At 40.4% G+C, this 66,963-nt stretch overlaps 2 protein-coding genes across 2 annotated transcripts; one reads left to right on the plus strand and one right to left on the minus strand.

Moving 5' to 3' along the window:
• Positions 1–3,727: 3,727 nt before the first annotated feature.
• LOC139712107 (DNA polymerase theta-like) lies at positions 3,728–36,660 on the minus strand. Its single transcript, XM_071623943.1, has 26 exons — positions 35,847–36,660; positions 35,375–35,668; positions 35,114–35,229; positions 34,405–34,561; positions 33,589–33,724; positions 32,401–32,594; positions 28,912–29,073; positions 28,095–28,241; positions 27,427–27,639; positions 26,524–26,666; positions 24,894–25,092; positions 24,156–24,307; positions 23,261–23,585; positions 22,612–22,855; positions 18,795–22,282; positions 18,073–18,210; positions 16,602–16,759; positions 15,457–15,610; positions 14,038–14,198; positions 13,224–13,403; positions 7,923–8,226; positions 6,758–7,027; positions 6,055–6,239; positions 5,078–5,189; positions 4,306–4,575; positions 3,728–3,978 (listed from the first exon to the last, which is right to left on the minus strand). Exons 1-26 carry the CDS (start codon positions 36,658–36,660, stop codon positions 3,728–3,730), a joined length of 8,967 nt encoding a protein of 2,988 aa, XP_071480044.1.
• Positions 36,661–56,838: 20,178 nt separating this feature from the next.
• Positions 56,839–61,822, plus strand: LOC139712108 (cationic amino acid transporter 4-like). The gene is made up of 3 exons (XM_071623944.1): positions 56,839–58,500; positions 60,615–60,723; positions 61,656–61,822. Exons 1-3 carry the CDS (start codon positions 56,839–56,841, stop codon positions 61,820–61,822), a joined length of 1,938 nt encoding a protein of 645 aa, XP_071480045.1.
• The last annotated feature ends 5,141 nt before the right edge of the window (positions 61,823–66,963 follow it).

Below are 66,963 nucleotides of genomic sequence, written 5' to 3' on the forward strand. Positions count from 1 at the left end.
ACAGTAGTTTCAGTGAGTGTGTGAATGAACCTACATGGGAGCACTGTATTACACTGCTCAATTTCTTTTTTTTTTCTTCTATTGGTATGCTTTTTTAAATTTTGATAAATGACCAGTTCATGGTTAGACAGTTTTTGTAATGATTATCACTTTGCTATTCTGTGAGTGAGAAAATAGAAAAGTTATATCAGGTTAGCTTTGTAAATAACTTCTTCTTGTTAATTTAGTGGTTATTTTGTGTTAAAGAATTTTGTGGTCATCAACACAGCCTGTTGTGCCATCATCTATCATAACAGCTCTTGACTGTGCAATACATAGAAAATCTCCCCCATGTGGAAGGAGAATTGAGGTAATTTAGAATGTCACCTGTAATACCAGGGCCCGTTTTATCAAAAGATACAATCGATTGTAAATTCCCTTACCACGCAGGCTGCCATAGACTTGTGATAAAAATCAACTGTATAATCAATTATAACTCTTCATAAAACAGGGCCCAGAATGCTGGCATGAGAGCGTTTTTCCAGCTTCTTTCAATCAGAACTGCAAAAGAGATGTACGTATTCTTGGATATCGTTTTAATGTCCTGTGACATCATTCTGGTTGCAATTAATTGGGAAATGTCCACATTTATTTATCGAGATTGCCATGACAATGATGGTACATGGTGATATTTATTATGCCATAAGTACAGTCAACCTTGCCCAAGTCGAATCTATGTGGACTGCGCAGTTCAAATACAATGTATGTATCTCATCACTGGGGCGACAAAACCTCATATCTACAAAATGTCAAATGTTCAGGAGAACAGAAAAACGTGGCAACTAAAGCAGTATATCAAATAGGATAGCCTTTCCTATGACATGCTGTGGTGGCTTCATTTTTGGGGTCAGACAGCTAGGATTTGGACAGGACATCACTTAAGTGATTATCTGACCACTGATCTCAAAATGTCATTTTCACAAAAATTACAGATACGAGGTCTTGTCGCCCCAGCGACGAATTCTACTGCTAATGCCCGGTTGATTCTCGCTGACCATTTTAAGGAAATACATGTAAAAAAAAGGCAAGCAGTGGAAGTTTAACATAAGTGACAAATATGATACAGGTGTACTCGACTTTGCATGCAAGCTTTTCATACAGCAGTGTTCTGTGGGTATCACGCTGATGAATGCGTTTACTTATACTTTCCAGTTTTCCTGTTTAAACAGTGTTTTAGCTTTGTTAACCCGTCGCATACGGGAACATGGTGGCCTGCGTATTAAGTCTATGGGCATTTTAGAATTCAGTACGGAATGGGTTAAGAAGTTATGTAATGTTCCCCCTTATTTTTTATTTTATTTTATTTTATTATTTTTTTTGGGGGGGGGGGGGTGGGGGGTTGAAGGGCCTGGCACTCCTGCTAACTTGTATCACATACATGATGTATTTTCAAGTAACTAAGTTTGATGAAATAATACTGGGAGCAATCATGTAAGAAATTGGAAATGCTTGGCAATGCATTATAGAAAATGTCTGTATAGATCAGCCCAGTGCAGGGTAAATCTTGAATGTTGTCCAGATTTAAATGCACCTTTGGTAGTCACATTGTAAATATACCATTTTGTACAGAAGTCAATGTTTCTTTTCTCTAGTTTGTCACACACTCATACACTTAAAAAGACATTTGGCACATTTGAACTTTCATTCCATCATATTTTGTGTCTTATTTATTGACATCGTTGACCAGAATAAATACTGTACAGGTTGATATCGCAGCTTCCTACACTTGTTTTATTTTGTCTTTACTAAAAGTGTTTACCAATATCATGTTTAAATGGCTATTCATATACTTCTGTTTCAGTCATAACCATCCTTGTCCATTGGGCTGTGATATTCCTTGTTTCTTATTATCCACCATTTTCTAATTGATCTATTGTAGCTTGTATTACAAGTGGAAATTTTCGTGGTGTAAATAGTTACGCACATTTTGTGCAACCAAAATTTAGCGCGAAAATAAAGCATGCAAATATTTTTGCTTGCCATATATTCCTGTAGTTGCTGTCTTGATTCTGCAGAATTTAAAACACGCGAAACTCATCTTACCCGACTGAGTGCGAGGACTTATTCATTCAAGAATATCCACTTTTACTTTACGATGTATTTTGAAACTGCCTACAGTTATTTTTGAAAAAAAAAAGGTGTCATCTTTGGATTCTCCATTTAAAACACAAGTCAGCTGAATAGAGACTTGTCAGGACAACAACATACAACCCAATACGTCACATTTTCAATTTAGTGTATTTCAGCGTAATATGATACAATAAGAACAGTAATTTTTTCTTATGACAGTATTGTTCATAGCAATGGAAATAGAGATAGAAATTCATGGACATTAGAATATACACTTTGAATATACACAATTTAGAAATTTCCCCTGAGTAAAAGCACATTGAATAGTAAAATATGGTCATATTTCAAAATGCAAATAGGAGAGAATAATACATATAGCCTTTGATTCATATTTTTTCCCCCAAGAAACACAGATTGTAATTTCATACTTTCACCTTGCATTACAAAATTGCTGAAGCATCATGAAAGTTGATTTTAACCTATCCATGATGTGCAAATGCAACTTTCATAAAATAATCACAAAATGAAATTTCCTATTTACAAATACATTCAACAAATAAGATACAATACAGTCCAATATACACTAGGTATACTGTACCAGCCCTTATTGTCTTGAATAGGTATTCTAGAAAGGAAAGCAAGAATGGACCCTTCGCCAGGACACAGCATTTACGTGGAAATTTTTTTCCGAGTGATATAATTGCATTGGCTTACAGCACATTTCTCTCTCCATTTAAAGTGGGATAGGGTAGACTACAAATTACAATAGTTCATATGAATTTGCTAAACAATTCATTCATTGTGGAGTTGTGAACATAGACATGATTGATGGGGGTGCTAGATCCTCATTTCATGTGATACAATTCATTCTAGTACAATCTTCCCTTTGTAACTTTAAGACCAAAATGATGGTAGAAAGTTCTAGAAGCATGCTTGCTATTTTCAATCATCAGTTAATGTTTGCTGATTGACTGAGCAAACAAAAGTCAATCTTTCATTGTATGTGCCAATATGCAGCGTGCGAGTTCACAGAATTTGTCCCTGGTCCCCAAAAGGCTTTGCAAATTTTTTTTTTAGTTTGAAAAAAGAATGAAAGGTATGCATGCATTTCCAGAAATACAAACTATCCACCGTTCTCTTTCAGCTACACTTGCAAGAACACTATCTTCAATACCGATGCAAAGTATACATATCTGCATGTGTGTTATGATATGTGAAATTATGGAACACATCGATAATGACCAAAAGACATTCAAGGAATAATGTTGGGCATTTAGAAGGGACACAAAACTTTGGGTAATTATCATTATAGCTAGTTTTTATACAGCACATTTCAGACTTGCGAAGAACTTCAATACGCATAGCACTGCACAGCTCATGCAGAAGACTACAAGCATGAAAGTATACCATAATCACATACATTAATCTATTGAAATTGCAAAATATCATTATGTATACATTTACCAGACATCTCTCACAAAAACACCTATTGATGTGAACTGGTGATGTCTTCTCTGTTGTGTTTGGGCTATTTTCAACTGTCATTATAACCAAATATGATACAAAAAGGGGGAGGGGGAGTAGAAACCAAGGCACAACTTCATCAAGACACAATTCATCATAGGTTCATATCTTCCAGTTTTCCCCATGTCGGTCCCACTTTGACTTTGACAGGCAGCCTGACAGACAGCGTGAGGGCGCATTCCATTTCTGCCTTCACCAGCTGTGCCACCTGATGGACGTCCTCCCTCCGCACCTCGTAGATGAGCTCATCATGTAGCTGCAGCACCAGGAAGGCCCCAGAGGGTGCGGCGGTGGAGGCCGCAGTCTGCTGCAGTCGCCGGCTCTTGCGGCGATTAGGGGCGAGCCCTTCGGGAAGAGAGACAAAGATTGGATTAGACGTCGGTGGCTCCCTAGCAAGAAGCAATACGAGAGTGCTGCAGTGTTGCCAGCTGAATGGAAGCGACATCCTTTCTAGAACTGCACTGAATTGATGATTTGTTTTTTATGTGGCTGTTGAGAAGGAGGGGGGGGGGGGGGGGAACCACGAGGGATCGGCATCATTCACTTGTTTTCTGGTGTTGGTGGACGACATCATTAGTTTTTATACAGTAAAGGCTTCAACTCTTTTATTGCTATTGGCTATACACAGGCTTTTGTAGTCTCATAAGAAAGTTAGATTTTTGCTGAACTCACCGAGCTGTTCATCCGAGCGATGCCTGTGACTCTTCTGCGTGTCTGGAAACTCAGCGGCCAGCCTGCGGTCAATCTTGACCATGGCCGTCTTCACCAGGTCAGCAGCGGAGCCCTGGACGGTGGTGTTGACTGCCTGCCTCTCGGCCTGGCTCCGGGCACCGGGGTTGGCATGGTGGATGGACGGGAGGTATCGCCTCCGGCCGGTCAGCGTCTGGACGTAACCTTTCTCCTTGCACTGCTTGACTACATTCAGCAAGTAATTCTTCATACCTTTGGGTGATTAGGACGAGAAAAAAAATTACCATTAATTGAGGCATTCATTGAGCAAAGAGAATTTTATGCCTACAGTTGCAGAGATGTAATGTATAAAGATATATGAAGGCTCACATATTAGCTATGGAGCACATTATGTTCAACGATTTAGTAGAAGTTTACATGCTACATGTGACATTTTTCCTCCTCATAGTCTAAAATCATAGACAAAACCAAACAGAAAAACAAACAAACCCAAATTTGTAACAATTATGTATCCCCCCGTTTGTAATGTTGTAATAAAATGAACATAATAATCAAAAAACAAACAGCATGGTGTATCAAATTACCTAATAATGCCTTCATTGGGTAGAATCCTTGACTGGTGACATTTGTGCATGCCAAAAGTCAAGTCAGTATATTGCTATGCCCAACATTGTATCACAATTAAGGTCAATGGTGTTACGCATCATATTCATGCTTATTTCACTTTTGTACCAAGAGGGCGCTATTGTCTGACCTTTGTACTGGCCCTTGAAGGACTCCATAAAAGCCGCTGCGTCCTCCTCACACACCCCTAGCTGCTCCCCCAGGGCTTTGGCTCCGATGCCGTACACCATCCCGTAGCAGATCTGTCAGTGGGCCATTTCAATGGCAAAGTATAATGGAGCTCACATTACAAAATGCATACAGATGTCTGAAATATGGAAAAACTGATAATGATGCATTCTCTATTTATGGCATAGCAATAACCTTGCATCATTGTTGCAAATATGTATTCAGATTGGTATGAAGATGGAGTTTCTCCCTTAAATTACCCAACATTTTTTCTGCAGCTGTCTCTGTACTTATGACTATTAAAGGGGAGGTATGCATCGATGTCAATGCATAGGATGATGTCATTCACCATGCAACTTTTCATGTCCTAAAATCATTCTCATTCTTTAAAGTTTGCGTACCCCTTTTTCAACCCTGAAAATTCGATTCCTTTTATATGCTGGTACGATATTGTAGAGGTAGGTAATTCAGACCTTTCCTCAATAAAAATGGAAACTTCTTTATGATGGAAGGGGAGTCAATACTCTAGATTTCAAATGAATTTATTAAGACTTATAACAAAAATTCAACCATTTTTCTCAGTACAAAAGGTAGCATACGCTCAAGTGACATAAGGTTAGTTTTTCCCTAAAAAAACAAAAAACAAAATACACACAAGAAAAACGCAAACTTGGAGGAGTATAACCATAAAGTTTAGTACATGATATTGGGAGACATTTATGCTTCAAATATGCAAAATTTTGTAATGTCTGCAAAATGGATACTCAACCTTTAATTTTTCTTATTTCTTTAAAAAATATGTGACAGGAGGAAATGGAAAAGTACAGGAGAGCATGCAGGAAGGGGGATAAAAACCAGGATAAATAAGAGATGAGGTGCTTTACAAGAGGGTGTTTTTTCAGCGAGGGGGGTTGTAGATGACCAATCATGACCACTAACCTGCTTGGCCTGCTGTCTCTGCTCTGGTGTGACGTCGCCGATGTCCGCCTTCCTCCACTTGGCAGCTATCTGCTTGAAGACGTCCCCGCCACAGTTGAGGATGGCGATTAGGGCCTGGTCGTCGGCCAGATGGGCCAGCAACCTCAGCTCCAGCTGAGAGTAGTCTGCTGCCAGCATTAAACCACCTAAACAACATTGAGATAGGGAGAGGACATTCATGATGTGGCTCAAAAAGAGTCAGGGGAGTGGTAACATCTTTCATACAGTCAGTGGACAGACGCATTAAATTGTCCTTCAATCTACAATACACTTAGCATAACATAAATGATTTCCTTTGTGTCACATTGGAGAACATCCCACATGGAAACAGTGCTTGTAAGTTTTGTCGTTAATCAGAACTATTCCAAAAATATTCAGATTATTATGATCTTGCACAGATCTCTAACTGTTGCATCGTGTATTACAGCATGGTATATCACCAATACTCATTGTGTAATATATCAAAATATTCCATTTGTATACATCAGTTGGATGAAGGTAATCAATAAAGAGGCAAAGAGGCATGATTTTTGAGAATAGATGTACTGCAAAAGGGTTTGTAACAGACTACCTTGAGGGTAAAAAATGGGAACCTACAGGAGCCTTTCTGAGCCAGCATTATTTTCAGTACATGAGGCTGTGCAATGTGTATAATAATCCTGACCTGGAAATGGGCAGAAAACTTGTCTGATGCTGACAGCAAACTTTGGACCTGGAGGTTTGGATGCCAAACTCCCCGCTCCGGTGACCATGGTGTATGCTCCGCCCTTCGTCTGTCCGTGCTTGCTCCTACGCATGCAGGCTGCGGCGCTGGCGTACTGTCTGTTTGGAAGGGCCCCACCTCCTGGTGGGCTCTCTTCGATCACCGACGGCATGTGGATGTCAAACTCCTTTGGTATGGCTTGGATGTTGGGTTCAAAGGTCGCGACACGTCCTACACAACAGAGCATCATTATAATCGATCAACACTTAGCACAAAGATGAATGAACATTCTCGTGTCACTGCCAGGAAAGCAGTAGATGACAGGTTTGAATCCCGCTGGTTTCTTTTCCCGACATGAATGTTAGTACATAGATCAACATTTGTACAGAGGGAGACAACTGATAAATATCTTTCTTAAATTATCTTTTTTTAGTTTCACTATTCAAAACTGTATATGCCCAATGATACAATCATTCTCATTTTCACGGCAACTTGTCTTCATGTGTCACACAACTCTTCAGTGGTTGAACTTTGTCTGTCTTTTTCTGATCATTTCTACATTGCTGTTTGTAACTGAAAAGATGTCCATCGACATCTAATGCTAAATCTCTAATCTCCAAATTCATACAGCTGTAAAAGGAGATGAGAAAGTATATTTTCATAACACTGTAAAATTTATAAAACTATTAAAAGAGATGGGAAAGTATATATTTTTTTCAAACTGTAATTTTATAAAACTGTAAAGGGAGATGAGAAAGTATACTTTTATAAAACTGTAAAAGATGAGAAAGTACATTTTTATAAAATTGTCAAATTTATACAACTGTAAACGGAGATGAAAAAGTATCTCTTTCTAAAACTGTAGAATTCATATCACTGTGAAAAGAGATGAGAGAGTATATTTTTACAAAACTGTAAGATTTATAAAACTGTAAAAGGAGATGCGAAAGTATCTTGTTATATAACCGGAAAATTTACAAAACTGTAAAAGATGAGAAAGTATATTCTTATAAAAATGTCAAATCTATAGAACTGTAAAAGGAGATGAGACAGTTTCTTTCTATAAATCTGTAAAATTCATACAGCTGTAAAAAGAGATGAGTAAGTTCATTTTTAATTTCCTCACCTGTTGCAGTGTGTGTCTGGTAGACAGTGTAGACTCGATCCATCTTCAATCTCTCATGGGGAACCTTCTCCTTCTGCAGCGGGAAGACGACCTTGGCCACCGCCGCCGAGATGCGGCGGAACTCCAGGATGACGTCGGGCAGCTGGTGCAGCGGCCGGAGCTTCTCCAGCGCCTCCTTGGATGTGCTGAAATGCTTGGCCAAGCGGGGGCGCCCTCTTGCCCCCAACGTCCGGCGGGGTGGGCCAGGTGCAGAGGCAGCCGTTGCATCCCCGTTCGGTGGCAATTTCAATTCAGTGTACAGAACCTGGAGGGGACAAGATTAAAACATAGTCACATGTCTCGGCACCTGTAGCAAGCCACTTTGCTCTCTCGGGGAAAGGAATGCTGAATTATGTGAAATCTACATCTTAGCTGGAACCGTACAGTGACAATTCATTGATTAAAGGACCTTTGTAATGCAAACGCATACTGATTTGTGTTGGCTTCCTATACCCTGACCATCGCTTACTAGTTACACAATAGTCCAAGAGCATTAGGTCAAAAAAGGCCTAAACCTGGACATTTTTGGTAACAAGCTGATTTTTTCAGGATAGGTCCAGAAAAATGTCTAGAATAACATACTAAAAGTCCTCATGAATCCTCTTTGAGCGTTTTCCGCAATCCAAGATGGCGTCCAAAATGGCCGCCATTTCCAAAAATTCTTATAACTTTTCAACCAGAGAACCCAAATACAAAATTTAAATGTCTAAATATATGTTTTGAAGCATGAAGAACTCAATAAAACACATATCAAGAGATGTTGATGCACGCAAGTACCGAAATCCAAGATGGCGTCCAAAATGGCCGTCATTTTCTAAATTCTTATAGCTTTTCAGTCAGGTAACCCAATACGAAATTTAAATGTCTAAATATATGTTTTGAAGCATGAAGAACTCAATAAAACACATATCAAGAGATTTTGATGCACGCAAGTACCGAAATCCAAGATGGCGTCCAAAATGGCCGCTGTTTTCTGAAATTGTTATAGCTTTTATGCCAGGTAACCTCAATACAAAATTTAAGTGTCTAGATATATGTTTTGCAGGATGAAGAACTCAATAAAATACATATTAAGAGATGTTGACGCACACAAGTACCGTAATCCAATATGGCAACCAAAATGGCCGCCATTTCCTGAAATTCTTATAACCTTTCAACTAGAGAACCCAATACACAATAACTCAATAAAATACATATTAAGAGATTTAGACGCACGCATGTACTGATTTTAACGCTCGAGCTCTTCCTAATATGGAAAATGGGGTGCAAAATGTCACAATTTTATGTCACAATTATGTAAATAAATGTCAATATATTTTATAAGAAACTTTTTATTTAAGATATAGTTCTTATGTGTAAAGTATACAAATAAAAGCATTTGCATGTTAAACTCAAGGAGTGTGTCCTTGTTACGAGAGAAATATTTCACCAACAGATTTGTTGCTAAACAGAAAGCCTACTAGAAGGCAATATCTGTTTACCACATGGTCTATTTTCGTCACCTTAAGCACATGAGATGAAAATTTAGCGCTAGCCCCTTTTTATTACCAATGCATTTGATGTCTACCATGAGGGGAGATTTTGCATTTTCAGACCTGATATTCAGACATCTGATCAAGGAGCTACGAGCTCCTTGATCTGATGCACCCTATTGGTGAAATATTAGATTTTTGTTTCCATCAAAAAAGGAACAAAAAGATATACAATCATGGAAGTGCGCGGTTATAGGGTTGCCTGCTCCCACACGAGGGAAAATTTTGTATTTTCGGACTAGAAATTCACAGAGCTGTTGCATCCATTTGGTGAAATACCCGATATTTTTTTTTCTACTTGAAAACGTTAGGAAAGATATATATTCAGGAAAGTGTCGGGGAGGGAGAAGTGTGAGAGGAGAATACTCCTTTCCATACCTCGGAAATTTTTGGATTTTCAAATTTGAAATTCAGAGATTTAGCGCACTCTTTGGTGAAATATCTGAGATTTGTTTTTGTCCTAAAAGTAAGAAAATATGAAGAGTTTGTTCGCAAAAACCGATAAGTCTATATATTTGTTAAATGGAGATATTTGCGATTAAAGGTCAAGAAAAATAAAGAGAATAATGAGAAAATTTTTGCTTCTTTTTACCATAACTTAAAAAATGTACCTTTATGTAGTCACCAATATATCATTTAAAAGGCATTATTTTGTACTTCATTACAGAGACCGTACCTCAAAATCTTCAAAAATGGACTTATCGGTTTTTGCAAACAAACTCTTCATACATACTTATGGAAATATGCGGGGGAGGTGTATGAGGTGATGCACCTTCCCACAAAATGGAGATTTTTTTTTTTTTTTAAGGTTACGAGTTTCATGGTGCGCTCTGTTGGTGAAATACTAGATTTTTTTTTTCTATTAAAAAGTGTAAGTAGAATAAAGACTAGAATATTCAAGGCAATGAGCTAGTAGATGATGGGGGGGGGGGTCACTTTCGACTGGAGGGAGTTTTGCATTTCGATGATCGTCGTTAAACGGCCTAATGCACCCTTGGTGTTATAAAGAGAAAATTATCCATCCTCGAAGAGTAGATAATAATAGTCTCAATATCCCCATCCCCCACCGAAACGAGGGAGCTTTTACACTTGAATAGAAATGAAATAATTATATCATTTACACACATTAATTTTGATGGAATATTTAGGAATTGTTAATCAAAAGGGGAATTTAATATATATTGGGGGAAGTGAGCGGTTGAAGAGTTAGGGCAAATTACCCTTCAATATGAGGGAACTAACTTTTGCATTTTGTAAGTGAAAGATCTAGTGCACACTTTTTGATGACAGATTCGGAAATTTGTTAATCTCAAAAGTGTACAAAGTCTATGGAAAGGGGCCGAGCGAGGGACGTTTAGCATCTTTATGATTGCAACTGAACGACAAAGTGCTGAATGACAAAGTGCAAATACTTCAGGTTGAATACTTGGAAAATAATGATTGTACAGGCCACCATCTTCCCCAAGGAGGAGGGGGGGGGGGGGGGTGCATCCAACCCAACCTATACCTGTTTTGTGCACATTTAAGGGAAAGATTCCACTGGACCTTCTGAGTTGTTGAATCTCGAACATTATGTTGAATTTCTTTGTCTCTTGAAACAAGCTAAAAACAGCAATTTTTGATAAACAAACGGCGGCCATTTTGGGCAACATTTTGTTTTCGGGAAGAACTCACGTGGTTTTATTTGTACTTATGTGCCTCATGATCTATGGAAAGGGGCCGAGCGAGGGACGTTTAGCATCTTTATGATTGCAACTGAACGACAAAGTGCTGAATGACAAAGTGCAAATACTTCAGGTTGAATACTTGGAAAATAATGATTGTACAGGCCACCATCTTCCCCAAGGAGGAGGGGGGGGGGGGGGTGCATCCAACCCAACCTATACCTGTTTTGTGCACATTTAAGGGAAAGATTCCACTGGACCTTCTGAGTTGTTGAATCTCGAACATTATGTTGAATTTCTTTGTCTCTTGAAACAAGCTAAAAACAGCAATTTTTGATAAACAAACGGCGGTCATTTTGGGCAACATTTTGTTTTCGGGAAGAACTCACGTGGTTTTATTTGTACTTATGTGCCTCATGATCTGTAAATAAGTATTTCGTTGGGTTCCTTATGTCTTAAAATATATATGTATACATTTAAGGGCGTATCACGATTACATAGGTGCAGGGTTATGAGAAAAACAGGAAATGGCAGCCATTTTGGACACCATTTTGGATTTCTGAAAGTGCTCAAGTGCTTTATTTGTGTTTCAAAATCTCTGAATAAGTATTATATTTGGTTCCTTGAGACTCAAAACGTATATTTCGACATTCCAAGTGTGTACAGTTGAAATCTACTTGCAAAATTATGAAAAAAAAAAATCAGGAAATGGCGGCCATTTTGGATGCCATCTTGGATTACGGTACTTGTGAATTTCAACAACTCTTAATATGTACTTTATTGAGTTCTTCATCCTTCAAAACATATATGTAGACATTTAAATTTTGTATTTAGGCTACCTGGCTGAAAAGTTATAAGAATTTCAGAAAATGGCGGCCATTTTGGACGCCATCTTGGATTTCGATACTTGCATGCATCAACATCTCTTGATATGTATTTTATTGAGTTCTTCATGCTTTAAAACATATATTTAGACATTCAAATTTTGTATTTGGGTTCTCTGGTTGAAAAGTTACAAGAATTTCTGGAAATGGCGGCCATTTTGGACGCCATCTTGGATTGCGGAAAATGCTCAAGGAGGATTTATGAGGACTTTTAGTATGTTATTCTAGACATTTTTCTGGACTTATCCTGAAAAAATCAGCTTGTTACCAAAAATGTCCAGGTTAAAGCTAATACTCTTGGACTACAAGGGAAAATGAATATTGAAATAAGTGCAATATATCATTTCAGAATTTTTCTCTTCTTTTTTTTTTTCACATGACTGGGATACACCAAAGAAAATCTTCCAAACCAAGATTCTGTCACTGACAACATCTGTTGACCACTGCTACACGACTTATATCACAAAGACAGATGTACAGTCGTATAGTTAGAACTGAATTGCATTGCCAGTAAGCATGGGCCTATACATCTTTAAATTGCCTTGGATGTTGGTGCATTCCTATGAAATAAACTCCCACAAGATATTTGTAACCTGCCTTTTCTTAGTAAATTTAAGATTTCATTAAAAAAATGGCCATTTGGACAAGCAGTTTTGTAAATATTTCTTTGATTCCCTTTTCTCATATCTCTCTTCGTAGATATTTCCTTTCTGCCTATCTCTTCGCCATAAGCATCTATTCATGATAGATACTAGTGCATTAAAAATGCTCACATTATCACTGTAATTGGACTGTTTACTGCAAAACAAGGAACGTTTGCATGTGCTTTAATCTAAAAAATTTCACAAGAGCCAAGATTTGCAAAATTAGAATGTTACGAAAGTTTTTGACTACACTACATGCGTTGAATGCCAGTGACAATTCACAAAAATTTCATGCTGTGCGCGTAAAAAGCAGTTGTCCACAAGTTGCATATATTTCATGCCATGCAAAAGGCTGTTCTCTACAATTTGCAAAAATTTCACGCTGTGAAAAAGGCCATTGCCTCCAATTTGCAAAAAAATTTCATGCCACGGAAAAGGTTGTTGTCTCCTATCTGCAAAAATTTCATGCTGCGAAAATCTTGCTTCACAGAAGTCCACCATGCAGTCTCCTGAGCGGAGAGAGAGAAGTGGGCATTACCTGAGCGATGTCTTCAGGTGAGGTAAGGGAGAAGCAGTGACCAGCCAGCTGGTAGGCTCGCTCCTCCAGGCTACCCAGCTTGGCCTGCATGATGGCCTTCTGGGTTTCGCACTCCGCCCCGTCCACCCCGATCCCGTTCAGCTCCACTCGGGCCAGGGTCACTATTGACGGCATCTCCACCTTTTTGGCATTAATACAGACATAGATAACTGATAGATATACTGCTACCTTTTATTGGATAATTTCACGACAAAAGAATTGCCCTGTCTACCCCAATCCCGTTCAGCTTAACTAGTGCCGGAGTCACAATCCAAGGTATCTCTACCTTTTTGGCATTGCAGGGACAGATAATGACAGTTAGCATAATACTTTAACAATGGCAAAGTTGGAGGGTATAAAAGCAGTTGAGTCAAAGAGACAGACAGGCCAAATTTGAGTATACTGGTACGTAGAACGTAACATCCTACAGGAACCAAAAAGAAAAAAAAAAAGAAAAAAAAAAGGAAATGCTTATTGCATGTTGAAAGATGTGAAAGTATGCCCTGTTTTTAATGTCTGAAAATGAAAAGACTTCATATGCTGACTACCATCACTGAGAGTAAGTGCTTCAGTGTTAGCATGAGATAAATCTTCACTTGTGGTAACTGAAGATATAAACAATACACAGGAACAGCATGAAGAGTCGTAAGATGAAAGGGGTCAGCACGACAAACTAAAATACAGACCCAAAAGTTCATGGCACTTGCCCTAAGCCAGTGAAATGGGGGATCATCTTAAGGGCAGAGCCACCTGTTTCATGCAAACAAAAGCGTACCTCTTCAAAGGTCTTCCACAGCGACAGCTCGTCAAGTTGCGTCTTCATCGCATCCATGAGACAGAGGCCCAGGACAGCCTCAGTGGTCGCCCTCAGCCTCCCGGAGCCCTGCATCTCGGGGCTGGCTCCCGGTCCCCGGAGCCCAACCCCGCCCCCAAGGTCTGCAGGTCATGAATGGGATGATAAGAAAACACTTTTGAAATTTGGACTTTTGTAGCTGGACTTTTGTAGCTCTCTTCTTTTGGCCCTTCTTTTGGCTCTCCTTTTGACTTTTGTAGCTCTCTTCTTTTGGCTCATGCCTCCCTGCTGTTCTCATATGAATCACATTGGTAATGATGATAGAAAATGCGATAGCATTTATCTCATATTTTGATTTGGATTCAATTTTGAGATCAACCTGCCACGCCGCTTTGGCAACAAGAGATGGAAGTTTTGAGGTGGATGCAAGATCTTTATATGATTTTATTAATATACAACAGTATCAGAGGCAAGCATATGCATGGTAGAGATATAGCCAATATTTTTATGTATTAAAGTAGTGAGGGAACTTCACAACAGCAGTCCTGAGAAACAGCAGCCATGTGAGTATCATCTTATATCCTGAAATTAATCATTATAGCACTTGCAAGATTATTTTCCCATGCACCTTTTATAGATTCATTACATGTGATTTTCTCTGGGCATTATGGTAGACCGACCTATCATAAACACACACTGTCGGAGTAATCTGTCAATTCAAACTGAACCGTTTCTATCTTCCCTCAAAGTTAGACATATCTTGTTAGGAATGGGTTTGTACTACAAGGCTTTGTGAATGCACATTGTATTTCTTCACAAGAATCAATGAGCCATACAGTCTGAAATAGAATATGAAGATTTACTGCCTGGCAAAGTGGAGCAACGATCAATGCGAAGATGAGAAGATCACAGTTAGAAGGAAAATCTTTGCAGAAATGTGAAACATACCAGTAAGCAGTGGATCTTGAATATGGGATGAAAAATTAAAATTTTTGTCTAAAAATCACCTTATTACCAGGTGAAGTTGAAGTTAATTTTGACAGATTCTAACGTCATATGAAGGTGTGGGACCTAAAAAAAAAAAAAAAAAAATTGACCATGAAAATGTCTGTGCATGGCATACATGTAAAGTGTCCATGGGATACCTGAATATGAACTCTGTGACTGCAATGTTGAGAAATACTGTAAAACGCAATATTTTTGTAGCATGAAATTTTCGTGAATTGGAGCCAACGTCCTTTTTGGTGGCATGAAATTTTCGCGAGTTGCCTCTAACATTCAATGCGCATAGCGTAGACAAGAACTTTCATGTGTATTTTAATTTCACGAATCTTGGCTCTCGCAAAATTCGCGTAATTAAAATGCACAGGAACATTCCTTGTTTTACAGTATTCTTCCTACCTTCCAGGAGATGGGTCTCCAGGGGCGTGTACTGCGTCACTAGAGACTGGAGGTTGGGCTCCTTGCTGCCTGGGTCAATCAGCCACTGGGCCACCTTGGGGTCTTCTAGGGAACCACCAAGAAGACAGCCACAGGAGCGAGAGAGGAGCTTGTACTGTGATGGCAAAGGAAAACAAACAGGAAATGTTTCTTTCATTGCTTTGAAATTTGAGATTGGTATATAAACCAAGTGTATTTCTACCTTCTTACCTCATTCATCTCTCTAAGTGTGCATCTTTCTTCCTTTCTATCTATCTATCTATATTTCTATTTACCTATCTTTTATATATCCACTTATCTTTCTATCTTCTTTATCTACTCTATCTATCCCCTATCTTTCTATTGGTTTTTCTTAATCTATCTTTCTATCTACTAGTAACTATCTATCTTTCAATCTTTTAATCTTGCTATCTACCTACCTATCTATACATATATATCTTTCAATATTTCTATCTACTCATCTATTTAAATAAACCACTTGATAATTCAACTACCTACAAATCCACATTCCTAATTTCCTATCTACACCTATACATATAGCTAGTAGGTACAAGAAGACAAGCTGTGTCTATACATTTTTCTTCTCGGAGATGGCGTTTTAGTAAACTATCATGTATCCTTCTATGGCACAAATGACATAAGGTTCAAGCAATTTAAAAAAAGTTCTCCTTGTCTCTTATTACACAGATGTTCATATTGCTTGATACCTCTTACACTAAAATAGCATTTTACAAACTATCATGCATCCCTCTGCAGAACAAAGGACGTACACTGTAAGGTTTACGCAATCGTAAAAAAAAATTCTTGTCTCTTATTACGCAGACATTCATATTGCTTGATACCTCTTACACTAAGATACTGAAGTTCACACCTAATCAAGACAGATTTATTACAAATTGACATATATACGGGCTCAGGAATGCCAACTTTGTAAACGGGATTGCAGTTTACTGAGGGCAGAAAAGGAGTATTTATGGTGGAAAAACAGTGTTTTCCATGAAACTTGCAGTATTTCAGGCAAACCCCCCCCCCCCAAAAAAAAAAAAAAACCCAGCACAAAATACTTAAAAAAAGTTACTGTTCCCATCTCTGTGTGCTGCACCCACCTGGAGTTTTGCCCCAAACACTACTTTGCACTGGCGCTGGGCCCTGGCTCCCCTCCCCAGCTTCCCAATCTCCATCACGTGTCTGACCTGGCCCAGTCTCTCCCTGAGGGGGAGGCCAGGGGCGATGGTGGGCTGGGCCAGGCTGTCGTCGGGGTCGGCTGTGAGATAGTCATGACAACGCCAAGTTAATAACATGGAGAAGTTTTTAGTGTCTGGCAAGGAAATTTGGATTCAATATTGGGAGAAATGTGGTGTCGGCAATGTAATATTAAAACCCCATAGCATGGGGAGTCATGCGTGGCCTGATTTCGCTTGCTGCCCACGGGGGTACATTCGAAAACCATGAATAGCATCGGTCATGGAATATGTGAATCAAAGCATACACTAATGGCTAACAATCAACTCCAGTCGAGATACTTTGGCTGCGTGTGTACTTACATAGAAATAAATAGTGATAAGGCTGTAGACAATTCATTATACTATAGGGATAGTCAAATACATCTAAAGGCCACCGCACACTACACGATCAGACTGGTCTTAAAGTCTTAAGCCAAGCTGGGTCTTAAGACCAGTCGTACGACCGGACACCGCACACTATACGACCCGACTGTAAAGCGCGCGCAGTGCGCACTGCGTGCGCTTGCATTTTACTGCATTGTGAATGGCTGAAAGCCTACGACCAGTCGTAGAAATTCAACATGTCAAATATCTACGACTGGCGCTAAGACCCATTCGTACGACTGGAAACTGGCAAGACTGTGATGTCACACTTATAGTCTTAAGGTCTTAAGACCGGTGAATCGGGGTAAAATCGTGTAGTGTGCGGCGGGCTTAAGCTGGGCCAGCATTCCCAGTCCATGGAATCCCCATTCTACCGGGCCTTTTAAGACTGGGTTCAGCTAATTATTTTCCCCGCGCAACTGACATATGTTTGTATCACTTTGCATAATTCAAATTGTAACTTGAAAAGAAAAAAAAAACCAAAAACTGGCCACACCAACGAGACTTACAGAAATATCTTATCAGAACTTAATCAGTCATCTCCATGTCTTTCTGCCTTCTGTCTAGCTAGTATTATTATATTTGTTGGCATTTCAATCTGCAAATATGCATCTATGTATTTAAAACTGCATAAATGGGTGTGTCCTTTCTTGAATCCATCCATATGCCTGTCATTTATCCCCTCATCCATATCTATGTATCTAATGACCATGAGTTTCCATTCCTATATCTTTCTACAGCAGCTATGATGTACAAGTGTATGCACATTATGCAGATTCTACATTAAGAAGACACATGTACTTTCAGGCATCAGCACATTATGTAACTAAATAAAGCAACTATCCTTCAGTGTATCCAGCTGAAGCTCTATGGGAGCTGTAGAGGTCGATAAGACCAGGAATGTTAATAGGGAGGAGGAGGGGGGGGGGGGGGGGGGTTGTGGCACACCATATGCCTGGATGATTCTGACCTTCTGGTATCCGCTCCTGGAACGATACAAAGTAGGCATCCTTCCCTCCCCAGCACACAGCAATCCCAGTCACCAGCAAGCCTAAATCTTCTACGGGGAAGCCATCGGGAAGAGCAGCTACAAACTTGGTGCTTGCACCTGGAGAAAGAAAATCACAGAGGGTCATAGGGCTGCTAAAATATGTCTCCTCAAGGCACCACATCTGAGGTGGAAACTTCTTCTAGTTTCTTTTTTTTTTTTGGTGCTGTTGCTGGTTTGTTTCAAAGGATGTGAAATTGACAAAAATATTGAACAGAACTGAAATGTCATCATCCGTACACTGTGCAGGATCTTCAGTGCACATGGCTGGTTGATTGCTTATAGCTTTCCTGCAGGGCATTGCATCTTAAATGGTTGATGGCAAATTGATTTCTATTTGCGTGAATGTAACAAGTCAAATTGAAAAGAAAAAGAGTTATATTTTTGTAGAAACTGACAAGCACATGAATTCTGAAGATTTCCTTCACAAGGCTAACATTATGCTTCTGCATTGTTGGAAATGCATGACAATGTACACCCGCAGCTGCTCAAAGATCAAATAACTCAAGGACAAGATACTTTAAGCATGGTGCAAACTGCTCAGTGCGCACCTGCAAAATGTGAGACGCCTCTACCCCTACAACAGTGATCAAACTACAAAATACACTGATCATCAGATCTAGATGCTTAAAAGAAAGACTCACCTGGCTTTTTAAAGTTGCTTCCAATACCGCCCTGTTGCGCTGGTGGCTCGTACCTCTCGCATGACACCGAGACCGAGTACCTCTTCTTTCGCTTCCATTCTGCCACGAATGTGTGGAAGAGGTCTACGTTGGCGCAGACATCTATGATCGTGAAGGCTCCATCAGAGGACGGGATGGATGGGGTGTTGCTGAATGACTGAGGGTAGGTAAAAGAGGATGATGAATCAAGGAGCAGTGGAAGTGATGGCCCTGATGCTGCTCTCGGAGAAAAAGGCATCTCCACGTCGCTATCAACGCTGAGTTTGAGGTTGAGATCAAACTCGTCCATAGCCACGTTGAGGTCATTCCCGCCGTCGAGGGTGCCCTGAGAAAAGAGGTCATCACACTCCTGATGCAACATCTGGCTCTCCAAGCAGGGCATTGAAGGCGTCACTGCAGGGATGGGTGCTGTCTGGACAGCTCCGCCCTTTACTGCATCATCTGCTTGTCCTGTTGATTGATGGGTATTAGGCATCACCTTACCTGGAGCTGCAGTGGTTGTGGGAATAGGGTAATTTGTCCTCAGCTGTTTTGTATCTTTGGCTGCTGCTGACTCCTGCAAACCCTGCCTTCTCCTTGGTGATATTCTTAGAGATGTATACTCTGTAGCTGAAGCTGGCTTGCTTGGGGATGCTTTTAGCTTCTTTGGGTGCTGAGAAGATGCTTTGCTCCCGATCCGTGGACTCTTCCTTCGAGTGGTTCCTGTGGCTCTGAGCAGCTTTGGTGTGCCTTGGGTTGGCTTTGGTGGCGTTGGAGGTATAAAGTCTCCCGAATCGCTGGTCTTCCTTTCTGACGGTGAATCACTTTTATCTCTAGGCTGACGGGAATTTATCAAATTATGGTCTCCCTTATCACAGGTTAGTGTGTCTCTTGGAGGATTTTTTTGCCGCTTAGGAGGGGAAGATATGTCATCACCTCGCCCTTTCCTCTTGCTTGTCTGTGAAGTTCGGCTCACAGTGGACCCCTTCCTGGTCTCTTTCACGTGACTGTAAGCCTCTTCTTTCCCTCCTTGCTTCTCAGTGTGACCAGACAACTTCATCTCTTTAGAACTGTTTCCATCTTCCACGATGCCTTGTGATACCACACCATTTGAATGTGCTGCAGCTCTTGCTAATCCAGAGGAGCCATCGCTACATGGCAATTTCTTTCTCTTCTCTAACTTCTTAGCAGAGTGATGATTAGCTACAACGGTTATGTTCAAGTCCCTGCCAGCAGGAACTTGGATATTGCACGACTCTGCATCTCCTTGAGGGCTTTCCTTCAGCTGAGTAAACATGTCTATATCATCATCCCCGGCCAGGAAATCAAGCATGGCGACAGTCCCCGGACTCAAGAGACTACTTTCATTTTTCCTTTCACTTCCTCCTCGACAAGTCGTAGGGGTTGCTGGTACTGATTCGCCACGTTTAGCACGACCAGCTGACTTTGCTCTCTTGGATAGACTACTTCTAATTTGAGCATCCGATGGTGACTTTCGGTGGCATCTGGACTCTCCACCTTGCAGGTGTCTCAAAGATGTCCCTTCTGTGCAGTTCACCGGATGATGCTTCTCTTTGTTCTCTGCTCCTTCACACACCTGGACTGCATCATCCAGAATGGGAGGGGACAAATCAGAGTTTGCATTTACAGCAGCAGCTGCATTTCTCTTTGGATTACACCATGCATTCCTTGATCCTTGATTCAAACTTACGCCCACAGCAGCATGGTGACCAGCTTGCACCTGGGTCCTCAATATCTCTTCTGTAGTTCCTGGCGGTCTTGGGTGATTCCTCTTTGCATTGATGGGAGAACATAAGATACTGTTCGAGAAAGAGTCAAAGGACTCGCACATGGCTGCTGCAAGCAATACATCCTGAGTGCTCTCAACTTCTTGGTTATCAGGGTCACTTGATGATTCAGCAACAGGTACATCACACTGGGCCTGACTTCTATCCGAGATTTCCTTGGCACAAGCATTCTGAGAATGATATTCATTACCATCTCTCTTTATGCTTGCATTTGTAGAGTCTCTACCCCTATCGTTGCAGATAGTTTGACCTGCAGTTGGTGGCATAATCCGTTTCCTGCTTCCTGTGAGGTCGGGGCTTGCTGACTGAGCAACGGTCTCATTCTGGGTGCAGTAGGCAGCCATGAACTCCTCAAGCTGGGAATCCATCGAGGGAAAGCAAGGACTCCTGTCGTCCTCTCTTGCTTCGCTGGGCGATGACTTTTCACCATCGCTGCCGGCATCCATGACTTGATTCGACGCATGTTCTTGTTGTGGGGATGTCCCTGAATTCTTTTTCCCCGTAATGGCATGCACAGCTTCTACAAGTTCTTCATCTTCGATGGGGCAAGAGAAGAGGTCTGGTGAGGTGTCCTTTTTCCTGTCGCTGCCGTTCCCTTCCCGAGGCCCATCTGGCCCTGATGGCGGTGTTGTTTCCTTACACGGGTGAGTGCGCTTCCTCTCATTGGTGACAATGGTGTGCTCACTTGCTCCTGCTCCTGCAGGCACAATATCTGTATCGGCTGTGCCAGCTACAGTTCCTGATTGAGGTGGACTATTGCAAATCATCTTACTGTCAGTTTGCTTTGCTGCAGCATCTGGCTTCTTTGTCGAAAGTGCATTCTTCCCTTCTGGTTTTGCTGGCTGTCCAGTGGGGTGTGATGAATGAGCACTTGGGTAGGGGTGAACTGTTGCAGCAACCAATACTTGATTCTTTCCCACTTGATTAAGAATCCCTCGACATTTCAGCGTCATATCCACAACCTCACTTACAGGTGACAATTCACCCTTCATAACTTTTTCTTCAGAGTAAATGTCTTTCATCTCTGATTCCTTATTTTCTCTTTCATTTTTCTCATCTTGACACCTTCCATTACTTTCCCCACCAATTGCAAGGTGTTTGCTTCGAGTGTCTCTTTTCTGGCTCTCCCTCACACTCCGGTCAGTGTTGCCTTTACTTGGGAGGACAGCTCTTTTTGGATTTTCCACATTTGCTTCGGGCTGCATTCGTCCAGTAGGAGGAGACGCTACACTACTTGCTGCATCTCTGCTGACACCTCCACTGGACTCCTTTGCACTCTCCCTAGCTGTCAAAACAGATTCCACAGTCACTTTGTGACACTCAAGGCCAGTCTCCCTTGATGGTTCTTTGGTAGTATTACCCATTCTCTGCTTTGATTTCATGTTTCTCCCACAGTCCTTGCTTTCCGCATCTTCATGGACCGTCTCCTTCCCACCTGCCACACTGGCACTCCTCTCCACCTGCTGACCGCTGGTTCCCTCGCCCCCTTGCCAAGCCAAGCGCTCGATGCCCAGCTCAGCCTGGACGATGTGTCTGGCCTCCGAGATGATCAGCTCAGCAGCTTCTGCCTCGGTTAACCCCTTTCTCCCTGTGGCCCATATGCACCTTGTTTGCTGCCTCTCCAAGGCCTCGAAGGCGGCCTCGCCCTGGGCTTGTCTGCCACTGAAAGAGAACAGCAAAACACAGGATTTTTAAGCTCAGCAGCATAAACTTCTTCATCTCACACTAACAGCTGATTACAGATCTATAATTCCCAGTGGTATAAGAGAAAAGTATGGGGTGCATGTAAGTTTCTGCAACACCCAAATATACAAAATGTGAACCTCGTAATTCTGGTTAATAATAATGGTAGGAGTGGAAATGCTTTAGACGTTTGTGTGAGTAAGACCATATGATTTTCATGACTGTTGCAACAGATTCTACAAGTGTGATGCAGTTAAGACCGACACACACACACACAGAACTACCTAGGCTAGGCAAGTTTTGCTCACCTCCTGAATGGCACTGAATTCCTCAGCAGCATCTCAACATCAGCTGGGTGGGAGGCGGCCAGGGAGGCCACTGTCTGGTAGCCCCCGTCGTACAGCAGCCTAGCCCGCTGGGCATTGAGGAGCGAGATGCGCACCAGGTCGCACAGCTCGCGCTGCACCCCAAAGTTGAGGCGGCTCTGGAACTGGGCCAGGAGGAGCTCCAGGTTCCACCAGCCCAGGCGATTGCAAAAAACAGTCACCATGCCTTCAAAATAGAAGGAGAAACAGAAAAAGAAGAAGGAGACAAGGAATAAAAAAAAAAAGAAGATGGGTGAACAGATTACGAAGAGCATAAGTTACAAATATATTACTCTTTGAGAGCAGTAGCTCTGTCTTCTACACAAAATGTAATGAACAGTGATGTGCTTCTGCAAGATATTGATAATGATTACCAGAGGGGCATGAGAGTAAAGTGTGTTGAGTAACTACATGTCAATGAAGCATTTTTTTACAGAAAATTACGAGAGCAGCTGAACACAGCATTTCAAAGATTGACCCTTATTAAACTTTGCATAAAGAATGAAAGAGCAGTATTGTAAGTCACAGATGTGTCTTTTACAGTACCGATAATTCAGTTTTCCCACCATGCCATATATCAACATTGACTCACCAGCAAAAGTACTAGCTGACTGCTGTAGAGACTGCAGCTGCCCGGTGGCGCAGTTGTACCGGTTGGCGACCACAGGCAGCGGGACCTCGTTCACCAGTTCGGCGAGGATCAGGGTGGTGTAGAACCGGCGGTGGATGGCGATGCTCTTCTGGACCTTGGCTGATCGCGAGGCGGAGGTGACCAGCCCCTGACTGGCCCTCATCAGGAAGGATTCCTCCACCCCCACCAGCTCGGCTACCCGCCGCTTGTCGGACGACATGCTCTCCCAGCTGCAGACGAACTGGTACCAGTCTGGCTGGAAGCCCTGGTCGTAGATGGGAGTCACCTGGTTTGGGTGTATTGAAATATTGCATTTGTGTTGACAGGTTTTGTACTCTCCAGCTTCAGCATAGTTTATTGTCATATATCTCAAAAACATGAATACATTGTTGTAACGCAAAATGCACAACATGCAGTATTAAGTCACTTTTTAATGGTCATATCGCTGTTAGGTGACAAAACCTTGTATTTCAACAATGTCAGATGTTCAGGAGAACAACAAAAAAGAAAACCCAACCCAACAACAACAACAACTTGGAAACCAAAGCACAATCATAAATGGGATTGGGGGTAAGAAAGTTACGATTGGGACAGGACATCAGTTGACTTATTATCTGACAATTTATCAAAAAAACAAACAAACAATTGCCACAAAAATTTGAGACAAGGTTTTGTCAGGCTAGGAAAGATATGCTGATATTGTAGATGGAAAAGAGCAGAGAAACATAAAAGAAACCAATGAAAAGCTAAAGCTTGAAGGAATTGTAGGTTTCCAAGGAAATAAGCTAACAAAAAACACAATGGAAGAGAAAAATCCCTTTGAGGACAGAAATATTGTGAATATAATCTCAGCTACCTGGTAGAGGATGTGCAACTCGTTCTCCAGGACAAAGTTCTTGCGGGCCGTCTGGAGCTCAGCAAAAACACGAAGGGCCTCGTCTGGTGAGAGGGCGGAGGCGAGGGTTGCCCTCCCCAGCTGGGTGGGGCAGTATCTCTCCTTGGTCTGTCCTGCTTGAAGGCAGGAAGGACATAGTGACAGAAGATTGAATTCATATAGGGTTGGTTGTGTGTAAGTGGCATTTAATCAAAAAAAAAAAAAAAATTCTCCTATTTGCCTACATGGGCATTAAAGAATACATGCTGTTCAAATGCATACTGACTTGTGTTGATTCACGACACCCTCAACATCACTTATGTGGTAAAACAAATATCCAAATACGTTCCATATCTTGCATTATGATTTTTTCCTACTATTTTTCATCAAGTTACTTGGATACGCCCATGAAAACACAAAACAAACTTCAAAACCACGATTCTGCTAGTCACTTCATTAACGCAGAAATTCACAAATGCGCCCATGAAAAAACAAAACATACTTCAAAACCAAGATTCTGCTAGTCACTTCATTAATGAAGAAATTCACAAATTGCTCCCAACTCACAAAATTCGCAAAATATAAAACCCCCCAAGAGATATATGGTATACCCGGTATAGAGTTTAAACAAAAACCAATCACAACCATTACCTTTCATTCTTCATTTTAATAATGATCAAGCATATCTTTCATTGGGAGATATCATGATGGATTGCATACCTCCAGACTCAACATTCTGCAGTCTGATGAATTCATTCTCTTCCAGAAACTTGACACAATGAAGAACTGCCGATTCCGTGTCCAGGTCCGACTCTGGGTCATTGGTTGCTTGACCCTCTGCGAGACTGGCTGCAAGGAGTGTGCTTGAAGCATAAGCCTTGACTTCGGATGGAGATGATGCGACACCACTGGCTATGACCTGCGTTATGAGTGACCAAAATGATGTAATTTAGACAATCAATACAGGATTTTGATTAAAAAACAAACAAACTGTGATCTTCATCGTATGGAGAGGGCAGTAAAAATCTTGTTTCATAAAGTACAACTTTATATATCTCGCTCCACAAAAAACAATCCGTTGCAGTGTCCAATCTTAACCATTTCAATCATTGGCCACACTTGAATATTTACAGTGTGTAGAATGTTATTCTCATGTACTTGTTCTCTCTTTCATGATGATATTTCTAGCATCTTATTTAACCCTCACCCGGCCGTTTTTTTTTTTTTTTGGTGTTCTGTGGCCGGGGGTTGGGGGTTGATTCAACCCCCCCTTGATATTTCTTATGTAATTTATTGTTTTATGAATTTCTTATGTATTTCTGTGTTTTTCGACCTTTTGTTTTATAATTTTTTTTCGCAAAATTCATGACAGAACCTATTTCAAGCATAATTATGCTAAAATTAATTGATTTCAGCCTATGGAAGTGAAAATAATCATATCTTTATGAATAAGAAGAGAAAACTCCATTTGCATAGACTTTATACACAAAATCACGTTTTTGAGCCGTTTTCGGTCTGACAGGCATGTATAAAAGGTCATGCAGCATTGTAACCGTACGGTATGGGCGATTTTCACGAAAATGATGTCAAAAGATGCACGAGACTCGAAAGTAAAAAGTCAGCGAACGGCGCGGCAAAAAGAATTCGCGTGGCGGAGAAGTCGCGAAAAATGTAGAGGGGGGTTGATTCACCCCCCTACCCCCCCTTTTACGGTTAAAGTCTGGTATGATATTTGGTTCCTACACATCTCCTGACAGATAGAATTAGTTTTAAATTTCATTCAATGACAATCAACTTGGAACTACTGCTGTCTTGTGTACTATGCAAAAGGACAGTACTGCACAACAGATGTTGTAGTCAAACTATTACAGCAGCTTCCTTTACAAGCCCTTAGGATATTTTGTTGTCATTTTTAGCATTTCTGAAATTTTACAGATATATGTAATCTTCAAGGAGACTTTCACTTCAGGACTGATTCTTGTGTTCATCATATCAAAGTTGATGCTACTACAAACCATTACCATCACTTGCGACCAGCAACCTGAGGTAAAACTGAGTAACAAATATCAAAGTACTGTAAAACGAGGAATTTTCGCGTGCACTTTAATTTCGCGAATTTCGTGAGCGCCAAGATTCGCGAAATTAAAATGCACGCGAAAGTCCTTGTTTACACTATATGCATTGAACGCCAGTGGCACTTTGCGAAAATTTCATGCCACGAAAAAGGCTGTCGGTTCCAATTCGAGAAAAATTCATGCCGCGAATATATCATGTTTTACAGTATTGAGAATTATACAAGATATATCATTATTATGCGTATCTGCACTTCTGTTGCCAATGCTTTGTTTACCTCAAGGATGGCCCTCTTAAGACTGTTGCTGAGGTCGTCTCCCGACCTCTTCACCAGGCAGCTCTGCACTGCGGGAAGCTGGGATCTGATGAGCTTGGATGCTTTCTCTCTCTCACTGGGCTTGCACACTAGGATGCTTTCCCCTGGGAATTTCATGCAAGAGACAGTTTTAAGATGCAAACGCCATCTTGATTGGAATTTGGCTTCCATGCAAGACCTTTGAATTCACTGATGGATAAATCAAGCTTATCATTCTCTGACAACATCCAAATTTCCAAAGCTCTATTCACTTGACTGAATACTTTGCTGAAAGTAAGGCACCACATGCGCATATGTGACTTGTGCTTATAATTCAATTCATTAATGTTTCTTCTTTGAGAATCAACACATGAGCAGGTATGTCAAGAATAAATGACCAGTAGCCGATGACCACAGTGAATGATGCTCACAAATCATGTAAGGTACTGCATGAGGAAAGAGTTTCAAAATAGGAGGTCAAATATTGAAGTATACTTATGGTAATGAGGAAGACAGTAGGTAACCATGACAACTCAAAAACTTCAAACATGTGATTGGAGTCCACATTATACATTCATGAGTGAGAGGAAATTGATTTCAGTACATATGATATCATTCAAATGAAGAATACTCATAAGTACACATAAAAACATTCAGATCTTCACACGATGAATGTGTTTGAGCATATCTCCCATCCTAATTGAAGTAACAATTAAAACAGCTGCATAAAATCAACACTGACATGCTACTAAGTTACGCTTCTTGTATCGAATATCCAACCTGTAGAGCAAATACGTAAAAAGGAACTTTATCATGTCAATTCATGATCGAGATGCAGAAAATAAAATAAATTTCAGTCTTGAGTGGAGGTCAGGGCTAGATCACCTTCTGTGTCCACTCCTTTCCTTCCTGCCCTCCCTATCATCTGTTTGTAGGTCAGCGGGTCGATAACCTTCCGATTAAACATCAGGGATCTGATGATCACCCTCCGGGCGGGTAGGTTCACCCCCGAGGACAGAGTGGAAGTGGCCACCAGGATTTTCAGGAAGCCTTGACGGAAGGCGCCCTCTATGATGTCCCTTTCATCAAAAGTCAGACCTGGGAGAATGAGAGGGGAAAGGGGGAAGGGGGAAGAGACAGAACTGAGAACTGTTGTAATTTTTCCTCTAATCTGAGCATATGCACCCATGCTCAACATGCAGTGGCTGAGCGGTGTCACAATTATCATTGCGGAGAGTCCTGTTGTAATTTTTTGGGGTACATAAGGTAGTATGATATAAAGAAGATAATGAATGAAGACGAATTCAACAAAAGTTCACTTTCTATAAGAAGTACACATTCCCTTGACTGGTTATTCCTTCATTCACTAAATCCACACATACTGGTATATATGGGTGAACTTGTCCTATAAAACACAAGGCTCTGGTGCCACTACAAAGCAGAGGTAAGCCAAATTGGTTGAACATGAAAAGGGCTACCATACTTTGGTACATGCATATTGATTAGGAGAACATCAATTTTGAAATGACAAGACTTGAAAGATGGGCACCTACCCGCATGGTGGTATGCCACGCCATAAGGAACGGTCTTGCGGAGGACAGGGTTGATGCTGACCGGTGTCCTTCTCAGCTGCTCCCAAACATCCCGCAGGGCGCGCTGGTCAAGCCTGACCGGCAGCATTTGAGAGGCCTTGGTGAATCCTGTTCGAAATTGAAGAAGAATTATGGAAGAATTCCAGCATCATTATCTCTTCACGTGTCACATATATGGCATAAACATGTTCATTATGCATGAGAAAGGAAGGGTCTATAATAAGCGTGTCATTTTTTGTTGCTGTTGTCATAAAAAGGCCTTGCTTGTCATGGTAAAATTTATATGTGTAATTTACAGGTGATCTAAAAGCTTCTGACCAAAAACCTTTTGATGAAGATATCAATTAAAATGAACTCATACAATACACATCTTGTGCACATGTCCCGTTATGTATTAATAACACAAATATATCATAAGTAAATTATTATGGCCCATATTCATAAAGATGGTTTAAATCAAAACCATGATCTAAATCTAGTCCATGGATAAAAAATAGCATAAAATAGGTGCAACTTACATATGCCAGCATCACCTCATGGTTATCATTGGATGTCTGTTGGCGTTCATGATCTGTCAAGCACATTTCCATCGAAAAAATTTGAATAAAACATGGACTAAATTTACACCACCTTCTTGAATATAGGCTATTGAGTCTACCTTATTTTAAATTAAACTTATAATGAAGAATTGTTCAAAAAAAAAGTCAAAGAGAACTACAACTGGTGCACTGTAGTAACTGCAGCTAGTTGGTGCTCTTGTTGCAACATCAGTCAATACCTGTGCTGCCCGTGGGTAGTTGCCCCTGGTGGAGCCTGTATATCTCCCTGGCGACCGTCTCACACAGCTTCTCACACCAGTTCTTGGTGGGGCAGAAGATGAGCACCCCGTTGCCCTGGGAAACGGTCTCCAGGCACAAAGTCACGATGTGGTCTTCGTCAGCTTTAGGAGACGGAGAAAACAGGAATACAGACTTTATAGGTCAAAATGCAAGCATTGCACCACTTCAATTACAGTGGACTCCCTTTATTATGCAGCCCTCAGGACCAGCAATTTTCTTTTGTTGTATCAAAATTTTGTTGTAACTGAACAAATAAACAAGGAAAGACATAGTGGGGATAATGTTGCAGCATACATCTTTATATCATTGTGTTAAACCGGAATTTTGTTATAAACGTGTTTGCTATAATGGGAGGGCACTGTAATATAGAACTTGGCCTAGAAGTAGAATTCTTACGTTACGTTATGCCGATGTTAGGTTAGAAATAATTTTAGATTGAATCTCGGTTTCTTTTTTTTTTAAACTCTTACTGCATACTACATGAATTTAACTGTTTAGTACAAGACTGTTAAACAGAATAATTGAAACAGTGATATATTTCTGTTCTTTTCAGAAAAAAAAAAGGTCAGAAGATTCCCCAGAGCGTGAGACGGCTGAGACATAAAAAACTTTAACAAGCCATTCTGAGAGCAATCAAAGCATTGCTGAAGGACCCTCTTGGCGTGTAACACCAAAACCTCCTCTTCCACCAGATACCAACCTAGATATCGCAAACTACAAATGTACAAAAAGAACGGAGAAAGGCACAGTGATGAGATAAGATTGAAGCTCAAAGAGAAGAGAATTCCACATCCGCAAAGTCATATTCCCAGCTTCCGAATTCAAGGACAAAAGAAGAGAGTCTGGTTCCGCTATTACGATACTGTAAATATGATTGGTTTCAGATTTATCCATTCATTTCATACTTTGAAAGTGAAGACGGATTTTATTGTCTTCCATGCATTCTATATCCACCAAAAGCTATTCATGGTGTACCGGGCAAGGTTTTGATATTGCGGCCTTGCTGCAACTGGAAGGATGCTAAGGCAGACCTAGCAGAACACAGTACACTTGAACACCACAGAAACGCAACAGCCTCCATGAATGTGTTCTACACGACAATGAAAAAGGCCAGAGACAAGGATCGATCACAGTCTTGCGGAGAGAGAGAGAGACTACCGGTTGAGAAAAATCGGCAGTTCTTGATATCAATCATCAAGTTGATTGAGTTGTGTGGTCGACAGGGCTGGGTGCTGCGGGCCATAGAGATGACTCAGAATCTGTAGCTCTTAACCAGGGGAATTTCAAAGCTCTTTTGAATTTCCGAGTAGATGCCGGAGATGAAGAGATCTGGGGCCCGTTTCATAAAACTTGTCATCAGTGACAAGTTGTTATAGATGTGACAAGCTACTGAAATCCTTGCATCTGGCTGAGAGCAAATTTGTCATAGAAATGAGACAAGTTTTATGAAACGGGCCCAAGGAGTCACCTTGAAAAACTCTGAAGAATGCACTTTACACTTCAAAGACCTGTCAAAATGACCTTCTGAAGTGTATGAAAGATTACACGTACATCAAATTATTGTGTCTAAGTGAAGGCGCAGCCCATTGGAGCTCTGTAAGCAATCGAGGCTGACAAAGTCAAAGTATGCATGAAATTGCACGATGACCAACATAATTGTAAAAAATTTCCCTACCGTGGGAGGGGGGACACCCCCCTCCCACATCCTCCCCCACTCGCTCACTTCTCTCGCTCAGGCTCGGTCACTTCGCTCCCTCACTTTGCGCCCCCCTCCCTTTACGGAAATCCTGGATCCACCCCTGTAGCTTTATCCATTTTTTTCAGAATCTGGGTCATGATGAACACACAGCCTAAAATACATGCTGAAGTTCAGAGAATATGTTTTTTAATGTTTTTGTAGGTGCCTTGTCTATTCACTCAGATGTCTGTGATGCTGAAAAAATGAAACATCTGACCGGAGTAGTAATGGGATTTAATCTTTTCTAGACACTTTTTCCTTGTCTCTGTGTACTTAAAATGATTGGTGTAAAAGATAGAAGTTTGAGGACTAAGTTGGAGTATTTGGAACTTTATAAGACTGTCCAAAATTGTGTTTAAGAATTGTCATGTCTGTGACATTAAAAATGCCAAAGTGCAATATGATCTGTGACTGGTTGAAATGGCACCACTTGACATATATTGTTTATGTTGTGATGAGCTGTCATTCACTGTTGATCATGAATTCTGACACAGGTATTATTAAACGTTGAAATTAATGCACTTTACATTAAAATAATGTACTTTACTTTGAAATACCCCCCAAAATACCCATGGTAATGCATGCGCTAATAATTTAGCCTAGAATCAATGAACTCCAGACTCATTGTTACCCTTTCATGATATTCCATTTTACCTGAAACTCTATTTGAGTTGATTGTGCAGTGTAACAGTGGCTGCTCACATCATCTTCAATGTAGTTTAATAGTTCAGGAACCGTGCATGAACTATTTACAAATAGTGTTGACTGATTCTTAATTCCAAATTGTTCAGTTTTCTGTTATTGTGCAAATAATCTGGTATAGTGCATTCAAAGTCACGCTAACTATTCATGTGTTATAAACTGCACTGGCTGCGTCCTTGCAGCCATGACTCTTCTGTACTTGTGCATGCAATCTGGTATATTACATTCAAGATCATGAACTATTCATGCGACATTAACTGCACTGACTGCGTCCGTGTACACATAGGTGTGACTTTTCTGTTCCTGTGTATGCAATCTGGTATACATTGTACTGCATTCAAGATCATGAACTATTCATGCAATATAAACTGCTTTGACTGTGTCCGTGTAGCTGTGACTCTTCTGTTCTTGTGCATACAATCTGTTATACTGCATTCAAGATCATGAACTATTCATGCAATATAAACTGTATTCACTGTGTCCTTGTCGCCATTCAAGATTACAGACTTTATGCAACATAAACTCCAATGGCTGTGTGCTTGCAGCAGGGATTCTGCTGTTCTTGTGCAATAAAAGGCAAATTCCTTGCATGAGATAATCTCTACCACAAAGTCATGCCTTGGTATACACATTATGAAATTAGCTGAACTTGACAAAATGTTCTGACTGTTTGTTTGAAGAGGAGAGGCCAAATGGCTGATTAGATTGATACCCCCTCCCCCCCCCCAGCAATACACACACACACACACACACACATCAAGATACAGACATCAAAACAAACACACAGGCATTCCAATACAATTTGTATGTATGTGTAGATACACTATCTGTATTCTCTTCCCTTCATTTCTGTGTGTCCTTTCATCGTAAGTCAATCAAAGTGTAAGTCATACTGTCAAATGAAAGATGAACTCTATAAAGTTGTAGAAGAACTGATGAGTTAAGACAGCCTCTAGTGGTCAACAAGTCACATCGATCTCTCACTGACCTTTGACCTCAAAGCGAGGCTCCACCTCGCGGACCCGGGCCATGGCGTTATCGTGCAGGGTCTTGCCAATCTTGACGTGCTCTGAGAGAGGGACTGGCCGGAATTCAGTCCGGTAGAGGTCAGCCTCGAGCCACCTGGCCAGTAGGTCTAGGTTGGGCAGTGTGGCACTCATCCCCACAACTTGGATTGGGTTACTGAGGTTTAAAAAAAAAAAGAATGAATTTAATGAATGAATGAATGAATGAATGATTGACTGATTGAATGAATGAATGAATAAATAAACAAATAGATAGATGAATTATGACGATAATAATGATTGTGATGACCATGATAGTATTACCAGTACCAGTAATAGCAATGATGATAATGATAGTAGGGACAATGTGATTGATTGTAATAGTATTGTTATCATGATAATTATAACACTTACTGTTATTATCATATGCTCATGATTGTCCTAATAACTCATCATTGTTATCAATATCATAATTATTATCATTATGATGATGCTGATGATGATTATCATTATTTCCACTATTATCATCATCATTAAGTTAATCAGAATACTAATAGTAACCATAGCAATAGGACAATAAGACAGAGGAACAGAAGGAAAAGAAGAAATATGACGAAGTTCACAAAATGAGAACAAACGAGTCTCACACTATCAAGCCTCAGTTTGGACTGCCACTATTCATGCATTATTTTCAACCCCCCCCCCCATGTACCCAGGGGAGACCACATGTATTAAGTTGCATAGTCCCATGATACTGCAAATGTTGATATTTTTGCACTGAGCCGCTAAAAAGTGGGTTTTTGCATTCATGCTGCGCAATTGCTTTAAACTCCTGTTTTCGTCCACTCACAAAAAAGATGAGCTGCCTGGTCCATATGAATGTACTGCCTGCACAGAATCTACAAGTGTGCCACACACACACTCATGCTCAAACAAATACTACTAGGGCACAGGCACAGGCACGCACACACACAGTCGTATCAGGTAGGCACTGCTGATGGAGCCTACCATTCAACACTTTCAAAACATGAAGAGAAAACTGAGAAGATATATTTCACAGGTTCTAGAATTTACGTAAGCCAAAAGTAGCCAAAAACATGCAAAAATAAATGTCCTACAAAAATTTCCACATTTACAGTACACCACCAGAATAAAGTGATTCTATGATTCACCTCTGTTTGTCACCATCCTGCTCAGCAGTTTGGAGAGAAGTAGCAACCACGTAGCGAAGTTTTGTGAGGAGTAGTTCAAGGAGGTACCCTCGATGCGAATCGCCGATCATGTGCAATTCATCAACCACCACGATGCCTGAGTGGAGGGGTGAATGTCCATGACATGCAATGATCCATTTTTCCCCATTGAGAAGGATATGTTCGTATGAGACATAAATAATACAGTTGTAGCAGGACTGCAAATACTCACACATCAAAATTAGGGATGCTCCAAGGAGCAACGAGGGAGAAATAAGCATTTCAATAGGTGAAAAAAGTAATACTGTAAAACAAGAAACATTTGCATGCATTTTGAGCTTGCAAATTTTGCGAGAGCCACGATTCCTGAAATTCAAATGCATGCAAAGTTCTTGTCTACACCATTATATGCATTGAATGCAAGTGGCAAATTTCATGCAGCGAAAAAAGGCCGTCGGGTCCAATTCAAATTTATGACATTAGCACTCTTCAGCCCCTTGTCATGCCAACCTCTACTGACAAGAATAGCAGTAAATTCCAATTTGGAGCACACTTTGGCAAATTGATGACATTATATTCATTTATGTTCAATATCCAATGCACAAATGATTCATATGCACTGGAGAAAATGCAAACATTTTTACACAATCACACCCCTACTACAGATGAACACATACATTCACACTCACACACACATACACACAAACTTAAGGAGTGATTGCTGGTCGTTCAGACTCCAGAGGATTTACACACCAGCTAAGAAATGGATGAAGGTGTCGAAACCCCACTCTGACTCACCAAGCTGCCCAATCTTCTTCTCCTCGAGCAGTCGGTTGACCAGGCTGTTGGCCTTCTCGATGGTGCAGATGGCTACGTCCGTGCTGGCCAGACCACCGGGTGGGGAGTGGCTGCCCATGAAGCCATCCACTCGCACCCCAGCTTCTGAAAACATGGACTGAAAGTGCACAAGAGATACTGATGAACATACAAAAAAAAATACTGAAAAAAAAAGAGCAACTGAGATAACCATACAAAATCATGGGTACACTGCATAGAGAAAATTGGTGAAACACATGAATGGCCTGAAGCACAATAACCTATAAAGAGGAGCTATATATCTCTCACAAAAATTCATTTCTATAAACTGCTTTTTTTCCCCTGATGTTTGTATACCACAACTGTTAATGCTTACTCAAAAATTGTGTGTCATACATCCTGTGATAGAGGTAAGATGTGCATGTACGAGCACAGAGTAAGAAACAGAAAGATGGAGAGAGTCTCTATCCTTCTATTTCTTACTCTGTGCTCTTAAATGCACACGAGAGGAGAGAATAAATGTAATGGAAGAGAGAATCAGAAAAAAAAAATGCTACATATCTTATAAAAAATATTACTTTGATACAAATGAAACCTATCTGAAAACAAAAGGAGAGGTCATTAATGCACACTACTGGCACTATGACAGTAGAGATATGAAAATCAATCAAATTCTGCATAAATGTCATACCTTCAAGTAGAACATTTTCTCTCTGGATACAGAAACAAAAGGAAGAATGATAAGGGCCTTCTTCTTTGTTTCCAGAACTTTCTTCAAGACGAGCAGCTCAGCAACCAGAGTCTTGCCTGGGTGGAGAAACAACACAATTTACAGGCAAGTGTAAAACCTTGACATAGACATAATACTAGAGCACAGTATATAAGGTATTGTGTAGTACGGTATAGCTGAATATGTTGAATATAGTTTGGCTTAAATTCTTAAGTTTCTCACCTGCACTTGTGGGGGCAGCATACACCAGGTTACCTCCCTCCAGCACCCGCCCCACCCCTAGACAGTCAGCCTGCCAGGAAAACATCTTTGTGATGCCAGCCCGGTGGTACTGCTGGAGGACCGGGTCTGGGAGACCCCAGGATGACAGGAGGAGGCGATCCCTTGCGGGGGATGTCGGGGGAGGCGGAGAGATGGGTGACTGGAGTGGTGTGCGTTGCCGGGTGTGGCGCTTTGGATGGCTGGGAGTGGTGAGTGTGGAAGTGGTGGCCCTTGTTGAAATTCGTAATTCAAATCCTAAATGTAACAAGAACGAAAATAAAACTGAGTAAAAATGTTGTAGAACTGTGTATTGGTGATCAACGTATGAAGTAAACTACCTTACGTACACAGAATGCAACACAAATTATATGGTCTGCTTCACAAACAATGTGCAAGAAAGACTCATCCACATGCACACCGAAATCAAACTAACCTTTGGAATTTCCCTTGCAATGTCTCGGAGTCTCGGCTTCACAGGCTCCCTTTGTCTGGGTCACAGGTTTGGCTTCAGACACACACCGCCGCGCTTTAACTACTGGCTCACTTTGGCTTTGTGAATCTTCACAAAAAACATGAGTCACTTTTGATTCTTGGGGACCTGCCCCTATCAAAGACTCGGTTGTTTCAGCATCAATGAAAGAAGCTAGATAGCCACTACTTTCTCTCTTGTGAGATACTGGTACTTCTTCGAAGGCAATGCTCTTTACCATGACCTGTGTCGCTCTTTTGGACTGTGACTGCACGGAACTCTTGGTGGTTGGTCTCTTTGCAAACTTTGTCAATGGTTCTTGGAGCTCTTTGGAATTGCTACTCATGTTACTTGCATTTTTACCATTACATTCTGCTGCTAGCGGTCCATTCCCTGGAACCTGAGATGTGGTGCTGGCTGCTGGTACTAAAAGGGGGTTTCCCTGGGTGTGTCTTTGTTCAGTGACACTCCTTGACGTCACAGGCCGTCCTTGCCCGCAGAAACCACGTGCTCCGGCCACTGATCGTCGTTCATGTGGTGATGAACCTTCCCTCGAGTTTGCCATATGATTTTGATGACGCACAGTGCTCCATGAGTTCATTGCTGCTTTCTCGTCTCCACTGACAACGTCCCTCCGATGTGCTGTGCTCTTGCTTCTCTCTCGTTGCATACTCTTCCGGTGGGACAGGACACTGCCGCAATGGCGACCGTCCTCAAAGTTTTCCTTGTCACTTTCCTGGAAGGTCTGCACCGATCTGCTTGCACTCTGCCGTAGCATGGAGCCCGCCGGTACTGCACCAGACTGCTGGATTTTCTCTCGGAGACACGCCTTCTCTCCCTGACATTTGTTGAAGTCTGCCTCGGCCTGCTCGACTGCCAGCAGCACATCATCGTCAAACTCCAGATCTCCGCCGAAGGATGACTGGAAAGAGCGGTTGCCCATCTCTCTGTTCTGCTGCAGGGAGAATTTGCAGAACTAATTCAATATAAAACATATATATGGCATTATTGAAGCCTGTTAATCACAATATTGCTACACACAAAGTGAGAATATTTTAACAACATTTACAAATAAGTATGTGCTGTACATCTCACAAATGTATTCTCTATTTGGTGCTTGCAATAAATTGCATACACTGTACGAGTAAATGTTGAGTACTGAAGTATGATGTTATAGCCATTTATTGCTATGGAAACCAATTCTAAACAAGCTCACATAGCTCAAATATCTGTGAACACGTTCACAGGTTCAAACTCACAAGTTACCTGCATGTGACCAGACGGTGTGTGTTCCTTCTCAATTGGTGGTTGGGGAGATGTTCTGTGGTTTAGTTTGCGAGAAGGGGCGCGAATCTTCTCATTCTTTTGTGCCTCCCTTTCTTTTTCCTCTCCCATCTTCTGGCCACGTCCTTCATCGGGAGACACGGACGCCGCAGCTGGCGGGGTATGCCGGAAGATGTGCTTGCCCAGACGCTTCCTGTTACCCCCGCTCCCCGACGGCCCAAAGGAGTCGCCGTCAACATTGGGACCGCCATCTTGAGACTTCCTACCCTCTGCCTGGGAGCGTTGTTGCGAGGGGAGCGTCTTGGAGAAGGACCGGTCTCTTGCCGATGTCGTCTTCTGCTGTCTCCATGTCTCTGTTAGCTTTCTCATTCCATGCACTGCAAATTTTCAGGGATTTGCGCTGAAACCAGGAACAAGAAACAGCATTTGCCATTGCATGTATCATGTATCAAAGTCAGTCTTCACGACACCACAACTACATCTTTTGGTGCATAACAACAAGTCATATTATTAAAGTAGAAGGTGGTCTACAGGAGTACAGCACCATAATTTAGCTCCTGGTATTCAGTTATAATTAATGATGAAGAACAATTTGAAGGGTCACCACTGGTCTGTCTATGACTATGTAAGGAGTACACTTGCTTAAACTTAAATCTTATTCTTAAGTCCAGATCAGGTACCGTAGTATTTACAGTGCATGGGGAGAAAAGGCTGGCTCAAAACAATGAATTGATCCAAGCTTCACTGTGACACCAGGCTGCCGACCAGGGATACACTGGAAAACCTTAAAACCGACAGATCGGTCTGTACTGTTACTATTGCCATGGCCATGGGTCGTGGGGGATATGTTCCGCTGAGACTACATCTGGGCCTCTGGCTTCACGGAATCCCCTCCTACGTCCAAGGAGGAGAGCCGTAAAATTCAATAAATTATACAGAAAAGACTCCTCCACTCCAGACCACTACAGACAGACGGATTTTTCTGTCTATGGAAAACCTGGGATAACTGCGACCAGCCAAAATTTAATACGCGAACAAGGACTGAAGGAGCGCTGCGCTGCGCCCCACGGGGTTATGGAAAACCATGGGCAAGGCATTACGACATCCTCTTGCAGTCTTTTAACTGTTTTGGGCCTCATCTTGGGTTGATCTCGGCCTGATCTCTACAACCCCAGATACATTTCTAATCTTACTTAGTTTCTACTGTAGCGTTAGGCCTACGCCTAACACAGTTTAACATGTAGTGCACTAACTTGTTAGAGCCACTGCACTGCCACTGAATGCACTGCCATTGCGACCGGTTTACCCACAGCACAGCAATGTGATCATATTGGGCTACACACAGTAACACAACAAAAGACATGATTGTAACGTTAGAAGTAGCAGGCGCAGGCGTTCACTCGCTCGCGAGCAGCTTGCCAATAACACCAACAATCGGTTTGTTACGGTAGGAACAAGAAGTAAAATGCATAAAATAAGTGGCACTTAGGTTACAAAATATCAAATGCATAACATGAACTAAACAGAACTTACGAGGGTTCTCTACTCTGCCATGACGCTAGCCTGACCAGACCGCTGTGGATATGGAGCCAGCAAGGATTTTAAAGTCGCCGCATTTAATCTGTGCATCTAAGCATAGAGGGCGCCCTTACAAGAAGATCGCAATTACCATGAGATAGCCCTCTTTGATCCGACAGCCTGTTTTTTGATCTGCGTGAGTGTTGTGATTTTATCTGCTTACATACTCATAGTATCAACTGAATTGATCTGTAAACAACGTAGCCATGTAAGTTTAAAGGCTGTGTACAGTTCTGGTCGAGGTGAGGATTTAGCTTTTAACTTTTTGCGAGATATTCAGAAACCACTCTATGAGATGTCACAGAGCATGCAATTCTAAGGGGTATCAAAAGTTTATTTGATGAAAATCGGTTTTGAAGCAGTGGCCGAGATATCCAAAAACAAGGTGAAACAAAGAGATCCTAATAAAGTTGGGGCATGTAGTCTTTTATTATTATCACTTTTTTGGATATCTCAGCCATTTGAAGACCAATTTTCATCAAATAAACGTTGAATCCTTCTTAAAATTACATGCTCTTTCACATTTCATAAGAGGTTTTTCATTATCTCACTTAGGAATGTTAAAACCATGAATCCCCACCTCAACCAGCACAGTACAGCCCCTTTAAATTAACGTAAGCTGGATGCTACTCTTTCGAGATTCATTGAATTGCGTGGGATCAATTTACTACTCAGTATCAAAATTGAAGAGTTCGTTTCCAAAACCTGCTAAATCAATTTTTAATCATTTTCACTTTTTGGTAATCTATGCTTTATCACCATGCCCACAATCTGACACTTCCAATTCAATGAATTTCAATTTAGAAACATGAAACATTTAAGACATTAGAATGGCTTTGTTTCCAAACCGTGCTTAATTAATTTCTGTTTGTTTCCAAAACGTGCTAAATCCAGTCTGTAGGACAACCCCTTCCCCACTGACCAATCAGAAAACAGCATTACATAATATGACCCATTCTTGACTGACCCGGGGGTGGAGTGTGGGAACATGCTTAATGTGCACACAACTCAATGTAAAGCTGTACAAAATAAGTTTGCAACAGCAGCAGAGTGCGTTGCCATGGTAACAGAGAATTATAGCCTCAAAGTCAGGTTTAATATCAATTGCAGATCGAAGTACTGTTCCAGTTTTCAAGCGATATCTATGAAATTTGGCACTATGTTGAGTTCAAGGTAAAGTTGTGGAAGATATAATTTTCAACAGCAGTGGAAAATGCGTTGCTATTGTAACAACATATCATTATTCTCAAAATCAGGTAAAAGGATTACAAATCGAACGTACAGTGTGTGCAAGGTGGTAGCCTTGGTGACGATTTGCTGTCACAGTGATGAGAGTTTAAAATTCAGATAAATGTTGTTCATTCTTCTGTAGATAAATGTGAGTCCATGAAGTGTTGTCAATTATTTACATGAACACGTTCAAACTTCATTATTTGTCATTTTCTCTGAAGGTCTGTCTTAAGATTAAAGACATAATTGATGCAATTTAGGATACAATGTGAATGATGTGCAATTCAGAAGATATCAATGTACATGATCATGAGAGCTATTCAAACTTCAGTTTAAAAAAGCCTAGCCATTGTTGTGTAATAACGGCAAATGATTGCTATTCTGCAGGTTCGTTAATCCAATTAACAATAATACCACAACAAAACTGCACATAATATAATGCACTTGCACCCTAACTCACCTTTGCACTGCTGCATTTTGTAGCTTCCCTATTCGGTTTCACAATTTGATGTGTATTGAAAAAGTAATGATTTGTAAAGAAATAATAAGCCATATGCTTTTCAAGAGGCCGCCATCAAACTCATCAAGCTTCAGCTTAAGATGACGGTTTCCTGCATTTTGTATGTATTAATTCCATTAAATAATCATGATTTTCCAGTTGTTCTTGTAATCAACAGATTATGATTCACCTATATTCTACTATTGGTAGATTCATTTTGTGTTGGATATAATGTGAATAGTATTGGAAAATGTTATTGGATCAAAAGTCTTGAGTAAAATTTGTGGGGTTAACTATCGATTCACACCAAACATGGTCCGATCATATACACCGAGTTCATTCAACAATATCAAAAGAATATCGGGATCCCCTGGAAAGTAAGAGAATATCTTACCAAACATGCCCTGCAAATTCTTTATAATGCACTCATATTATAGTAGAGCAGTTAAGCCCTCAAAATCATGACAACTGTGCAAAATTTGACTAAAGCATGAAACTTTCTCCAGTGTTAGTACATACCATAAGATTCATCTGAAGATAGGGAGGTAAGTCTGATTTAACCTCTGATGACCTCCAGAGGTCAATGAACTTTAAATATCAGAATATTGATGTTTGGAGGCATTTGTGAATGATCTTGGTTACGCTGCACTAAATAATGCATTTGTACTACAAATCTTCCGTTTCCACAGGGCATTGACAGGTTTCTACCTTTGACCTCTGATGACCTTTAGAGGTCAATGACCTCAAAATACCATAATATTGATCTGTGATGTTATTAATGATAAACATGGTTAAGATGTGCAAAACATGCATATCTGTTTTACAATGAAATTGTCTTCATATTCCAAAGAGCACAGACAGGGCTCTACCTTTGACCTCTGGTGATCTTTAGAGGATGTACAACACAAACATATCTGTTTTACAAAGTAGCCCAGATGGCTGCTAGCACATAAAATAAAGAATAGAATAGAACAGAATAGAATAGAATATGATAGGATAGAGAGTAAAAGAAAACAGAACACTGCATTCGTTTTCCTAGTCACCCTGTGACGTCAATATGCTCAGTATTTTCCCCTTCTTGGAGTTTATGAAACCTTTTATCTTCCTTAGCTATTTTTTGTCGAAACCACCTCTCCCAAGAAAAGTCTATGGTCATAGGAATTTATAAGTTAGACATTGGCTACTTTCCCCGCTAGTGGTCAGTTCCAATGGCTCTTCATCCCCGAAGTCCCACACCAAATTACGGGGAATGGCATGATGGCGTGTTCTTACCTTCTGATCCCCAAACATAAATGATCTTCTGAGCTGGAAGGTCGCCCTCCTGCCAGAATTTATCCCTCTAAAGGGCTTTTTACACTTGCAAATTTTTGCTTGGTCCCGTACCGACGGTGGGGCTAAGGGGAGGTGGGGGTCTTAGCCCCACCAATAAAGAATTCATTTCTAGTGAACACCACATCCCAATATAAGATTGAGCCAATGAAATGCTTTAGGGAAAGGAAGTTTGTTAGCAAATTACTTATAAAAAAATGAAAAAAAAAACATGTTTGAGCCGAGAAATCATTTAGAGTGGCAAGCTGTAAATGTGATGACAAATCCAGTATCTATGTATCTGTACAATAATATGGTCGCCGTCTCAGAGAAAGTCGTAAGGAACTTTTGGGAACTTACACAATAATGACGTTGTCTTCATATATATATATATATATATATATATATATATATAAAAGACTAGACTCCGTAGGGAGCTAGGCGGCCGATGGACGTAGTAAGCAAGGCCAAGCATTTCAACGTCATGCGCGCGTACAGCCGCCTGGACGCAGAATGTAGGAGTTTATAACCGAGTCTGCTCTAGTCTCTGCTATAGTCTCAGATTATTTAAAGACTATCTACTCACCAGAATTTGGAAGTTAATATATATATACAGTGTATATATATATATATATATATATATATAGTAAATAGGCAGAGTGAAATTTGCGTTGTGATTGGTTGGATAGTATCAGGTGATTGTGCAAAAATTCCGGTATAGTGGCACGACCGTGCCACTATTGACCGATTCTGTGACGCGCTATGTGTATTTTTGGCATGGGCGCAGCCATAGTGGGTGTGTCAGCCGACCCCCACTCCGCACTCCCCCACCCCTCTCCCTACATTAGCACGCGCGCAGAATGAAAAACTGCTTTAGCCAATAGGCGTCTCGTACTGAGTGCGCGAATGCTTGCTTAGTGCGCGAACCTTTGTTACAAGTGCGTGATAAACATGTTGCCCGGGGGCGTTTTTTTTAAAGACGGCACAGATTGGGGCATGGCGCGTGTTAAACCTATGGGAAAAACGTTGGGTTAGGGTTTTTGGTTATGGTTAGGGTTAGGGTTAGGGTTAGGGTTGGGGTTAGGGTTAGGGTTAGGGTTAGGGTTAGGGTTTGATGGTTATGGTTAGGATTAGGATTAGGGTTAGGTTTAGGGATAGGGTCCCCGATAAATTTTTAGTTTCCCCAATCTGTGCCGTCTAAAAAAAACACGCTGCCCGGGGGTGGGGGAGAGCAGGGGGGTCGGCTGATACACCCACTATGGCTGCGCCCTGTGCCGTAAAATGTCTGCTGCCCTCAACGAACCCGAATCGGTCAATACCGAACGATTACAGTGCGTGCCTACGCTTTATGTACGAAGAGATTCGCGCAATGCCTAGGGAGCTAGGCGGCCGATGGACGTAGTAAGCAAGGCCAAGCATTTCAACGTCATGCGCGCGTACAGCCGCCTGGACGCAGAATGTAGGAGTTTATAACCGAGTCTGCTCTGTGATGTGCAATACGCATACACGGCTGTACTAGCTAGCGTCGCACGCTGTGTACAGTTTGCACGTAAACTACGTACGGTAGGTTGCGGTTGTTAACTCTGCGTGTAACAAGTGTAGTGCCGCGGCGGCGGTCCCCTCCGGTGAGTCTTGTTAGATCTAAATTAGGGCCTAGACCTACGGAAATACATGTAGATTGAGGGACCTATTTACTATAATAATTAGTGCATGTTCTATTGATGCACCAGTACTGGACTATAGAACTCCAAATACTAAATTATCCCTCGTGCAGTTCTATTCACCTCGGCCTGCGGCCTCGGTGAAACAAAACAGCACTCGGGATAATTTTGTATTTGTCGTTCTCTAATCCAGTATAGTGCATCATAGAGCATGCACTATTTATATAATATATATATATATATATATATATATATATATATGAAGAATGTGTTCGCAAAAACCGACAAGTCCATGTTTGAAGATTTTGAAGTACGGTCTCTGTCATAAAGTACAAAATAATACCTTTTAAATGATATATTGGTCACTACATATGAAGGTACATTTTTGAAGTTATGGTCAACTCAAAAGAAGCAAAACTTTTCTTATTGTTCTCTTTGTTTGTCTTAACCTTTAATCGCAAATATCTCCATTTGGCAAATATGGACTTATCGGTTTTTGAGAACAAACTCTTCAGTATGTGTGTATATATAAGAGAGAAATCGTTCAAGAGGAATGACTTTAATTTACGTTTGAAGACATTTCAAGAGCTGTAGTCTTATTTGTTAAGAGGCAAATCATTCTACTGTTTGCAGTCTTGTAAACTATCTTTAATAGCGAAAACTGTTCGAGAGTACGTGGACGGTGATATTCCGCAAGTAGGCCCCTTTAATCAAATTATGTATGAAACAAATGGTTTCTTTTGAACATGTATTGTGTTGAAAAGTTCTTGGCAAAATTCCAGGGAATACATGGTAGAGCGCGACTTTTCTTTTCCCAATAACAACTTAGTTTAGCAGGAAACATAGAAGCATTCGCACGTACTGTTTACATTTTCCATCGCATGCTTTGAACATCGGAATTTTCACGTACACATGTGTACGTGAAAATTCCGATGTCGCGCTCTACCATATACCATGTCTACACCACAATGCCTACGGATATCTAAGCTGGAGGTGGGTTGGAATGTCTTGTTTAGAGCATCAACCTAAGTACATATTAATTGGCACGCTATCTTTTGAAGAGAAACAATACTTTGTTTCACATTGTTAGTGGCGAAAAGAAAAGAAAAGAAAAGAAAAGAGAAGTCTCGCTTCATGAGAGATGTTCAGATCCCGCTCTACACCCCAACGCCTACAACTGGAGCGTCGCCTGCCTCCCTTGCCAGTTGTTTGTGCCCAACAGGACGACTAGGGATTCTCCTGTTCCAGCATTTGAAAGACCTTTTTCAGTGAGAGAACCGAGAACTCCATACGAGTGCAAGAGTGGTACGTTTCGTTAGGCTGGTGAATCTATACATTTTGTTTAGATCTAGGAATCTATGACTATAGTATTGCATGCATGGTCTGGAGCTTGGATTTGGAGTGCTCTTTATAGTCTTAACACTGCAGTAGATAATAGACTAACGTTAGAATCTAACTTAGTTAGAAAATGACAATGATAAAATGTAGAAAACTAGTTAGTTTAGAACCAGCGACATCACAAGTTTTTGAGGACCAAACAGTTCTGCTCAGACAGTCTCCTGAAAAAAACAAAAAACAAACTAGGCCTAAATAAAAATAAAAAGAGATGTAGGTTTCTAGGATTGCTATAAAATAAACAGTGATAGGGTCTTTACTCTAAATCCTGTAAACTTCAGTACTTGTACTTCTCCTCGGGTCGAATATTAACTTTCCCCTGTTATACGGCTTTCGATAGCTCTTTCCAAAGCCCTTTAGAAACGGCTTTCAAAATAGTTGCGTTTATCAACTCTCTTCGCGAACACGATTTTTTAACTGGCCTGTCACTGCACATGCCAGCTGCATTGCGCTATTCGACCCGAGGAGAAGTATAGGTAGTGAAGTACAAGACTACAAAGCCGTTTCAAAACAGCTTTGCGTTTATCAACTTCCAAAAGGCTTTTACAAACAGGTTTCTGAAATTTGGGGCTTTCGAAAAGGCTTTCCTAAAGGGCTTTCAAACAGCTTTGCGTTTATCAACTCGTAAAAATTCCTTGAAAGCTGTTTGGATAACCTGTTTCTGCCGAGAAAGGAGAGTTGATAAACGCACCCTTTCGTAAAGGCTTTCCTAAAGGGCTTTCAAACAGCTTTGCGTTTATCAACTCGTAAAATTCCTTGAGAGCTGTTTGGATAACCTGTTTCTGTCGAGAAAAGGAGTTGATAAACGCACCCATAGAGACAAGCTTGCCTTCACCCAAATTGTTTAGATATTGCCAATGGAAGACTCTGATGATCGCATACAGTGGCTGTGCACGTGGAAAAACGCTGGTCTGACCTCAGGATGTCCAGATTAGTCGTGGTGGAGATCTGTGTGCCGATCCGTGCAATGTACAAGCTCAATCGCGTGCTTCTCTGAAGACGCACATGCTGCCCTGTCTTGAAAGAGATCGAGGGTATACATCTATTTCAGCAGGAGGTTACACGGAATCATCACTTGCTGGTAGAGAGTTTTTAACCGGATGATATTACCCGCTGCCTTACTACCCTGATTCACACACTGGATGCAAACCGGATGGCGGCCATATTGGAAACAAGCAATATTTGGGCATATGGGGGACACAACTCTTGGCCAGGCCCAATTGTTAAGGAGTATCGAGTATAAAGGAGACAATAAGAGCAAATAGTAGTTCCACTCCTATTTGGAAGTGAGGTACCTAAAGATGTCATTAAAAAAAAATGCCCCAAGTTGCCTGACTTAATGACCTAAACTTAAGTGGATGACAATAGCAAGACACAGGATTACTTCATGTGGAGTGCATGTTAGGCCTCACAGTATGTCGTTTTCCAGATGGTCCATGACGTCACTGTATGCTTCAGGACCATGAGTCATTCATCGGAACCATGCCCACGAGCTCGAAACTAGGTAGCATTGCCCATGAGCTTGACACTATAGTTTAGGCAAACCAGGTCCATAAGAGTCCGACACATGCCGGGGGGGGGGGGGGGGGGGGGAGGTCCACAAGACCTATACACTGAATACATTAAGCTATTTGAAATACATTATATTAATCTCGTACCGTGTGGCAAGTTTTCCTCGCGTGTCGAGCTCGCGGACCGCACAGCTTGTAGGCCTATTATATTTGATGTAGAGCTCATGGACCTTGTTCATCTAGTGTTTAGGTCACAGGATGTATGACTGGTGAGCTGCGTAACTCATGGGCTGTACGACTCTTGAGTTGTTTGACTTGTGACGTACACCTGATGAGGTGGGCCTGTTGTTTTCTGGTTAGTATCTTTCACCCTTTCATCCAGTTCAAGGGACTTTGCCATATGCCTGTTCACATACTATTAAGCATCAACCCAAAATATGGTACTCCTCTCCCCACTTTCCATGTTTAAGCGTACAAATTTTGTCCTGTGCAATGTTGCACATAATTTCATGCAAGCTAGGCTGCATAACTAACCCAAACATAAATATTATGCAGTATGTCCCCCCCTCCCCCCCCCCCCAAAAAAAAAAAAGAAAAGAAAAGAAATACAATTAGATTTTCGCATTGATAACACACAATATGATTAAATTGTCTAAATGCTACTCCAGGGTCTTAAAATATAAAATTTTAGCTCTATTTTGCAGTAAACCCCATTCGATTTGGTTAAGAGGTCACAGAGAAAAATGTGGATTGTTTTAAAGCATGTCATGAGTTTGATTCTTCCAAGTTTAGTACTTCGATGATCCTGTGTGTGAATACAATAGACAGAACTTGGAGGGAAGAAATTCTTGACATCTTCTATAAAATTCCTTATTTCTCTTTGACCACTGAAGCAAATCGAATGGGGTTTCCTGTAAGATGTGGGCAATGAGGTACAGTTTCATACTCTGAATTTGTATTTAGATTGATTTGATATTTTTAAAGATATCATTGCGGAGGGTCCCGTTGTACTTTTTTTTTTGGGGGGGGGGGGGGGAGGACATACGGTATTTGAGGTCACTGCCATCAGTGAAGACACGTAAGCTTCATTTCTGAAGTAATTGACCGCTCACATTCCTGAAACATTTTACTATGAACCAGTACTCTGTGGAATATGCATACATGCTTTGATTATAACGTCAAGGCGTGATTTGTAAATGATTAAACTTTTAGGATTAAACCAAAGAAGCCAAACACAAATACTTGTAATCCTACACAAATTTTGATATTCTAAAAGTCTGACCTCACATTGTCCTTAGATGTCAACGTTGGATATACACAGGGTAATGACCAATGTTCTGTGGAATGAGGAGACACTTCTATTGTAGCGTAAATGCTAATACTAGTACATAATGCGTGATTGCACACCAGGTATACAGTTAACCATTGAATATACGTCAAATATCAATATTCTGATATTTTGAGGTCATTGACCTGTCACAGTCCTCGGAGGTCAAAGGCAGCTAGACATGTAAATAATTTCCCTTGAACTGAGGAATAGGAAAGCGATTCAGTTGTAACACAAAATTTTTAAGACATCGTTATTATGTTTATCATCAACCAATTGCACCAAATATCAAAATTCTGATAATTTGAGGTCATTGACCTCTGGAGGTCGTAGAGGTCAAAGGTAGAAACCTGTCAAGGATCGGTGGAACATTGAGGCAATTCCACTGCAAAAAACAAACAAACAAACATGGTTTTAGTACATCATTGCCGTGTCTATCATTAATCAATGACAAAATGTCAATATTCTGATATTTTGAGGTCATTGACCTCTGGAGGTCATCAGAGGACAAGGGTAGAAACCTGTCAGGGTTCTATGAAACATAAAGACAATTCCACTGTAACAAAAAAAAATGAGTTTTTAGTACATCATTAGGACCTACCATTTTAACATTCATCAATGACGCAAAATATCGATTTTTATCAAATTTTGAGGTCATTGACCTTTGGAGGTCATCAGAAGTCAATTCAGACTTACCTCCCGATCTTAAAATAAATTTTATAACATGTACTAACACTGGTGAAAGTTTCATGCTTTAGTCAAATTTTGCACAATTTTTCGGCTTATCTGCTCTACTATTACCCCATATCACCTACTGTAATATTGTGTGGGGAAATTGTGGTGTTAACAAAATAAAGTCGATATTGTTATTACAAAAACGTGCTGAAAGACTTATTACCGGTTCACACTACTTAGCACACACTGAAACTTTGTTTATGATTTAAAGACTCTTAGAATTTCTGCTATACATACATGACAAACAGTTGTTTATGTATAAATATACTTACAATCAGCTCCCTGAATTGTTTAAAGATATGTATATTTTAAATCTTATTCATATCCTATATCCGTCATGCAACAGAATATCATTAATTTTGGAAAATAAACTCATTATAGCTCAAAATCCCATGGTCCAGATGTATGGAACTCATTAAATGATGACCTTAAACGCAGTTCTTATTTACAACGTTTTAAATCATCCTATGAAAATGTTCTTCTCGCAATTTACCACTCGAATTAGAAATTGCGCTTTTGTTAGCTCCCAACTCCTGAACACTGTATCTCATCGCTTTCTCTTCCCTCTACTCTTCCTATTCGGGTCCCTTATTCTCGTTTTTTTTTTTTCGTCTTTACACATTCCACCTTGTGTTGTCCTTATTGGTCAAATGACATTTGAAATACTTTAAGATTTACGTTATTTGTTCTAATGTGTGTGTATTCCGTTCCTTTAGTAAAAAAAAAAATGCTACAAGCATCTATGTTCAGAGGCCGTTGTCCCATTCAAGCCATTTGCTTATTGATAACGGTCTCCCCCACCTGTACACTTAAAGATTTGTATAATGAAATTCATGTATTATTTCACACGATATCATAGTTGTAATGTTAAATCTTGTTTATATTTTCATGACTTGTGAAAAATGTGTTTGATATAGTTATACTTATGTTCTGTTATGTACAAGTGGAGAAATAAAACTTACTGAAACTGAAACTGAAACTAAAAAATCATTCTTACATTCATACAAGATTTCACTCATTCATTTTAGGCACTTCCGGGGGTAATTAGGGTTTATCATTTTCATACGCAAGATGAGACCATGCATAAGCTACAATTTCCCATGTCAAACTGAATTTGGCCAAAAATTGGACTTGGGTTGTTCTTATATCAGGTCTTTAATTGTTATATTGTATACACTTTGTGAAAAAATCAAATCAAATTTGATTTGATTTGATTTATTTCTGCAATTTTCACAAAGTATATACAACATACAGACAAACAATTTTCCAGTACTGATATAACATATTACATGCAACACAAGATGAATAGAAATACATTCATAATATACCAATAATGAAATATTGTATAGGTGAATTATAATCATATACACACAAAAAAAAAATGGAAAATCATTGATTATTCAATCGAATTAATACATACAAAATGCAGGAAATCGGCATCTTAAGCTGAAGCTTGAGTTTGATGGCGGCCTCAGGAAAAGCATATGGCTTATATTTCTTTACAAATAATTTGATACATATCAAATTGTGTAACCAAATGGGGTAACTACAAAATGAATCAGTGCAATGGTGAGTTATGGTGCAAGTGCATGTGTGCAGATTTGTTGTTTTATCATTGTTAATGGTATTTGAATGAAACAAAAATCTGTGTAGATAGATTTGCATATAGAAAAATGATATACTTTATCTTATGTGTGCGTATTATGTATGGACACGAATCATGTAATATAACATTGTGGTGGAAAGAATAAAATATATCGTAGCAATCATAACTGTGTCCGCACACCGTTTTATTAGACATAAGACCCTTCAAAAGGTTGCTGATATCAATCCAGGACTAATTTATGAATACATTTCAAATCAATGTGATATAACGCGTCAAAAAATAAAAAACAATCCAATGGAAAAAAATAGGAGACTGTCAAACTTGGTTAATTGTCATGGAGTAACAAAAAGAATCAACGATCACCCTGCATTATACAACGATAAATGTTGTTTCATATTTGCCTTGACTGAAAATTGACTAGAAGATAATGTGTTATTAGGAAGACTATTCCACAAGTCAGGCCCATGATGTCGTATAGATTTATGTGCTACTAACAATTTTGGATTTGTAAGATGAAAATTTCTGGCATTACGAGTTGGATATGAATGAATACTGTTATTAAATGCAAAAAAAATATCAAAAGATGAAGGAAGTTGATTATTAAAACACTAAAACATAAATACTGCGACTTGAAGAGCATTAAGAACAGCCACTTTTAGTATTTTCAATTTATAAAACAACGGATCCGTAATGGCAAAATAAGGTGATCCTGTACAAATGCTCTTTTTCGTAATAATAATATAGGATTAACTTTGCTTTCACCGCAATTAGCCCAAACAATATTACAATAAAAATATATATGGTAATACCATGGTATAACAACAAGATAGTGCTTAAAGGTAAAATAAGCTTCAGTTTAGAGATAATTCCGATACCTCTTGATATTGAACTTAAAATATAACGTATATAGAGCATTCCAGCTTAAATTTTCATCAATAACTACACCAAGAAATTTGGAATGTTGTTTCTGTTGAATTGATAAATCATCAATACTCCTAGTTCGGATTAACGAACCCCATTTCACTTTCGGATAAACGAACATGTATATGTATACGGAATGACTGTATGTCTTTACAACGAACCGTCTGCATTAACTAACCACGGTATCACTTTCGGATTAACGAACCTTCGGAATAATAATTATTACAAACATCACCAGGATGAATAAAGTGTGCGCGTGACTGCGATATGTGTCGAACATTAGTGTAAGAGGGTGAGATCGTAGTCTGATGTCAGAGATTGGTCAATCGTGCCCACGTGATCATTTTTTTTTTTTTTGGGGGGGGGGGGGTCAATCTGACAATCTCTAAGACTTATGATGTTTATAGAATGTATAACGTACAGTGTATTATACAATAGCGCTGGAATTGATCAGGATGAGTATAACATTGGTGAATCGTAACTTTCTTTTCACTAAGCCAATATCAATCTTATATTATAATATCACAAAGCGTATACTTGAGTAGTTAGGCCTAGAAAGTCATGATGGCATACTATTGTAAGCTTGGTCTTTGCAAATAATAAGAAATAATATTCTTCAGATAGAAGACCTGACTGCTACTAATGATTATAGGTTATTAGGTGTCACGGTGTGTGGCAAAATTACAATGATGGGTGGTTACATGGAAATAATGTAATCACCTGCAGCATGCAAATGTCTCACGGCAGCGAATTACTGCAATGTATCTATACTTACCCTGTTGGCATTCAGTAATACACTCTATGATCGAACGACAATTAACTGTAAACTTCAACGAAGAATACAAAACTGAATAGAGTAATAATATGCTTAACAACAAGACCAATAACTTTGAAAGCACGACAAAATTAGTATCCTTACAATTTAAACAAAATAGGAAACCAGCAAAGTAAAGCACAGCGTCGTAACAAAGATATCAAAGTTTAAAGGACACTCCGCCTATAGAGGATTTAAAAAAAAAATCGGCGTGTATAATGGCTGGCTTAAACCTCGAGCCGGCCATGGGTTAGCGATTTGAAAACTGAAGGATGGCCTCGTGGTATGGACTTCCATACACAAGTGGGTCTTTCTTAGCCACAAATAAGTTTGAACAGTGCCTGTTGTTGCGTGTCCCAATTCTATTGAGCCAGTGTCTGGCAAACACTCTGTTGAAATCACTGGGCCTCCACAGGAATAGGTATTGCGCAGTGAAAGAAATCTGCAGCAAACGTTCATACGCCGAAAGCAATGGGTTATGACGGTAACTCTAGGCCTATATCAGGACTAAGAGAGTATTAATCTATGAGTACTCCCTGTTTTCCGGACATCATTAACAGCTTGTGACAAATGCCGAGATGATCGAGACTTCGAATTCCATATCTTCCGTCGTAAGATCCGATTTCGATGAAGGACCATTCTTTCTTTTTAAATGTTCACTGCTCAATCAACATGAAAATGATTTGGAATTTCACTGCATGGGTGTTTAAGTACTACTGGCCTGCATTGGCCGTAAAGGCCGTGTCACACCAGCCTTGCGTGCGACTTGCAAAGAACAATTTTGACTACCCGGAGGTCCCCGTAGATATCCGCACATGACAGTACCTAGCATGTATCTCGAAAGTAGTCGCCCGGAGGTGCGCACGCATATTTTTTTACCCGCAACCGTGTTTAGGCCCTGTCACACCTTTCCCGGGCAAGCTACTCGGGCTTGTTACGTGTAGGGATTTTCTAGCATACCGGACATTCCTGAGGGCGGAAAAGGATTTGTGCGAGTCAGCGCATGTGTCTTACTTGCTGGACGCGTTATACTTGCGAGTATACTGTGTGACCTTTGTACCAGTCGCGTGGGGGCTGACAACTTAGTGAAGGAATTCCTCTAATGGAATGGCTGAAATCTCACAGAATTCCATTATCTTGGCTGCATACGGGACTCTTACCTGCGTGGGAATTGCCTGGGAAGTACTGCCGCTAAGGGTCTCCTACTGGCGTTCTGCGTGGACCTCTACGGGCATTCCCGCGACTCACCCGGAAAAAGTTTTTGGTCATGCTCAAAACTTGGCTGCGGTTAAATCGGACTTGCGTGAGCACCTCCGGGCAACTACGCGCTAGATACTGTCAGGTGTGGACCAACTGCGGAGAGCTACTTGGAGTAAATTTGCTTCCCCGCAAGTCAAGCCGCAGAAGTTCCCCCGTACGGTATGACAAGGCATGAATGAAAATTGCAAACATTCTTGTTCGCCCGCTGAAAATCTTCTACGTGCTGGAAACTACCTCCTCGCCACAAGCCCGCGTTATGGTGTGACACGGCCTTTAGTATTGATTTCTGCTTATTATTTGCTTTGAAAACTTTGATGTGCCATTGCATGATCAAGGCGTGACGTATAATTAGACCTACATGAGTAATGAAAGTATTTGCTGACATTGTGAACAAGCGTGACTCAATATTCAATAGTTTATTTTTCATTTCCATTAAAAATACATGATACAAAGCGGTACATGTGTTAACTTGTCTTTCATCCAGTTGGGATGAACATATCATTGAACACAGTTTATTATACTAGGTGTTTCAAAAAACATTTCCCACTTTTGATTCTTAATAATTCATAAACTATATATCAGATAACACTGTCATTGATATGAGTGATAGCTGAATAGTGTACAATTTTGTTGAAGGTGGTTTAATATGGAAGCAAAAATCAGTTTCATGAAATCCATGATTAATTTCACAGTTACGTTTCAGATTTTGCTCTATTTTCAACCCTCTGTACAAAACTTTCACTTTGCACAGGGGTCAATGGGTGTGTATGGGAGTGTGTGATTAACACCCTGACAATGGTCCTGAACAATGGCCAGGGTTTGAATGCTTCATTATTTATTCATGAGAAATTCCACTATCACAACTAGTCTTTATTCAGCCTATGGCAGTATCTGTGTAAAGTCAAACGCTCGCCGCCGATACTGTCGTTGAGTGGCGACAGTGCTCTCTCCACTTCTGATTATTTTAGTGATATCTAGTGAAGCAAAAATTTGAAAATGATTGCCAGCTGGAATGAAATGTGTTTGCGAGCACATGGAAGCATGTGCTTACTTTTTCCATGTGCATGCATTTAATCCTTTACCGTGCATGAATTCAAACTAGCAGTGCCCAGGGCAATCCACATGAATTATTGATTAAGCATTCATGTGCCTGGGAGCGCGAGACTGACGCGTAGTCAACAGGTGGTTCAGGCATGTTCATTGTTCAGGGTCATTGTCAGCACACACTCACATACACATCATTGGTTCCTGTGCAAAGTTCATTTTCGTACAGAGGGTTAAAACTTTGACCAAAATCGTGAAACCTTACTTCAAAATCAATCTTAGATTTCATGAAACTGATTCATGCTTTCACATCCAAATTACCTCCAACAAAATTGTACACTATTCAGCTATTACTCATATCAATGACAGTTTTATCAAATGAATAGTTCTTGCACTGTTAATGATCAAAAGTGAGAAATGTTTTTTGAAACACCTAGTGTAATATATACAATGCACGAATTGGCGAAACATTCATTTGCGTCAACGTCGGGTATACGGTTTAAATTGAACTGAATTGAGCTATATTGAATTTACTTTTATTAACCACAATAATAATGTAAATAAGATGTAAATTAAGTACATTATCAGGTATAATGCACGAGACAAATCGAATACAATGTACACATGCAATGCATTACAATTAATTAGCAAATGAACCATATACAGCGATATGACAACGTATAGGACTGATTCTGTACTTCCAATCAATTAAGGTTGAGGGCCTGATCCCATACATGCATGACCTTCATACACTGTAAATACAAACAAAGAAATTTAACTCTCTGCCTTCGGGATTCTTGCGGAGCTTACTGCAGTCTGCCCAGAAGAAACTGATGGCAAAATCTCATCTTGCAGCTCTGTCAAATTTTGTTCTTTTTATATAAAAAAAGGCACACATTATTTACTCGACATGTTATATAAAGACATAACATCGCTAAGGTATTTTTTCTTTCCGGCCTTTCGAATAGAGAAGGCAAGTTCCGGGTTTCATCATTGGCGCCCCTTTTATTTTTTCTCTTTATCTATTTCATTTTTCATTGTTACAAAAAGATAATGATCATAGTATTCATAAAGAATCTTACATGATATATCTTAACGTTCAGAAAAATCCCCTCTTCTCATTAACATCTTCTTCATCTTTTGCATTAACGCCTTCATCTTCATAATATTTCCAATTGGTGATATATATACATCGTGTATTCAGGTATATCAGTCAGCTGGCTCTTTTTTTTTCCCCCTGCGCGAGCATGGCGAGGGTATGATAATTATTTTGCCTTCGTCTTTTCACAGCATCACCCCCCCCACACACACACACACCGTATATGCTCACCTTTGGCTCTTTAAAAGGAAAATAAAAAAAAATAATAATTCAAAGATCGCACCAAAACATAAGCACCCCCAACACAAACAACATAAACAAACACACACATAAACATACAAACAGACAAACAGACAAACAAAACAAAACAAAAAACCGTTCCGCGTCCCCTATGTTTGTGAGTTGTGTCTGAATGTGTGTGCTACGTATAATTTGACTGTGTTTGTTTCGAACATAGACACGACAGAAGTCGTCATACTTAAATTGAAAGTAACCTGGTATGTCAAGAAGCATTTATTCAAAAGAAAAAAAAGAACAATCAAGTGTGTGTGTGGGGGGGGGGGGGACGGTGGAGGGGGACATGCCCCCTCTACAATTTTTCTTGGTTTTTCGATCTTTAAAGAAAGTGATCTTACATGTATCTTTTTATTTTGTCAGCATATTCAAAAGATTTTGTACCTGTTCACAAGGTTCAAAACTTTTGATTGAAAATCGTCCAAATATTCCATCAAGAGTGTGCTCCAGATTGTTGAGTTGAGTGTCAATTCTAAAAATGCAAAAGCTCCCTCATACTGGAGGAAGTCGGACAGTACCCCCTCATTACCCTCCTACCCACTCCCTTTAATCCACCTCCAGCGTAACGAATAATAAGGAGTGAAGACCTATACAATGGTCATGAGGTAACAGATACCATATTTTAGCCATTTGCATTGTGCTTTAATATCCATTTTCTTTCTTTATTGATTGATACATGGGCTGATATTCGTGGGTATCGTCACTTTTGCGTCGACAAAAAAAAAAAAAAAAAAAAAAAAGGCGGCCTACGATTTCATTATCAGAACAATACTGCTTAGTGACGCAGTGGGTATGTTTACACCGGTGATAAAACATTTGCTCCTGCGACATTTGCGCCGGTATTATTAGGACTCGGGGTTAGGATTGTGATAGGGTTTTAGGTTTAGTTTAATGTGAGGATTAGGGTTAGAGTTAGGTTTATGTTTGTGGTGGAATTTATGTTTAACTTAGCGTGCAGATATTTCATGGGAGCAATTGTCGCAGGAGCAAATGTCATGGAACCGTGGACAATACTCATCGTCCGCTAGTGATGAATGAATAATCAATGCGATCTATGAGAATAATGATTAATGAGATGGAGTAGGAGACTGCTTTAAAACAGTGCCTCATTTAGATATTCTGTCCATTCACAGCTTTCAAAATATCATGAGCCTCTGTGGATGTGCACTGTGATTTTGCGTCAAAAGTGATCACGTGGGTCACTTAGACGGGTGTGGTTTTCAGAACCTGAATTTAAATCGATGACAAAGCAAAGTCCTAAACTGCGATTTTACCAGTCCTATCATTTCCCCCTCTCGCTATTTCATTCACAGATCTAACATCGAAGATAAACATCAACGCTAATTGACACATTCTGGATTTCACTCTTGACATACCGCTTGCGAACTCAATGGCGCTAATCCACAGCTGCTGGGGACACCTAGCTCATATGACTCGGAGGAAGACTCTGGGAGCGGCCGAAGATCCTTGTGACACCCCTCTGCAGCGCAAGCTCACAACGGTCCACCTTGTCCTGATGGGTCTCGGTATCATGGTTGGCAACGGTTTGTATGTTCTCACTGGAGTGGAAGCCAAAGAAACTACGGGACCTGCAACTGTTGTTTCGTACGCCTTGAGTGGAATAGCCTCTTTGCTCTCGGCAATTTGCTTTGCCGAATTTGCTTGCCGCATCCCAAGAACTGGATCCTCTTATACATTCACGTACATATCGATGGGAGAGATATGGGCGTTTCTTATCGGCTGGAACGTGATACTCGAATACGCCATCTCAGCAGCCGCTATTGCCGTTGCATTTATAGGCTACTTGGATTTCCTCTGTGGTGGTGCTTTGTCAAATTTCATGATAATTTCAGTAATGAGGAGTAACTTATGGACTGTGCCCTTCTTTGCTCCGTATCCTAACATATTTTCTGTCATTTTCCTTGCATCGATCACTGTCGCCGTCGTATTAGGGATAAACGTTTCCGCCGCAGTCAACGGAGTTCTTGTGGGTATAAACGCAGTGGTCATACTGATCATCATCATTCTCGGACTGCAGAAGGCGGACATTAGGAATTGGCAAGATTATGGCGGCTTTGTGCCTTATGGTCCTGGAAGCGTATTCTCAGGTGCGGCAACACTCTTCTTCTCTTATTGTGGATTCGATGCAATTGCCTATGCCAACGAGGAAGCAGTCAACCCTCGTAAGAGTATACCGAGAGCCATGTTCATCTCCATCCTAATCACTATCACCGTGTACATGCTTTGTTCCGCCCTACTGACTCTCATGGTTCCTTACACGACACTGGACGAGTCTTCCGCCTTTGCTGGGGCGTTCGTCGCGAATGGTGTGGGATGGGCGAGATGGGTTGTTAGTATAGGAGCTCTGTGTTCGATGGTTACAAGCAATTTCATGTGCCTTTATTGCCTCCAGAGGTCGTTCTATGCCATGGCCATAGACGGACTCTTGTTTAGTTGTTTGGGACGAGTCAATGAAACCACTCGAGTGCCGGTGTTTGCGGCTCTCTGCTCGTTGGTACTTGTATCTCCCTTGGCTGTATTCTTCTCCCTACCGGAGTTGGTTGAATTTTTGTCGATTGGCTTCTTACTCGGATATATTTTTGTCGCCTGTGCAATCATCATTATGCGCTACCGCCATGATCCGTCGCCAGAGGATGCAGCGATGGAGATGCAGCAGGTTTCGGACGAGCAAAGAGACGTGACGCGGCTTCTATCTTCAGTCGGCGAGGGTAGAGAATCATGTTACAACGAGAGACTTCTGGCGAACGCTTCATCCGCTCTACCAGGGACGCTAAAAGAGAAGTTTAGAGAGGTGCCCCTCCTGAGACAATTGGCCAGGTTTCGACCCGGTGTTGTCGTTAACACCTGTCTTGGACTGTCAGTGGTCCTCATTTCTGGCGTCATCCTGGTCCTCAAGTATGGATTCCAAGATCTTCTGGGTGCTGACTGGTGGGCAATTCTTCTTCTCGTCTTTTTCCTAGTGGGCGGTCTAGTCAGCCTTCTTGTGATTCCGCTACATGAGCAAAACCAAGTCTCTGGAGATTATTACAGGGTGAGGACACTACGTAGACATACACACAGACACACACAGACACACACACATATACACTCAACCAAAAAAGTAAGTTCCCCCTAGCATTTTTGGATATATCTCAAAAAGTATTTTACCGATTTTCGTAATTCAAACGGGTTTGGATAGGGAATTTTATTACTCATAACATGAATGGCATATCATTGCCACCTATATCATTATTGGTGTGAAAAAAAATGTATTTTATGTCAAAATGCATGGGAAAAAGTTGCACTTAAGGTTGAAGCATATTGTGTACATTTCCTATGCAAATTAGCAAATGACCTTTTTAAATTGTGATGTAATTCTCAGGAATTTCTTCAGGTACAATGTGCTTCCCTATTAAACAGATGTTATGCATACTTTTTAAACAATAGGCCTTTTCAATATGAAAATGTTGGTCGAAGCCATGTGCTTTTTAATTCCAATTTGTGTTGATCACATTAATGTGCTTATGGCCATTTTGCATCATGCTGCGTCTGCAAATCTTTGAAAGAGGGAGAGCTACAGCTTTCCTTGAAGCTGGGGTTCCGGCTAAGGAGGTGGCCAGGAGACTAGGGGTTTCGCCCAATGCTATAGGGAAACTTAGAGCAAAGTTTCAGGAAACTGGAGAGGTCAAAGATCTGCCAAGAAGTGGCCGACCAATTGTTTGATTGTTTGTATAAAAGTCAATGCAAATCACTAAAGTGCAACTTTTTTTCCATGCATTTTGACATAAAATGCATTTTTTTTCACACCAATAGTGATATCTGGTGGCAATGATATGCCATTTATGTTATGAGTAATAAAATTCCCTATCCATTCACGTTTGAATTATGCAAATCGGTAAAATACTTTTTGAGATATATCCAAAAATGCTAGGGGGAACTTACTTTTTTGGTTGAGTGTGTATATATATATATATATATATATATATATATATATATATACATTGTATATATGTATATCTATACATATATAATGATATTTGTAGTCCGCGTGTTGGTACCAGTACAGAAAAGATGACGAAGTAGGACAGTAATGCATTTCAGTCCAATTGTTCATGTCGACCCTGAGGAAGACGTATGTATGCGTCGAAAATTTGGTCTGAATAAATAGCACTGTTGGACTGAAATGCATTACTACCCTACTTCGTCATCTTTTCTATACAACGTATATACGTATGCATATATAAAGTAAACTGAATATTTTAGAACCATTTTCTTTTTCTTTTTCTCCAATAGGACTATCATAATATTCCAAGCCCTGAGTGCAATGCTTCATAATACGAATGCTAATATAATTATGTTATCTCCTATTTGTGCGGAAATGACCTCCTTTCATTTTTAGATGATGAGCAAATTCTCGCCGTTACCCAAAGTGATTTTTCTTTGTCGGTGAGCCACAAAACGGAGTCAGCTTTATGTTATGTCATTTACAACCATTTCGTTTTTCCATTCAACGTACATCGCCATGATAAGAAAAAAATAATGTGGATACATCCTGGGAAGGATTTCGAATCCACAACCTACTGATTGCTAGACGGGCATCATATCCGCGAGGCTTCTATACGCAGATTCTACCCGGTAGCCAGTAATGGTTCTAATCCCTTACAGCAGCGGGTACTGCGTAGTGGATATGACGCCTTTCCAGCAATCAGGACTTGTATGGTGGGTTCAAAATCCCACCAGAGTACGTAGGTACCTATGCACATGATTTTGTTATCATGGCTACAGCTCTAACACGTTTACTGAATAATCGGTGTCTATATTTACGTCGATGAGGGATAATTACTGTTGTCAATCGCTTGCAATGAAAACTAGAGACGAAAGAAAGTGACGCGTCTATTTATAATCATCATTATTGATGTCATTACACGCTGCACCTCAATCCGAGAGTCGCTTTCACACGCCATTACAGGGGCGGCTCCAGGAATTCCGTAAAGAGGGGGCGCCTTTACAAAATTAAAGGGGGCGCACGCATCCCTCCCCCAATTTTTTTCTTTTTATTTATTTTGCTTTAACAAAAAATAAGGGGGGGGGGGCGCCAGGTGAGCTCCCCCTGGATCCGCCACTGCATTGGAAGTTTCAGAGAATGCGCCATGTTTGCTGTTACAGGTTCCCTGGGTGCCCTTTGTTCCTTGGCTGAGCATCCTCTGTAATTTGGTAATGGTTCTTCACCTCAGGGCTATTACCTGGTGCCGGTTCCTCATCTGGGTTGTGATTGGTAAGTTTTAATAGTAGCTAAACTTAATCGAAAGAATATCGATCTATTTGAATGCATTTGTGTATTTTTGATTTCCGTATTTCTTTCTTTCGCATTTCCTTTATCTATTTATTTGTTCATCTATTAATTATCTATGTATATATGTATGTATCTATTTTCGGGGTGGAGGGGTGAGGTTGTATGTGTGTGTGGGGGGGGGGGGGGGGTGGAAGAGAGCACTCTGTAAAGGCCCTTAGTTCTACGCGGAGGTCCTGAGTTCGAATATTGTTTGCAGGACAAGGTGTTTTACCCAGGACAGCCCTCGATTCTACCCTTGCGTAAAAAGAGTGCCAAGAAATGCAATTAAAAAAAAAGTTTGGGGTGTTCCAAAATCAAATTCATCAAATAAATCTGTTAGGACCAACATGGAAACTTGACAAACCAACTTATTTGGGGCGACAAAACCGTGTATATATATTAAAAAAATTCAAATGTTCAGGACAGGAGAGAAACATGGCAGCCAAAGCACTATAACAAATGGGATCGCCTTTCGTTTGAGATGCTATGGTGGCTTCACATTTGGGGTAAGACAGCTAGGATTTGGACAGGGCCTCACTTAACCGATTATGTAAACATTTGATCTAAAAAAAGGTGATTTTCACCAAAATTTTTCATACAAGGTTTTTTCACCCCAGCAACGTTATGTCACGTGAACCAAAGTGATTATGTACTGACATAGTTAATACGTCATCAAAAGTTCTCATGTAAATGTTAAGAATAAAACAAAAGCCAAAATATGAGGAATCGGCCAATTTTTCTTATTTTTCTGCATTCTAGTAGTAAAAATAGTGTGTATGCTACAGTCCCTGACAGCCATCATTACGTAATCTCTTTTGAATGGATATAGCACTGCACTGATGATCCGTATTAGCGTTCTCTTGATATATTCATAGGATTGGCAATATACTTATTCTACGGATTCCGGCACAGTAAAGAGGGGAAGGAGCGTCAACAAAGTGAACCACGAGCAAACCAGTCTAATCCAGGTCAAGCCAGCGCCTCCTACGGTAGTATACGGGGCAATATTGACACTCCAAACATTGGTATTGGACAAAACTGAGGATACGCTTAATCTTGATTGACCTAAAGTGATGTTAATATGATCACGATCTGCATCTGGACGAATTGGACATCAACACTTAAGTGGGCTTTTGAATTATCTTGAAGATTCTGTAGAGACAGGATGACAATGGCGATCGGAACTGTGCTGAAATGAAATCAAGAAAATCTAATTGATATATCGTCTTCAGTTTACCTGAAGGCCACCGCACCTATCCGACTTTTGGTCGCACGACTGACCGACTTAAGATCTGAAATAAATCCGAATAGCGTCAGAAAAAACACGCTTGCCTATTTCGGATCCAAAGTCGGACAGTCGTGTGATCGAAAGTCGTATAAGAGTGTGGTGGCCTTTAGTCGGACTACATTTTACTTACAGGATGATTCAAAGGCTTGGAATATATTCAATTGTGATGTCATGATAAGCAAGCGAATCAGCGTGCCTAACTCGTGATGAAAAAAGGTTTGCTTGCTTGTTTGGGAAAATAAGTGTGCATTCTGGTAAGGATTTTGGCGCGTGGTTTGACAAACGATTATCAAAGATGAACGAACAGGTGGTATCCTTGTCCCTTTTCCCACCCTGTTCCCGGCTTTGGTACTTACGTGTCCCTGTTGCTGGCATTCTTCAACTCACATCGGGAGTTGGACCACAAACATTGCTCTGTTGATCCTTTCTGTGCCAGTGAGTCGAAAGGGCACAAAGTTCACATACAAACCTATGGACAGGTTATAAATGTGGCACACAAAGGCTTAATTCGTATGCCGACACTCCTCGTCGTGAAGTCGTCAATGCCCGAAAGACGCATGAAAGAATTCAAGATTTTTGTTTTCAACCGGTAATGAACTTCGACAGTTTCTTTTTTATATCGACAAAGTATTCATTCCGGTGTTCTATGAAAATGTCAAAATTGTGATTATTTACACGTCAGCGCGATGCTACAGTGTACCTTTGTGTGTCTATTGGCTTTTGTATACTTAAAAGACACTAACACGTGTATAAGTTTTCTGGGGAACGTATGATGTTAGATGTATCCAACATTTTGGTGATGTTACGGATTATGATGTTTATTTGATTATGTGGCAATTATATTACATGTACAGGGATATTCTTATGACACGAAATATCCAGCCCCATTGATTAGCCACAAGGTTACCCTGAAAATTAGGTGAAATGAAATACATGCAGATGAAATTTTAGATCTTCGATATGTTTGTGTCCTAATGACATTGTGTGTACAAGAGGTCCGTTTTACAATCTTGAGGATAGACAAAGGCTTTGACGAACCAGTATCAACTCCTAGCAGAGCAGAGATACTGATTTGATTAATTGGAACATCGCCGATAGAAACGAAGAAGAAGAAGAAAACATAGAAATGTCGCTATGGCGACTGGTATGCCTCCGCCAAAATGCATTCTATGGTTCTCCTGATACGTGTATAGTACAAAGTCTTGGCAATGTGTGATGACAGTTTCACGTAATTGGCAAACTATCAAAATGACAGGTTTGTCACAAAATGTGTTGAATTTTCATTTTCCTTGAACTAGGTATAATTGGATGAATGGCTATATTGTTTAAGAGTGCTGGTATTTGGGGATTTGCGGATTTTTTACTTGACTTTTGACCCTTTGATAACTTTATGCATTAAAGGTCCAGTTTACCTTTGGGAGCAGTGATTTAAATTTTTTTTCAAGATATCAAAGTTGACGTGTTTGATGCATATGTGTAGGTCTGTTGTATCACAAAACATCCTACCATATAAAATTTTTGCAGTAAAGCGTAAAATATAGGGAGATGTCGGTATTTTTCTTAATAAACCATAACGGGAGACGGTTTAGTCTGGAAACATTTTTATCATAACTATTGTTCACATTGTGTGTATTTAACAATACTTAACATCGATAATACGGATTCACATTTGCACAGTGGTTGTTTCTATCCCTAACTCACATTTTAGAACTGTTTTAAAGCACTAATGCTGGGTTTTTGTTTCATCTGCAAATGGTAAATTATGCCTTTAAGTAATTTTCAAAGTATGGAGAAAAGTGTAATTTCAGTATTGAATAGCAAAGTTTTAGCATTTTAATCTGGCCTTTGTCCCTTGACCTTTGACCCATGACCCTAAAATTCACAAGAGAATCACTGTCGGGTTGAACATGCATAGATATTTAGTAAGTTTCATGATGATACCTTGAGTCACTTTCGAGATATGGCGGAAGAAGTGAAATTCAGCACTTTCACTTGACCTTTGACCTTTTTGGCAAGAAACTTCCAAGTGAATCTCTATTGGGTAAGACATAGGCCTATATATATTCTGTTTCAAGAAAAATTCTGCTGGCATTGCATAAATATGAGGGAAATAGTGAAATTTTGAGGAGTTGACCTTGACCTTTGGCCCATGACCTTGAACCCATGACCCCAAATTCCCAACATAATCATTGCCTGTCAGTACATGCATATATGTACTAAGTTCCATGGAGATACCTTGAACCATTTGCGAGATATGGAGAAAAAAGTGAAATCTTAATATTTTCACTTGACCTTTGACCTCATGACCCCAAACTCTCTCTGAAAAATCCTTATTTCGCAGTTCACGTATACACTATGTTTCGAGAAAATATCTTCAGGCATTGCATAGATATGGGGGAAATAGTGAAATTTTGAGTATTTGACCTTGACCTTTTGACCTTTGATCTTTAGCATGTGCACCCAAAAGTTGATAGGCACAACTTCGCCCACTTATACATATACATGCCAAGTTTCATTAGGATACCTCAAACGGTTTTTTAGTTACGCCGTCCACAAAATTGATTACGGACGGAAGGACGGACGGACGGACGGACGGAAGGACGGACAGACGGACAGACAACCCGAAAACATAATGCCTCCGGCGACACTTCGTGGCGGAGGCATTAAAAAAAAAAAAAACACGAGAGAAATACATGTACTAAAATCCGAATTGAGAGACATACAAGCTAGTCCAGGTGTAGCGCAAAAATATCCCGCGAGTGAATGTGAAATAAAACAGTGATGTATGAAGTTAAAGGGTGACGTATGACGTGAAAGAGTGACGTAATCCAATGAAGTGAATGATCGATGTATGTAGTGAAATATGCTTTGAACTGAAGTACGATAACTTACACTGAAGCAAAGTTCAATCAGTCAGACAATCCTAAAGGACATCCGAGTGATTATGCGTTCAAGCATTTCCACCTGAAATCGACTGCAAATTTTACGAAATTATATTACCGCATCTATTTCGAAAGTTTTATATGCTTTAGATATATATCAGATCATACAATAGACAGAATTGAAGGAAAAACAAAAACAAATCAAACTGATATTTAACAATCATCGCAACCTTTAAAGGAATTAGGCTCTGGAAAAGTTGCAACGGAGTTTTAAAGAACTTTATTTGTTGCCTTTCCAGAAAGTCACAAAGTTGCGTAACAATAACATTTACCGCACGCTATCGCTACATGGTCCCGTTTCTCAAAATATCTGCAGTTTGCAAAATTGAAAAAAATACAAGTTCACACATAAGAGTTTCCTGGCCAGCTGTTGTCTTGCTGACTTCACACATATTGCATGTCGAGCTACTGTCAGGGACGCTCTCAGATAATGAAAGTTCCTGAGGATAGTTACAAAGTCCGTATCCAAAAAAGGTAACCCAACTTTAGAGGGCTCCTATTCCATAGTTGTTTACTACAGAGAGTCCGATGATACTCAGTAGTTGTGAGGAAAGGGGAACTCTTCTTCTTTCTATTGGTACCTAAGTGTGTTGATAGATATCATACATGACTGAGCACATCGTATAATACTAAAGACAACAATGACAAGTTGCCTTTTGTCCAAGTCTGACTGCTATCATGAAGAAATATTGAATGTCTCACTAAAATGGATGAGATCTGTCAATGAACATAGTCAAATAATAAGGCCAGCCTGCACCAATGCAAGTCTGTGTTTAGGGCTAACTTTTATGTATTTTGATTCACATGTTAATGGTCCATAACCTTCAATATGGTCACTTGCCCTTTCAACACATAGTCCGCAGCGACCGGGCCTTGTCTCGATCGAACAGAGAAAAATGAATTTTGTGGGTTGGCCTTTTTGGGAGTTGCCAGGTAATCGGACCCTTTTCTTCTAAAGCAAAGTGAAGGGTAACATGTATACCTTCATTGTTCTAAATGAAAGCATGGTAATGCAACTTGAGGAACACTTTGAGCGACAGGCTTACGGAACATTCAGAAGACTCTGGTGGGTTCAGGATGGTGCACCAGCTCATTGTCTTGTGGCGGTCAGTAATTGCTTGACAGAACTCTTTGGAGAAAACATTCTTGCCCTCAATCATGACACTATATGGCCACCGAGATCACCAGACCACACACCTTGAGTCATATTTTTTTTTCTGGGGCTACTTGAAGAATAAGGTGTATGTGACCGTGCGTGGTGACTCCTCGTCGCTTCCATGAGATGCAAGGATGCATTTGCGACGAAGCAGTTGCCTTATGCAACAATCCGGCTTTGAAGATTTCAATATTCTCTCATGATAACACTCAAACTTGGTAAAAGTGCAACTTGTCATTGTTTTCTTTTAATGTGCTCAGTTATACATGACATTTGTTAATACGATTAGGTATACCATTTGAAAGAAGAAGAGTTCTCCTTTCCTCACGACCGTCATTGTGCTGTTTGTAGTTGGCAATATACAATGTAATAATGGAAAAGTAGAACTCTTTAGTTGGATTACTTTTTTTGATACCCACTTTAGTTATTCACATGGAGAAAATGGGAATGTGGTCACAAAGAGTAGTACCTATACTTCAACTTTTGACCGAAGGTGACGTATGTAGTGAAAGAGTGACGCATGAAGTGGAAATGGTGGCCCAAAGGTTACACAGATAGCACGTCCGATAGACACTGCAGCACACCTTTAACGTACTGGGTGACTTTGTCAGGTCACAGTTTGAATGTTAGATTTGAATGGATCACGATGATGAGGTTATGCTGCGCAATCGAATTTAAATACTGCTCAACGAGGGCAGCTAGCACTACTAGTATAACCTACATTACTCTCGGACAGTACAGCATTGTGTTTCATTCGACTTCCTTCAACTTCTATGTCCAACACCAACACGAGTCTG

Source organism: Diadema antillarum, unplaced genomic scaffold (genome assembly GCF_040938485.1).
Source record: "Diadema antillarum isolate AM-2024a unplaced genomic scaffold, OU_Dant_1.0 seq00001760_RagTag, whole genome shotgun sequence".
Taxonomy (NCBI): domain Eukaryota; kingdom Metazoa; phylum Echinodermata; class Echinoidea; order Diadematoida; family Diadematidae; genus Diadema; species Diadema antillarum.

Coding starts and splice junctions, on each gene's coding strand:
- LOC139712107 (XM_071623943.1), bottom strand. CDS start 36,660: ATGCTACGGCAGAGTGCAAGCAGATCGGTGCAGACCTTCCAGGAAAGT. Junction 27,640..28,094: donor CGTGGCATACCACCATGCGG/GTAGGTGCCCAT, acceptor TCATTCTCCCAG/GTCTGACTTTTGATGAAAGG. Junction 4,576..5,077: donor CTTCAAGGGCCAGTACAAAG/GTCAGACAATAG, acceptor AATCACCCAAAG/GTATGAAGAATTACTTGCTG.
- LOC139712108 (XM_071623944.1), top strand. CDS start 56,839: ATGGCGCTAATCCACAGCTGCTGGGGACACCTAGCTCATATGACTCGG. Junction 58,501..60,614: donor TCTCTGGAGATTATTACAGG/GTGAGGACACTA, acceptor TTGCTGTTACAG/GTTCCCTGGGTGCCCTTTGT. Junction 60,724..61,655: donor CCTCATCTGGGTTGTGATTG/GTAAGTTTTAAT, acceptor ATATATTCATAG/GATTGGCAATATACTTATTC.